The following is a 72,089-nucleotide window of genomic DNA, read 5'->3' as shown; positions in this document are numbered from 1 at the left end:
ATATATAAATACTACTGAACAGAGTACAATGAAGGTTATGTAGAAAACTACAAACCCTCAAGTGGACTACAATAAGGAGATATGACAGACTAAGATCTCCGTTGTCCTAGGATCCTGGTCTTTTTGTGTATAACCAATATCAAGTGGCCAAATCACAGTAGCAACCGCCGCACCCCTGGGGTGTGTCACCGCCAATGCCCATGCCCTCACAGGCAATGTGAACCACAATCGCCGCAGTAATATACACATTGGGAAATGGCGGTTGGTGTGCTCTGCCACCTAAATCACAGGCATTGGCACCAATTGATAGCAGCCATATCGCGGTAGCGACCACCTGGCTCCTGCGGTGTGTCACCGCCAATGCCCATGCTCTTACAGCCAATGGGAACCGCAATCACGGTAGCCTAATGCAATTTTGAAAATGGTGGTAGGTGTGCTCCGCCACCGCGAGCCGGTCATTGGATGCAATTGAAAGATGCACGATCGCTATAGCGACCGCCTGGCCCCTGCGGTGTGTCACCGCCAATGCCCAAGCCCTTACAGCCAATTGGAACCGCAATCGCGGTTGACAAATGCAATTTTTTTAAATCGCTGTAGGCGTGCTCCGCCACCATGGGGCCGGTCATTGGATGCAATTGAAAGATGCACGATCGCGGTAGCGACATCCTGGCCCCTGAGGTGTGTCACTGCCAATGCCCAAGCCCTTACAGCCAATGGGAACTGCAATCGCGGTATACTAATGCAATTTTGAAAATCGCGGAAGACGTGCTCCGCTACCACGGGGCCGTTCAATGGATGCATTTGAAAAAAAGAGGACCTGGAACACCAATTGCAGCAGCCTAGTACCACTGAAACTACATCAGGGGTCTTAATATGTGTTGGAGAGAGCCTCACATTGCCACTGCTTCCAGACACTGCTGCCTGACACTCCTCACCACCAACTGCTGCTGCTCCTGTTTCCTGGACCCAGACACTGTTGCATGACACTCTTCACCACCAACTGCTGCTGCTCCTGTCTCATGGACCCAGACACTGCTGCCTGACACTCCTCACCACCAACTGCTCCTGTCTCATGGACCCAGTGATGGCAAGGACTGAGAGCATCAGGGGCCGTCCCTTCACCACAGAGGAGCTGGAGGTCCTGGTGGACGAGGTGCTCACACAGTATGGATTCTTTTTGGTGCTCCAGATGTCATATAAGTGTTTCATAGTGGAAGTGAGAGTGCAGGGAGTGCACACATGAAGTTGATCTGCAGCAGTATGTGCCTGAGGGTGTGACTTTGTGTGATACACTGCCTACCATGCTGACTTCAGGGGAAAGGGGTTTGTTTGTAGCCTATTTTACACATTTCCCTGGCTGCATATCAGGATAGGAGGGGCATGCAGAGTTTTTGCAGCCATACAGTGACACTGCAAGTTTCGTAAGCTGGAGTCAGGACATATATTACCTGTGCTAATGGATGTTTGGGTCCATGAGGTTCTTCACAGGCTCATCTGTGACATTACCAAGAGTCTCCGTCCAGAGGGTACTGATGGAAGTGTGTCTGACTTAATATTGCCACCATGGATATGTCAGCATTATGCACAAGAGTGAACTGCCAGAGGGTGACACTCTTGGTGGGAATTCACCTATGACACAGCAGATTGTTGTACTTTTGAAACGTCCCCCTTCCATTTTCATCATTATGTGTACTTACTCGCATGCGTAGGCACTGTTTGCCATCTCATATTGTCCCTGCATGTGACATTTCTGAAGACCCACGTTAAACCACAGTGTGAGCCACCCTGGCCTGCACAGTCACTGCCCAATTTGAAAAGGACCCATCACTGAATGGACAGAGTGAGACATTAGGTTTGTGTGCTACCTTATCCATCCTTGTTTGAAGGGTGTGAGATTGTTAGATCATGTCCCTAAATGTCACCTCCATGACACAGTGAGCCATATATAGGGCAAGAACATTGAGGGGTGTGCAGTGTTGGACACAGTGCTGAGTTTGTGCATGCTCCTGTACTGATTGATAGTGGTACATAACACAGTGTCACTGAAATTTCCTCCTCTTGTCTCCCATGCCTGCAGCTCAAAGTCTACCAGCGTAAGGCCGTATTGAGGGCCAATGCACGCAAGGCGCGCACTCTGGGTGTCTCCAACCAACGACATACACTCTGTCACAAGAGGTGGGATGACATCTGCCGGTTGAGCAAAAACATGGCAGAAATTACGCTGGGGCTGCTCCCTCACACAGGCAGGTTGGGGTGCCGGAGTATGACCCGACTAATGGCACGCATCTTGGCAGTGACATAGCCAGAGCTGGATGCACATTTAAAGGACCATCAGCAGCAAGCAGGGGGTGAGTATTCTGGGATGGGTGACTTTGGTTTTGAGTGACTGCATGTATTTCAAGCCTGAGCCAGTGCTGAGCTGTGTAATGTTGCTAGTGTGATGCAATGGCTTGTGAGTGGCCACTGTGTTGGGTGAAGCTGTCATGCATTCATGCATTATCGCTACATGTACTGTCTCATGTCATTGATATAATGGCCCTTGACGTTGCATTCTGAGTTGTGACCTTATGGCATCAGCTGCATTGGGGGAGTCAGGGACATCCCAAGGCAGTGAACGGTAGTGTGCCTCTTCTGAGGGTGCTTTCATCAATGTGTGCAGTGCCTGACTTCAACATTGTGAGAATTGCACATCTGACACCAATGTGCAACTGTAGTTGTGCCCCAAAGTATGACATGGTGGATGGCATGAGCTCATGGCCATTGGGAACTAATATGTTGGAGTCTGTATCTGTGTTGTCCCCTTATGGTGACTCCATATGTGACTGTGACAACATGTTGGGAGGTGCATCTTGTCCACCCACAGGGACCTAGGTATGCTCAGAGGGATCTGTATGTCTGGTTACATGAACGCATGGGCAAGTTATTTGGCTGTGTGGACATTACATGGGTCAATTATGCCAAGTTTGCATGATACCATGCAATTTTTGACTTTGGAATTAAGGTTGCACAATGTTACTGCACAGGGTGGTGTGCAACATGGGGGTATCATCATCTTGTTTTGAGCTTTGCATGCATATGATGTTTGTGTGAATGGCACTAATCTGAACCAACGTCTCTTTCTCTTGCAGCATCTACCAAGGGCACAGAAGGACAGGGGATGGACACCAGTGGTGAGGCATCAGGCACGATTGCTACACATGAGCACACTGACACTGATGTGACCAGTGCCTCGGAGGGGGACAGGAGTGTGCTTGAGGAATCACAGCCAGAGACACCAATCTCAATGTCATCTGGCGCGAGCGGTGACTCCACGATGTTGGCAGGCACAGCGAGTGGGAAATCTGGCTCCTCTTCCATCACACATTGTCCAGTGCTCGCCCTACCAGCTACTTCCACTCGTTATGTATGTGATTGCACCAATAAGAAGGGAATAGAGTCCTCACCCCCAGGCACTGCTGCCCTTGCCCCTGTCTCCTCTTGTGCCCTCAGTGTTGAGGCTGTGGACCTTTTGCGACAGCTGCGTGTGGGTCAGACAACTCTCCTGAATGCCTTCCTAGACCATAACAAGATGCTGGCACAGGTAGTTGCCTTCATGGAGGGTATTCATTCAGGCGTGAGTGGGCTATGCAGGACTGTCCAGTCTTTGTCCTCCACAGTGACTGCAGCCATTCAGCTGTCACAAGCTTAGAGTCCAGCTCCAGTCCCTACAGCCACCCCCTGCCAGTGACTACATCTGACGAGAGTGACCACACACAACAGCCCACAGGCTCAAGATACACCACACACAGCATACAGCAGCAGCGCCGAAGCAGTCCAGAGCGCAGACACCATCCCCCAAACAAACCAAAGTCACCACAGAGCGCAAAGGCAAAAGCCCTTCAGGTGACTCAGGGGCATCAAGCCAGGAAGCAGGCCCCAGGTTCACATGCCTCAAAAGCATCCCCATCCAAGGACATTCCTGTCCCAAAAGCGTCTCCCAAAGACAGGCAGACAGTTGCCATGCCTGCTGTGAAGCTGTTGCCTGTTAAGAGTCTGCAAAAAAAGCCCTCTGAGTCAGATTCACCCACAACCAAAACTCCCATCCACACCCCTGTGAAGCTGGGAAAGGAGGGCACTGAAGGGGGTTCACCTGGTCAACAGGGGATGGAGGGGAAAATCAAGGCCAGGCCAAGCGTACCGCCGGATCCAGCAGGTCCCCAGAGGGAGGGCCACCGGCTGCACATGATGCAGCTTTGTTGGAGAGTGTGCCTGTTGTGCCTACCCCACCTCCCACTCCTATCAAGACCAAAATTCCATATCGAGTCCCCAAGAAGTGAAAATCACCCCTCCACATTCTCCCACCAACACTGTGTCTCAGGGCAGCATGTCTCTGCCTCCACGTGCCACCACACCACCCAGTCCAAGCAGCCCTCCGGCTCCCAATGCCACTGATGTCTCTACCTAAGCTGGTCCTCTTCCCCAGGTCCAGTCCTCCAATTGGCCCTGACACTCAGCCACCTCCCAGTCTGACTGACAGCCAAGTCTGAGGCAAAGTCCCCCTCACACACCTGTCTCTCCCACAACGGTGCCTGGACTGCCTATTGTTATCCCCCTAGCTGTGTTGCTGATCATGGCTGTGTACAGTCTCACCCATTCCCTGTGCAGGTTCTCATGCACACAAGTTCCTACTTTGAAGTATGGATTGGCCACTGGCCTTGCTGTTTATTCCTGCGTTTGCCCATTCCCTGTGCAGGTTCTCATGCACACATGTACCTACTTTGAAGTATGGACTGGCCACTGGCCTTGCTATTTATTCATGTGTTTGCCCATTCCCTGTGCAGGTTCTCATGCACCTACTTTGCACTTTAAACTGGCCAATGGCCTAGCTGTTCATCACTGTGGATGCCCATTCCCTGTGCAGGTTGTCATGTACCTACTTTGCACTTTGTACTGGCCACTGGCCTTGCTGTTCATCACTTTGGATGCCCATTCCCTGTGCACACAAGTTCCTACTTTGAAGTATGGATTGGCCACTGGCCTTGCTGTTTATTCCTGCGTTTGCCCATTCCCTGTGCAGGTTCTCATGCACATAGGTGCCTACTTTGAACTGTGGACTGGCCACTTGGCCTTGCTGTTCGTTCCTGTGTTTGCCCATTCCCTGGGGAGGTTCTCATGCCCATTGTGAGTGACTCCTCCATGTATTTGTGTCTCGTACACTCCTGACCTGTCCACTACTGACATACACACCACTTCACTCTCATGTCACCTATCCCCTTGGGTCGGCAGTGTATGTGCCTCCCCCCCCACTTCATGTGTTTCACTATGCTTTGTGGTGCTGATCTGTGCACAGGACCAATGTGCCACTCATGACAATTTCCCTATTACATTTGTGTGATTTTCTTGTACTTGTTTGCAGTCATGGTTGCTCATGTGCAGTGCAATTGTTTGTGCTGCACAGTCCTATGGTCATGTTGTTTGCACCTGGGCACACCTGAATTGTGCATCAGTGGGTGTTGGGTTAGCTGTATGTGCGTTTGCTGAGGTACTGCTACCCTTCTTAAGTGTGATGTTGACTGTGTGCTGTGCTGATCTGTGTAGTGGGAGTACATGTTGTGTGCACAGAGATGTGTGTGCTACTGATTTGTTTGATGTGCACACACTTGTTGTGCAATCAGTGCTGTGAGTGTATGTTGCCTTGTACTTGCCTGCTGTGCATCCCCTGATGTCCAGCTGAGTTTACAATGTGATGGATTGTTATGTGCATCTGTTGTGTTTCTGTTGTGGATGTATTCAGCGTTTGGCCTGTGTTGGCTCTTTCAGCTGACAGATGTTCTGCGTGTGATGTTCTATTTGCATGACATTGTGTGTGAGTTGTTTGTGCATTGTGATACATTGAGATGTGTGTTGCAGGTGTAGTGTGCATTACATGTGTGTCTGTCACATGCAGCAAGGTGGGTTGTTGTTCCTGAGCTTTTTTTGAGTGCACATTGGAGGTTTATCCTTCCATTTTTGACCTCTCACTTGTCAGGATTGTGCATGTGCATGCATGTGGTACACTATAATACCATGTTGACTTGATGGGTGGTGTGGTATGTCTGTCTGTGTTAGCTTATTGTCCCATTGATCCCAGTCTGTGTCCATTATTGTTTTGAGAGGATGCACTTCTTCTTTGTGTTGGGGTATGGTATCTGTGCATTGGTCCTGAGTGACAATGTTGTGTACTCCTGTTCTGTTTGGGTTCCCATTGCCTTTCCACTGTTTGGCTGGCAATATGTGGGCTTGTTGGACTTCTGTGTATGTTGTTTGTGAGTTTTTTGTTTGTCTATTGTTTTGTGCAAGCATTGGTTCAGGCATCCCTGAGTGTGTGTGATGTTTGTGGATGCACCCCAGGGAGTGTGGTTGTTTGTCAGTGTACTCACAGGACATTATTTGCACCATTCTGTATGTTTAACACTGGTTTTGAGTGGTGCAGGTGTGAGGTGGGTGAAGGAGGGGTATGTGTGAAGGTTCCAACTTGTGTTTGACAGTCAGGGAGTGTGACAATGATCCATGTGTGTTGTGCTGATGACATACACATGTCAAGTAAGTTGAGACAGATGTGTGGCTGATCACTGTTTCACTTGAGACACTTCCTATCACCCCTTTGCCTATGCATAGCTTGCCTTGCTGTCTTCCTGAGTTGTTGCACAGAGGTCACTGTGGTTTAATTGCACTCACTGTGCCTGTCATGTCTGATTTGATGGTCTAAGGGTGCTGTGATATGTTCCATCTCTTGCATGTGATGTACACATGCTTTGTGGTTTGCTCCATGGCTTTCCAACACTGTCCACCTCACTTTTGGCTAGCCCACTTATTGTCCTCCATTGCTGCTGACATCTGGTATGTGTATGTGGCTGTGTGTCAGTGTGGGGTGTGTCTGGGTGACTTGACAGGCAGTGTGTACAGTTAAGTGGTTGTTAATATTCAGTGTGAGTGTTCATTTTGTGATTGGACTCAGTTTGCTTGATATAAGTGGAGGGTAGGTGTGGGGAGGAGGGTTGCCCTGCCCCATAGCTTCTGTGCAGGGTGTTTCTCTTCACCCCCACCTTCTGAGACAGGCTCCCTGTTGTTTGATGTGTGTGGTGCAGGGTCTGGGTACACCTGGCTGGTTAATTGTACAGGGGGGCACAAGAGGGGCACACAACATGTCCCCTAATAGGTGTGGGGGGCCTAGTGTATGAAGGTTGGAGGTGTGGCCCTATGTTCTTTGTGGACTGCCCATGCCTTGCGCTGGCCCTGCCTACTACATTGTGTGCAGGTTTTCCGGCGTCTTTACCGCTGCGGTGATGTGACCGGGACAGGTATGAAATGTGTGGGCACACTTGTGGATGTGTTCCTGTCCCCACCAGAGTGTCTGGTATGGATAGGAACCGTATATTAGCCCAGGAGTTGTGTGTTGTTGTTGTGTGCGGAGATGGGTGATTGCGTACCTGCGGTGTTGTCCGCAAAAGTGCTTTACTTGCTGGTAGCGGATCAGGTACAGCACCGGAAAGCCGTGTAAAGCTGGATCCATTGCGGTCAGGACTGGGTGGATGGGACCGAGAGTCTGGTTTGGTGCTCCGCTGTCGTGCTTCTGCCGTCCCGGGTTGGGCGGTTTCCCTGCTGCGGTGTGACGGGCAGTTTGGGGCATCCTGAGTTGTACGCCAGTCGGGATGTCATTCTGCACAATGGTGGGTCTCTATTGGCTCCAATCTCCGCGGTGGCGGGCGCATTTTAATGACGGTACACGTCCCACCGCGGCGGATGGGAAATGGGCTATGTTTGCCCATTGTAATATGGCGGGCGTGAGGACCGCTGCTGGTGTGCGTAAAATTACATTTTCCGCCACCACCAGCCCCGTGGAGCTGCCTCTGTCCACCATCATAATGAGCCCCTATATAGGTTACACCACTCAACAATGAACTTTAGTTAGAAGACTGTATTATGTGAAAACTCCTGCTTTATGTTTAGGAGAAATAAGTAGAACACTTTTGCACTGTAGTGTGGCAGAAGTAGAAAAGGTTTCTAGTGATGTGCAGTTTTGTTTCTTTGGTCCTGAGCTGGATTCTAGGGAAATTGAGTTGTTGAGAGGAGGAGTTGCAGAACAAGACACATATATTACAGTGGATAGTTTTAAAAAAGAGATTACAAAATGTTCTGTAAAAAGTAGAGTATGTTTGAATATGTTGTTGATGCACTTATTCGAATATTTAAACACAGACTGTTGACTTATATTTAAAAAGTGAAAAAGTAAATTATGATAGCTAGCAAAAATTTGCTGTGTATTTATTTGTAAAGGGATGGTTTGACTTGTGTATATGGCAAGTTAAATGTAAGTAATACAATAAATTGGAAGATAATAAAAAGAACAACAGATAGATATTAGATGACCATTTTGTAAGATAAGAAAATGCCTGATAATGTAGAAAAATTATGCATGTCAAAAATTTTTTAAAAATCAACATTTATTTTATTTTAAATATATCTGTAATACAGTGCTCACCAGCACTTATAACAACACTACAGTCCATGCAGTATGTGGCCATTCTTGACAACTCTGGAGCCATATTTGTTTCAGTAGTCTGCACCTCAGAAGGGAGTTTCTGACCAGGAATTGTTGCTGCTGCCACTAAAGTAGTTGATCCTCCAGCTTCACTCTGCTTTAGATGGTCTAACATGGATGTTGTCCCACATGAAGATAGTTTTTGTTCGTCCCTCTGGAGAGGGTCTTGTCAGACTTTGCGCATTGCGCTAGTTTAGCATCTGTCCTTGACTCCCTAAAGTTTGAGGTTTGTTTGGAAGATATGTTGTGTTTGCGTGTTTAGATATTGAAAGTTATTTTTTGAGGCTGTTGTTTTTTTAAAAATATTTTGCTAAAATAAAGTTAAACTAATATGTTACTAAACAGCTAGACTCAAACTTTTTGTAAAATATGTCAATATATCTGTTTTACACTACTAATGTCATTGCAAACTCCAGTGTTGCAGTGAAGAAAGAAAATGCATTTTTATGTAGTTATTTCGACAAATGAATACAAAGGGGTAAGTTATAATAGTATCTTGCTGAATAGCTACACTAAAATGTATCTCAAATATGTCTATAGATGTGTTTAACTTTGTCAAAGACACCAGGTATTCACGGTGCGTCCTTCGCAATGGCACTCATAGAATCATACAGGCACTACTTGTGTGAAACATCAAGGATGTCCTTTCTGCATCACTCTGCAAACATGCCTCCTGGCATAGTGCTAGCTGGGAAATAAAGTTGTCTTGGATGCTAAAGGACCTTGGGGACCAAGAAGCCCTCCTAGGTCTTTCTATAAGTCCTACTCAGTGGGATTTGGGAGAGCTGGTCTGCCCTCTTTACACAGCATTCTGCAAAGACCATTTCTGCTTAAAAAACCATGGAAATTCACTGAAAAATCAAAAGTTACAGGTAACTTATAGTGAAGAATTAGCATTTAAGAAACCATGGAAATTCACTGAAAAATCAATGGGTCCAGGTAAGTTACAGTGAGGAATTAGCATTGAAAAAACTTAGATATTCACTGAAAAAAACAAAGGTTACAGGGACATTATAGTTAGGCTAACACAGAGGATGTAATCCATCCTCATTTGTCGGAGTGGACCACCTCCCCAAAGAGGGCAGCTAACGTCTAGAGCAGGTCAAGTAAACCCTTTTCCAAAGATGTTTTGCAATAAACTGCTAACTGCAACCTGTTCATTTAAGAGTTGTCCCACTTTGTCAATACTTTTACTTCATTAGACAAGGCATAATTTTCTGTAAAAAAGGTGTTCCAAACCCACCTTTTTCCGAAGGCTGGCAGAGGTAGGGGCCACTCTACCATCAAATTTTTATCTCAGACCCTCTCCTTCAGAGGACAACAATGCAGTCACTATGCCTGGAATGACAACCAACAAGGTTCTCCCTTCTTTCCCTCTAATGACAGAGGGTAGGGAGGTTGCTACCAGCAGGGCGGCTTCAGAGGAGCCTCAGGAAACTCATCTTTCAAGGGTAAATCATTGCCATTCTTTCTAATCACATCCAGGGGGCAGAACCAGATTCTTCTTTTACAACTGGGAACAGATATCTGGAGATGCATCGGTCTTACAAATAGTCTTAGGATTTCATCTAGCATTTTATGCGTCTCCAATACAGACTTTTCCTCCCAAACATATTTATTTGTCCACTCTCAAATAACGATTAATAAATCAGGAGATATCTCTCTTCCTACAGAAATAGGTTGTTTGCCCTTGCTCCCTTCTTCCTAGAGGTTTACTGAGCAACTGGTAGACAAAAAAAGAGGAGGTTTTTGTTGGGTAATTAAACTCAAAGAGCTCATCACCTGGACCATTTACAGACATTTCAAAATGGAGGGGATCTATTTGTGTAGAGTCCTTCTAAGAGAAGGCGACTTCATGGTTTGTCTGAATCTGAAGGATGCATGTTTGATAATACAGATTTTCCTGCCATTGCATTTTCCTACAGTTTCAGTGGAAGCAGACACTCTATGAATATCTGGCACTGCCTCTTAGTCTCGCATTGGCTCCTTGGTGCATTACAAAGTTTCTCAAGCCAGTCTCAGAATTCTTGAGAGCCAGAGGTATTTGTATGATTATTTGCTTGGACAACAATGTTATGATGTCCCAAGATCCCACCTTACTCAGACAGCAGCTATTGTTGACGATCAACAGTTAGAGGCCATGGGTTTTATCATCAATTGTCAGATTTGATTTCTTCTCAGCAGATGACCTTCCTGTGGTTCACCATAGACTCTGTGTTGGCTACTCTAGCTTTACCTCTGCATAAGATTCAAGCGATAAAAAAAGAGATACTCAGAGTCCTCAACAAACAGACTATTACTCTTCAATGGCCATCTCGTGGGTGTTCTGGCATCCTCAGTTCAAGCAAATATTATGGCTCCTCTCCATTATGAAGCCCTTCAACGTCTCAAAATAGAGTAAGAAGGGCATATCGTACTCAGACCAGCATCTCCTGTCCAAGTAAGTCAGCCAAGAGCATCAATGGGGGCTCAATCACATACAGTCTTGGTATGGAAGGACCATTTTCATCCTCAATTGGGATATGGTGTGTGAGAGACGCACTGAAGGAGGGGGAACACGACCCGTAGAAGAGAAGGTGCTCCACTCAGAGGGTTAGGATATAGAGTAGCGTTTTATTCTGCATGCCAAAAGTCTAACAGAAACAACAGGGCTCTCGGGCTTCCGAGATAACACAAAAAGGTCCACAGTTCTGAACGGTTATGGCTTCCTGGTCCGGCCGGTGTGGATTGTCTTACAGCAGGGGTCCACGTCTCAACCACAGAAGGTATCCGGCACCAAAGGCACTCGAAATAAGGAAATAAGTAACCCGGGGTTACTGGCGCTGCCAGACAACTTAATATGAAGGAGGGGGAAGCGGGGAGTGAGGGGGATCACCAGGGACCGCTACCACAGTGATAAAACAGATCCTGCAAGTGTTTGTGTGCATACAATTGGGGGGTGCGAAAAATGCCTCACACATGTACACACGTCCGGTGACCACCCGCCACCCCTACCCGTTCCCACCCTGTGAGAAGACCAGTCCCCTTAAACTGGCCCGTACCTTGTGGAGCCACACTTCTCCTCCTGAATTGTGGTGGGGCGGAGCGTGGTCTTGTTTGCCTCCCGGCTTTCTCTCTTCTCGGAGCGAAACGGCTTTCAAGTCCTCCTTCCTGGCTTCCTGGGACGATACCGCTTCCACGTTCTCTCTCCTTGGAGCACCGTAGACTTCACGAGGCTCTCTGGACATCTCCTGCTCTCCTGATCCGCTCACCGCGTTCTCTTCTGGGTCTCGCGCTATGAGCGCCACCGTTGTTCCTGATTGGAGGGAGGGTGATGACGGCAGCGGCGGAGTTCCCTCCTCCGGGAAGGCCCAAGCTGCCTTAAAGGGACCGTATCTGATCTGTGGCTGGGGCGGAAAGGAATACGGGTTAATGTCGTCACCCGACCCGTGGCAGGCAGGGACCCCCTGACATGGTGATAGAGTCAGATGCTAGTCCCCTAAACTGAGGTGCAAGATATAGGGATTTAACCACAGGACACACGTGTTTCAGAAATATTCCTTCATATAAACTGTCTCTAATTGCTAGCTGGCCCTTTTGCAATTCGTCTTTTCACAGCCCTCTGTCTCACTGTTGCATCTTACTGAAGATAGAAAACGTGTCTACGGTTCAATATGTGCACAGGTACAGAGATCCCATCTCCTTGCAGGACATTTGGCACTACGGCCTTACCCACAATCACTCAGCTATTGCTTTCCACCTCCCAGGCCAGATCAACTTAGTAGCAGACTGGAATTCCCGATATCTCAGGAATTCCGGCAAATGGAAACTGGACCAATCTTTATTCTCCAATATCTGAGCGAGGTGGGGCATTTGTGTGCTGGAATCAAAAATAGTACTATTTAAAACAAAGACCAAACCTTGAAACTGAAGCCCACCTACCATCAATTCCCCCATCCCATACTTTCCACTCAGAAGCATGTGCTGCCCTGGCAAACACTCATAAAGAGCCACCAATGCAACCTAACTGAGGTGGAGTCATGTGACCTCTCGGATTATGTATAGGTGAACAATGCGTGAGCCCCATCATTGGAAGGTCCTCAACTCTGCAGTCAAACCCTCCATAGATCACAGGTAGGACTTCAGAGACACCCCATCACAAGGAATTAGTATAAAGCAGGTTGTAGCCCTATTAATATCAGGTTGGTCCCCCGGTGGGCCCTTCAGTGTTAGGTGGCTTTGGTCATGGGCCTGTGTGATTTGTAATAGCACCCCAAGATCCGTGTCTGATGTGTTGGGGGAATGTAGATGGCATCCCTAGTTCCTCTAGAATTGAATTCTTCTTTGAGGATGGGCACCCAGGTAAGGCCACCCAGACGGGGACCTGCAATACTGTAAGATAGAGGCATCCGTTTGGAATCGAGAGAGAATTCTCTTTTCTGTTTCCCATTCCCTGGCCTCCTCTGGGGAATTAAAGAAGTGTGATTGAGACTCATGTATCACGTTTAGTGTGGCCGGGAAGATCATTATATAGCGCAGGTACAGTGCCCTGAGATTTTGTTTGGCCTCAGTGAATGATTTATGTTTGGTTTGTACCATTTTTGTGTAGTCTGGAAATAACTTAATCCGGGAACATTTATAAGGGAGGATACCAATCTTTCTGGCCTCTTGAAGAATTGTTCCCCTGTCTCTGTAGTTCATGACATGGGGCGTTAAGTGGCCTTGGTGGATCCCAGGAGGTGGTTTGGGTGTCAGGGCTCTGTGGACGTTTTCCAGGATGAACCATGGGAATACGGCCCCTGTCAGGAATCATGATCTAAGCCAAGTCTTTAGAAATTTCTCAAAGATACCTGCCTACAGATCAGTCTGACAGTACTAGAAGGACTGGTCCGGCAGGTCAGTGAATGGGCCTGATTGTGGCCCAGGTTTATGAGTTGGTTGGCTGTGGGTTTTTTTACTGTTGATTTCCGTATTACCATCAGCATTTCTTGGAGCAAGCTCAAATGCATGAAGTCTCCTATACCTTACACAACAAATATAATATGTGTTTTTACAAGTTCAAAACGGGCCTGACTTGCAAATGTGGGCCACTTTCTTTAGCTACTTGGTTTGTTAATGGGGGCAAACTTTTATTTTGGTGCCTCGGTCTATTTTCTGAACCTGGTTGCCTAAAGGTAGTTACAGTCTATACGACTACTGATTTTTAATTATTTACACATATACAACTGATGTTGTGCTATTTGGAAAATGTTCCTAGTGGTCCCGCAATAGGGCACAACAAAACTTGATCCGCACCTGCTCCTCCTGAATCCTCTAAGAATCTGGGAATTAAATTTGACTCCTTTAAATCAAAGATTATAAAACTCTGAAGCAATTGCTTTTTTATTCTGCAAACACAGAGAAAGATAACATGTCTACTACCTTTGAATCACATGAAGCTGTAATTCAAGCTTTAACACCCTACATCATCAATTACTGTATCTCCCTTTATTTGGGACTTCCTAATTATCCTCTGATAGAACTGTAGCACATTCAGATTGCTGCTGCATCTTGCTCATTAGGGCTCATAAAAAAAACTCATATTTTAGGATGCCTATGTTAATTGTGCTAACTGGTAGTCTGGAAAGGTATCTCTTTAAAGCTCTAGTGTTATACACAGAGTCATTCATCCTTAAGCCATCACCTTCATGAACACACCACCACATGCAGTCTCTTTTCAAACATGACACCGCTTCCAGAGCTTTCAGATACCAATCCGCCAATCACCTAACAACTCCACGCTTTCTCAAGCATGCTGCAATGGTAGTTCTGTATCTAATATTTTGGTGAACGGCTGGAATCTGTTACCACAAGATCTAAAATCAATCCCAGATCTTCTGCAATTCAGGAAACATCTAATAACACATTTTTTGTAGCAGTGCTTAAGCTACTTAGTTTGACTTTTATTGGTTGCTTAAATTAGCACCAGGAACTGTGTATATATAAAATATCAATCAATCAAACAATCACCAGCAGTGACAGAACTGATGCTAGCTCAAGCAGTGGTATGACCAGCAGCATTAGTAGCAGAATAGATGGCATGAACAGCAACACTACCACAAGAACCACAAGTGTTATCCTCTCAGACCTAGCTGAACTCCCACTTGCCAAACAAATAAATGGCAAGTATTGTGTGTGTTGTGCCAGCTGTGTGGATGTGAGAAGAAAACGGGAAAGACACGTTTCAGATTTTCTCTCCGTATAACAGCTCTCAGTGTCAACCTGCAATGCCAATATTGGGTTACCAGGCATGTAGCAAGACCCATCATCACAACTTCTGCTAGGATCCAAGCAACCTGTTGTCCCACAACCAATGAAGGCTAGCACACCTGCACAACCAGTTCATCCCTTGCCGGCCCCTGACCTAATGGACACCCTCCTGCAGATAAACAATCATTCAGTGCCACGCAGGCACCTTTGCACTACGGTGCAAGGGTGCCTGCTTTGGCGCTGCGCAGCAATTTTAGTACCAGCTCTAGGGAAAATACAGGGCTGTGCCGTATTGTTGTAAATATGGAGCATCCCTGTGTTTTGGCAACGCCAGAGCACGGCGCTGCCAAATTTGGCGCAGCTCCGCCTCTGACATTTTATTGTACATATGCCCTTTGATGTCAAAAATATAGACAACCTAAATATCAAGGAGGTAAGCACAAAGTATTAAGTATACATTTACTATTCTTAAATCCACATCTACATACCTTGGAGACATACCTATATATATAAAAACCAAAGTATGTCCGTTTGTCCTTTATGCATTACTACACCTTTCATCCGATCGGCATGAAACTTTGGGAAGATGTTGAGTACACTCCTGCGAAGGTTTCTGGAATTAATTAAATAAAATAAAAAATAAAAAAATGTGTTAAAAGTTGTTGAGTACACTCCCGCGAAGGTTTCTGGCAAAAAAAAGAAAGAAAAATGTGTTAAATATCGGCCCCCTGGCCACCCTGGGCCCTCATAATCTTTCCAATACTGAACGTTTACACTTTCCGGTGCGACTCGCTTTTGCAATGACCATCAACAAAGCACAAGGACAATCGCTGCAAGTGTGTGGACTAGATTTGGAGAATCCGTGCTTCTCACATGGACAACTGTATGTGGCCAGCTCACACGTCGGAAAACCTTCTGAATCATTCGTCTACACAACAGACAGAAAAACAAAAAATATTGTGTACCCACAAGCACTCGAATAAAAAAGCAGAATTAAAACAACACTGAAATGTTTTCAAGATTAAAATGAATACGTTTTTAAAAAATGACACAATGTAAATTGAATGTTATCATAACAAGTTTCCTTAAATTTGCTGTCTTCTGAGATCGCAGCAACGGGGGACTGGCAAGCTAGTCTATATATATATCAACTAGAAGCCCGCCCCAGCGTTGCCCGGGGCAGAAGGGGGCTGGGGGCAGCATTTCAGGCTTGCGTGCACCTTACCTCAGCGCTTGATCCCAGTCACACAAACCCAGGCCCCCGCTCCAGTCCGCCTCACTTCACCGCCCCCCACTACTCTCACTTAAATGTCTGCACCAAATGTGAAAGCCGTTTTAAAACCTATCATTTATTTTGCTATCCCGCTCCAGTCCGCCTCACTTCACCGCCCCCACTAAACCAAGCCAGTCTACACGCCCCGCTGCAGTCCGCTATCCCGCTCCATTCCGCCTCACTTACCGCTCCTCCCCGCGTACTTCACCGCTCCTCCCCGCGTTTCACATACCTCATGGCGCTGCAGTCTTGCTACATTCTCCGCTCCTCCATGCGCTGTTGTCCTCCATTCCGCTCCAGTACGCCTTACTTCACCGCTCTTCCCCGTGGTTCACGTACCTCATTCCCTCCAGTCTGGCTAAGTTTTCCACTCCTCCCCGCGCTGTTGTCCGCTCCTCCTCGCGTTCCTGTCCTCCGATGATGTCAGCACGCACGTTGTTAGCACACATGGCCGGCGCTACTTCTTAGGGACTACTTTTGTTTTATTGTTTATTTTTTAAATAACGTTTTTTTTTTTTTTATAGCCTATGTCCATCTACTGAACCCCCCCCTTTCCAACGCTGTATTGGGTGTTGCGATTAGTGCTGTACTTTTCGAGTTTACCTGGCTCAAAAGACACAGTTCTCTCTTTATAATAGTAGTATAGATATATATCTTCAGGTACATAGATGTGGAGTTATATAGAGTAAAACGTTGCTTACCTATAGAAACCTACCTTCATGATATTTTGGTCCTCGATATTTTTGAAATTATATTTTGTCCACACAGCATTTCTTTCCAATATTTTGTCTAAACATCTGTGCCATTCACATAGCTGTAGTGCTTCCTCTGCTTTCTCTCTCCTCTGTAAGCAAGGAAGCGAGCATGAGCATACTCAAATGGAAGGCAACATAAAAACAAGCGAGCCACAAAAATCTACAGCACAGATAACACAGTACACAACATGCAAATGAAACAAAAACAGTCAGCAAGCAGCAAGAAAATGTTAATGGCGATACATATGGCATGGTATTTAAATTAACAGCCATAATGAAAAACTCCATAGTCACTGCCACTCATTGTCATCAAGAAAAAAATGCATAGCCAAAATAATGCAACCGACATTTTTAGACCTTATCACCCACTGCTTACTACTGGTATCATGTGTCGTGCTGCTGTGCTTTCCTCAGAAAAGAATGCATATTTGTATAGTTAATGACGTAGTTTTACCACTTCCAGTACTGGATGTTAGTTATGCTCTAATCATTGTCTTTGTTTGCTTGGAAAGATTGCAAATACTCTTTGATATGAACACCTTTATAAAATTAAAATGGCAAAATGTGATATATTTTAAAAAGCCGATTTGCCTGTTGCATATTATTTTGGCAGATAAACGTTGCGCATAATATCCTGATTTTTTTTAATGTGTTTATTCGGTTTTACAGCATAGAAAACAAAAGCAACCATATATACCTTCTGACATAACTTACATTGAAATTTGTTAAGGAGTCATATAAGAAAACGTGAAACTGTGACAGGGGTTCTGTTTAAATTTCGACTCTGCTCAAGAAAGGCGAGCAGCTGAGGGGAGGTGAATGTTACTGGTATACAGTTGCAAAGGCATCAACGAAGGGGGAAAGAGGAGAACCAGGGAACATTTTGGGAACTACGGGGGCTGCTGGCGGCAGTGTTTGGCAATTGGGGAAGCGTCTCGTGATTGTAGGTGGGTGTGCTTGTCGAAGGGAGAGTGTTGTTGCCAACATGTTGCAGGAACTGAGTGAGAAGGGTAACCCATTGGGGAGATATACGTCGCTTGTGCAGGTGTCAGACCTCTTCATAATGGAGTGCCTCCTCCTCTACACAGCAAAAACTCCTGATGAAGGGTTTTAACCGAAATGAATTGAACATGTATAATCCCTTTTACATTGTTGGAATTATATTTCTGAATAAACATGAGACTAGATAACGTAATGAATAAATATATTGAGTATTCATGAAGAAATTACATTACATTTGCCAGGCGAAATCTTTACTGAACTCTCTGTTGTGAATTTTGATGAAAACCCTTGCAAAATCTATTGTTGCTTGAAATGGCTTTTCCACACCATTATGGAGTGTGTGTTCTACTGGAGGAAACGCCCCAGAGAATCCTTTTAGTATTTACTGTAATATGGCAAGGAGGAGAGGGCATTTAGGAGCAGCACCCAATTAAACTTCTCAAATTAATTAACATTTCAATGTGTGCTAGGTCAGGAATCGCAATTATTTAAAAGTACATTATCTAAAAGAACAGTTGTCCAAAGACCATAGATATGACAATCAATGTACAAATACATACAATTATCAATGTATTCAATTGTATGTAAAAAACATTAAAAGCAATGTGACGGTGCAGTTAAAAATATGCTCTCATACAAGTGATACACACGTGTGACAATACGTGATCCAGAGCGAGTACCAAGTAAGAATAACAGACCCATTTTATTCTTATGTGCAATCAAATTGGGTCTATAGAACTAGTTGACTGGGGTTTTAGCCCTTTAAACAGATAGAAGGATCATCATCAGGACTCTAAAAATACATGAGCTAGAGACAAATAGAGGACTGAAAGAGAGCACAAAAAGTAGAGTATTAGAGTAGAGAAGGCCAAAGCATTAGATTCCAATCTATACAACTCACTGGGCACTATTCAAACATTGCTGAAGGCACCAATGGGCTCAATCTAGCCACACCTATAGATAAAAAATACACAAGACAGCAGCCAAATTGGTAGGCAAAAATGGTGGGGGCATAGTGAGTGGGATTAGGGTAAATCTCAGGATTACCCGGGCAAGGATAGTATAGACTCTAAAAGCCATCAAAAGTGCCAGTATAGTTCGGATGGGGTCTAAGAGGATATAAAATGAAGTGTCAAAAAGGAATTTCAATCAGAAAAATAGGTCAGTAAAGAAATTATGAAGGAATATAAAAAATAAGGATGGGCACCCGTAATTCTAGCCTCTTTCTGCCAGGACAGATTTATTAAGGAACATATTTCAACTATGATTCAACCCTCACCATATTAGTGAACATATTTCAGGCTGTACCACATTACTTTTATGGTGTACCATGCACTGTCATGTATTTAAAGGTCATATGAGCCAATGGTCTATTATCTGGGGGTTCTTCTGGTGTGGAGATCACCATGATAGCCTACAATGGATCCCAGTGGGATTCTGACACTTTCAACTGAAAGTCCTTCTGTGAATCTTTTCTATTCTTCTTTAAGAAGCCACAGCCTTGTTGTAAGGCCTATGATCTTTCTATGCTCATATTACAGTAATGATCTATGTCTGCGACCGTCAAAAAACCGTGCTGTGCCTGTGACAACATCTCTTAATGCTGTGGCTGGATTGATTACAAAATATCATAACATTTATCATATGTTCTCATTGCTTGCTCAACTACATCTGCTTTCAGTGGAACTACATGTGGATTTCAAGGCCCTGTCTATAGCACACAAGACCTAGCTAGGGCTTGTACCTTACTCTTTCTCATCTAGATTTCTTTGCTACATCCCAGTATGGAATTTCCATTTCTCCGTCATTCCGTTTTGCAGCTGCTCCCCTACAAACATTTTGTTCAAGCGGCAAAACATCTGGTTTACAAGCAGCCGCACTGTGGAATTCTCTACCCATTGATCTTTGTTTGCAGACCGTGAAGACCATCCACTCTGCATTTCATGAGAAAATGAAAATAATGATATTCTTGCTCAAGTCCTTTTACCCCATTGACTGCCAGTGGGGTCGTCATTTTCTGACAGGATTTTTTTTTTTTAGCAGGAAGAACCCTTAATATAAAGGCAAACAATAAAGAAAAGATAAATGTCATATCATGTTAGGTTTTGTTGTGTATACCATGTTGTGATGTAGCTTTCGTCATACTGTCTACACTCCCATTGAGGCTATTTTCTAGCATTGCAAATCACTTTTCACAATAAAGATATGTGTGTAATGCATCTTTGTTGTTATATATGGGAACGTGTAAAGGCCATTGATATGGTGGTTAGCAGAGTTCCAATGAGAAAGATTCATGAGCAAGTACTTTACAAAAAAGGTGGCTACATTATGTTACTTGTCTATTATTTGTAACATATCTCTGTGCCTTACCGGTCTGGGGTTGCTTGTGTTTTTGAGTTGAGGACCTGTTTTTTTGTTCAGACTGGACCATGACTAATTTGCTTATGGATTGTTTTTGTCTGAGGGGGCTTGGGTGTAAAAAACAAAGGACTGAATTGAAGAAAAAAGTTATTACCATTGATAAAGATTAATTGACCCAGCATTTTTTTAAATTAATCAGTGTAATGTTCTAAGTGGTATGTGTATGCCCAGCTGAGGCCTCTAAGCTCACTGTGCCCAGGGACTGAGTCTAAACCGTGTTAATAAGACTGAAAAGGCTGAAACAAGTCTGGGGTTACTTGTGTCCCTGCTGAGATAAAAACTGGCCTGGCAGTTCAGCATGGACTTGTCATTTTGGATCGGAATCCTTGCTGATTTGAATTTGGCTAGTTTATATCTGAGGCACTAGCATGTTGGCCAAAAAAGCACAGGATTGGATTGCAGCCCAGAGTAATTAACAGTGGCTGAGATTAATTCAAGCAATTCACCAAGGACTTTTTTTGTATTCCTCCGTGCAACGTCCTAAGTATTATGCCCATATCCCCAGAGGTGGGCTCCATGTTCACTGTGCCATAAGATGTACGTCAGACCCTACTGACGAGGCTGAAAAGGGCCTAACCTGGTCTGAGGGTTCCTTTGCTGCTGCTCAGAGGAGACCTGGCTTGGCAGATGACACTGCACTACTCCTATTGCTGGAGTGCCATGAATATGACTAGTTCCAGTCTGAAGTCGCACAGTGGGTGAAAAAACGATAGATGTGGGTGCGACCCAGAGGAATTAATAGTGACTGTGATTAACTTAAGAAATCTGCCAATTATTTTCCGGTTTTCCACAGCGTGAAGTGTATTTGCTGATAAACTAATTTATGTTCAGTTTGTACCATGCAAACATATTAATTACTGAAATGCCAGCATAGGCCAAACCAGAAAAACAACATTGGAAGAGGAGAGGGTGGGGAGTGGACATGACGCTATGTAAGTTGTGTTTACAATCCTGCACACAGTGCACAGTCTACAAGCCAGTTAAACAATCACCAAGGAGCTCCTCTAAAACGACAAATTGAAATGCTAAACTGCTCAGTAATCGTTGTTCAATATCGAAATCACTTTTTATTACTAAATAAACGTAATTGAGGTAAGAAACCAGATACACAAATATGGTGACATAAATTATAGACGACAGAGCCTCCCAAGCCAATTAAACATAAGAATGGAAGGTAAAGAATGTGATTTTGCTATGTCTGTCCCCTGTCCATGCAGTGTACAGTTAGACACAGTAATATAACAGTAAAAGACCAGTTGCATTGGTATCCATAAATAAGCGAGAGCGATGTGTAAAACTAATAATAAATGACTATAGACACTTACTCCACGCGGAATAATGATCACGTGCCCTTTTCTACAATTACTGCAACATTTATTTTATAGACATTAATCTTTGATATTTGGTTTTGCTGATTTTGTGTTTTCCAAGATCAATGTTGATATGTAATTTTGACATCTGTACCCTTGAGAAATTTAATTCTGTTAATATAATTAGGGCCAGATGTAGCAAGCGAAATAGCGATCACAAATGCTGAAATTCGCAGAATATCAGAGTTTGCAATCGCAATTTAGCTTTGTGCTATGTAGGTAGGCAAATACTTACTTGCAAAATAAGGAATCGTAAAATTTGCTATTCCTCATTTTGCACAAGCATTTAGAGAATCGCACTTTGCGATTCCCTAAATGCTAAGCTAGTAGGCTTTGCAAATTGCGATAATGCCTTAAGGAATTGCAAATTACCACCAACTTCAAGTTGGTGGTAAGTTGCGATTTCCTTTAAAAAAGCACTTTTTTGCTTTTTTCAAAGTGCCATGTGGCACATATACATGCCCTTAGGGCATGTATGTGCGCCACATATGCACATCTGCACAATTCAGGGGTGCAACAGGGTGACCTTTTGGAACCCTTGCACCTTTGTATTTGCGTGTGCAATTTGCGAGTACCTGCAAATTGCTTGCGCAATTCCCATTCATTCCTAAGGGCCTCTTGGTTCATAGGAAAGAATGGGAAGTCATTCCTTATTTGCGAGTCGCAAATAAGGAATGTGTGAGAATCGCAAAAAATATTGCGACTCCTATGTACATGCCATTTTGCGAGTCCTTAACAGCGATTCCCTAAAAATCGCTATTATGGACTCACTAAACTGCTTTTACATACTTCTGGTCCATAGTCTTTTTTCTAACCCTTTTCCTAGTATGTGCTTGTTTTCTTGTCTTTAGTTATTTTTGTCTTGCAATATTATATCAATTTATACTTGAGTATTTATTGTGACCTGTTGGGACAGATAATTGATTAGTATTTCATACAGAATATTTTCATAATTGAGTCCCTTGCCAGCTCGTTACATTCCAAATCTGTTGATACCCATGCCCGCAAGGGTTTATTGGGTTGCCATTTGTTTAATGATATTTGCTAACAAAGTCGTCAATGAATTTCTAAAGGGAGCCCAGACACCATCCTTCTCACCTCATTGTCTGGATCTCCACCCTACAGCCAAAGAAAAGCAGAAAATACACTCCCACTGCCGGGGAGCGGGGACTGTCCTTGACCTCTCTCTTCCCCATGCTAAATTACAGGTGTAAAGAATTGATCCAACTTTGCATTGTAAATAATGCTATGAGTGAAACTTGAGAATTAACATCAGAAGGCATAATTTCCAGTGCTTGTAGAATCTAAATCTCACTGTTTGCTTTATTCCCCATATTTTCCCACATTGCTATGATCTTGAGATTGTTTCCTTTGAGTATAGCCTGAAATTCCTATTTACCTCAATATGATTCCAGCTGTTACTTTACACTTACATCGCTAGAGTTGGTTATCATTCCTTGCTGAAGCAGTGGACTAGCATGAGCTTAAGAGCGGACAGACTGCTTCCCTCAGGAAAGTACCCAGGGGTATATCCCATTCAGTAAGATGGGGGGGGTGTATTCTGATTTTCCAACAAACATGTTGCTGGCCTACAATGTTAAACTACATTATACAATGTGAGAAGTTGGCCTGGTATATTCTGTCCACTAGTTATAGTGGGCACCTTGTACCAGTCCAAACAACCCCTTAGAGGTGATAGGTTAAAGACAACCTTATTTGAAAGCTATCCTAATGGTAGCAATGGAGAGCAGCCTTCAGGCTAAGTCTTGAAGGAATGTAAAGCAGCTTGTTTTACCAGTCTATAATCTCTTGAATGGCTAAATGAAAGTACAACCACACCAGAAATATATAAAATATATGTATTTATTCTAAACACACCCTACTAGTCTCTTTATGAGGCTAGAGGTAAAAGCAAATATGTTACACTTAATATCATGCAATAAATTAGCACAATATACTTTGAGCCCTAGGGGTTTACCAATCCATATATTAAGAAAGTGGTATAAGAACCACGACTTGACTAGACACAAGGCATAGAACCTGTAGAATCGCTGGGACCAAAAAGGAACCACCCACGGTAGTGACACAGAGGACCCACGGGGGATGCGTGCAGTGTGAGAACACAGCCGTGAATAACCGTTAGCTTCTATGGGGAAAGTCGCAGTTGGAAATTTAAAGATTAAGGACACTTAGGAGAGGACTTTGAGCAAACCCCTTTAGACTTAAGGGGTCTAGGGCCAAAACCCACGGGAGCACCGGAGTACTTGAGTTACCTCACCCAGGGAAGCCGGGTGCATAGGTGTCTTTTGGTGTTGGGAATCGTCAATGATTTCAATGGCGATCTGCTGCAAAGTGCTGCTGCCGTCGAAGTGGAAAGTATCCGGTGTGATCCAAGCCTGGATCGAAGATGAGAAGAACCTGAAAGCAGAGAGGACAGAGTCTGGATCACTTTCCAGTGACCAGGGGCAAATAGTCGAATGCCCACCGATATCGGGTAATATCAGGTCAACGACAACCAGGAGCTGAATTCGAGCTTTCCCACAAAGGATGTTGAGTGCTGCAGTGTTGGTGACCGGATTAGACCCTTGGCAACAGCAACCCACACAGAAAGTAAAGAAATGCTTTGGTGCGGACCAGCAAGATCCGAGGGACTCACCAAGTGGTGGAGAGCAAGAGTACGTCTGGAGCAACCAGGAAAACCCACAGAAAGTTAATGTTGCCTTCTCAGGGACCCACCAGTCAATGGAATAGGGATTGCAAAGGTACCTCAAGAGAAAACACAAAGCACTGGCTCATGGAAAACTTGTGGAGTGTAGGCCAGCAATCTTCGGTGGAAAAGGTGCTCGGGGTCTGGACTACAAGTAACCCAATGCACAGCCTCAAGGAACGTCGAGAAGCTAATGCACTTGCAAATGTGCACGGTGTCCAGGGGTTCTGGTTCCACAGTAATCACGAGGGCTGCGGGTCTCATCTTTGCTGGGGACTCAGGTCAGCCTCGGAGAAGTCTAGAAATCCACTTCCTGGGTTTCAATTCTTTCGTAGTGCGGCTGGAGCTTCAGAGAGGCAGACCGGTCAGATGCATTTTAGGTGCCTGCCAAGCAGGGGCGTAACTCCTTTACTCCAAGGGAGATTCTTCAGTCATCCAGTCGTGTAGATTGTCAAAGTTCCAGGATATCTGTAGCAAAGTTTCATCCAGGTGTAATCCAAAGTCCTATAGCCAGGGGTTTATTTCTTATACCCAAGGAAGGGGTTGTACATACTCTGGGGAGCCACCTATGGAAGGGTTTGGAAAGAGGGGTGGCTACACCCATTTCCTTTGTCCAGTTTTGCACCAGAGCAGGGGCTGGTAGCTCCTGCAACCAGTTTGAACTGGGCTATGCGCAGGGACACCAACTGTGGTAACAGGGTATACCGGTGTGTACATGTCTCTCCCTCTGGAAGGGTGGAATTCTACACCCACTGCCAGGACTGGCGGGGTAGGATTGCACATTGTTTGACACCAAACACAACATGTTTCTGTGCAGCCATTCCAAAGTTAGCATTTATCGCGAGGTTAGAAGTCTTTTAAAACAGAGAGAGGTAGAGAGAATAGGCATGTTTTTGTCTGTGTGTATGTAGAGATCTAAAAAACACTTCACCACACCCGATTTAAATCATTTGCACCCAACTATTTACCAGAAAATGTATTTATTAGGGGGTGAAACAACCCAAACACTCACCCTGAAGCTACGCCCCTGCTATTACCATCAAAAGTACCTCATATAGCCCTATCCTCAAATACATATGATGTTTGTTTAATTCTACATTCTGGCATGCTCATATTGCATGGTATCTCAAAAAGCATCCTTTAGTTTCTTAAATCCAGATCGAAAAACTGTTGTGTAATTAAAATCATTAGAATGTCGCTTTTGACAAGACAGGGCACAGTACATGATATATGTGGAGAAGTGTGGCTCACTGGTTAGAGCGGCAGACTCTGAAGCAGAGATCGTGCCCGGGACCAGGGTTCAAGTCCCAACGCGGCAGGGTCTTTGGCTCAATGTCCGCGGACTCGATAATTCTCGCCTCAACGCCTACTCTAATCATGGGTCCCACGCTGCAACTCTGTGCAATAGCTTGCTTAATCTCCACAATGGCCCCTACAACACTGGGATTCCTGGCTTCACCTTGGGGGTGCCCAGGAGGGGCATCTCACAGGGAGAGCCAAGATGGGTTCCACAGTGTTATACAGAGCCGGGATGCCCCGTTGGGGCAGCTGTGCGCTTTACAAAATACACTACTACTACATGTAGAAGGTTTTTTCAGCTCTGTATAACGACTGTTGGTTTGTCCCTGATCCCCAGCAACTGTCTGCTTGCTCTCCTCGGAATCCCCAATCCATATTCCAGAAGTGGAAGCATCTTGGTTGTCGGGAAACAGAATACAGAATACAACAGTCACCTCTTCCTTTTCTTTCAAATGAACGTCTCCTCACTTCCATCCTCTGCATGGCTTCTTTCTAGGCATAAACTTCTCTAAATCACATGCATGTTTATCTTAATCTCTGTTAATATATTTCTGCAAACTGCCCACAATTAATTTCAAAGATAACAACCTCTCCTTTGAAAGTCATATCCGAGAAAGCTAAAAAAAAAGCTAATCTCCTCTATCTCATCTTTACTGCCAACAGTCTTTCTTGATGAACTCACACAATGTAATCCACCGCAATGAAACTGGAATAAATGTATGGAAGAGTTTGCCTTAGCACACAAATCTTACCCCAATAACCAACAATACTACTAACACTGGAAGGATGTATGATGGTACAACGCATGCTTTTACAACGCGTACCGTTACGACGCAGGTTTTACAACGCAAGTCGTTACAACTACTTGTGTTGGGGGGCGCTGGATAGTGTATAGTTTAATTTACTATTCCAACTCCAGTCCCCGTGGATAGTAGGGAAGGTGTTGGATAGTAAATTAAACTATTACCTATCCTAGAGCGCCCTCCAGCAAAAGTCGTTGTAATGACTTTCGTTGTTAAACCTGCGTCGTAACGGTACTTCGTTGTAAAAGTTCCGTTGTAAAGGACGTTCCACACACTGGAATAATCACTAGCCTTGGGTGCTGGAGCACTTCAACGCCTCATCAGGGGTAGTAAGCCCTATAATTGAAACCATTTGCACAGAGCCTGTGACAGGAAAAGGATACTTTGATGTACTCTCGAACGTCCTCCTAATAAACCTAGAAGCCATCTTTGACCATCTGTGCTTTTGCAAGGCAGGGAAAACAGGCTTTTTTGAATGATCGAAGACGTGAATTTATTGGGCCAACTGGCTCTGTTTTTCATTCCAATGAGGCCTAGGTACGACTACAAGTGGTGTGCTTTAGGAATGTCTTCAGTCAGTCTAAAACCGAAAAAATTAACAAAATATATTTAATTGTAGAACTTTCCGAAGGAGGGCAACAATTCAAGTTTGTAAATATATTGCTGTCCATTTACCTAATAATTTGGAGAGACTTGCACTTCAACATCCTTTTAGAATTCCAACATGTTGATATTTTTGCCAGATTCATCTAAAAGGTGAAAAGGGATACATTTTACCTGTACATCAAAATGTGCACCCAAGTTTACCGGAAAGGATCTGTTTCCCATTGTACTGCATTGTATTTCAGTAGCATGTAGTAGTGCTTCATAAATCTGGTGATGAGGCGCCCAAGCGACGTATGAGATTCATAGAACTCTCTACCACGTGGGAGAGTTTGGTTGAAAGAGTCTTGTAAAGTGCATGATGGCCTGTATCGGAAGTCTTTTGGTGTCAGGTGTGAATGACTAGATGTAAATGTAAATGTAAATGTAAATTGATACTTGTATAGCGCACTACTCACCCGCAAGGGTCTCAAGGCGCTTGTATGAATACCGCTGTGGAACCCATCCTGGCTTTCCCTGTGAGGTGTCCACTCCTGGGCACCCCCAAGGTGGAGTCCAGGCATCCTTAGCGTTGTGGGGGCCGATGTGGAGATTAAGCAAGCTATTGCCGAGAGTTGCAGAGTGGGACTCCATGATTGGAATAGGCACCGAGGCAAGAATTATCAGGTCCATGGAATTTTTGAGCCCAAGACCCACCGAGGCGGGGAATTGAACCCTGGTCCCGGGCCAGACTTCTGCATCAGGGTCTGCCGCTCTAACCATTGAGCCACACTTCTCCACTAGAGCGGTGCTCTTATTTTATCCTATACCACTAGGCTTATGCCAGTAACTGGAGGAAGAAGTGTGAGCGTATAGGGTTTACATAACTATATTGTTGATCCTGTCTGACTATGGAGGTCTTACCTATGAGCGGGACCGTCTTAACAGCCATATAGGATATAAGCCCCAGGGCAAAGCAGTGCTCTGGGCACTGCCTACACCACCACTCACAGGAATAAAAATGTTTAACAGAAAATTTGTGTTAATTTCTGGTCTGCATGGAGCCCCTATGCTCATGGGGACCCGGGGCAATTGCCCAGCGTGCCCATGCATTAAGACGGCAATGCCAATGAGTGAGACAGCAGCAGTCTACCATAAGCATAAGAGACAGGGAGTCATGTTAGTGGATCCATTCAATCTTCCAGGGGTTATGAGATCGTCCCGCAGGCGTGGGAAGAATACAGCCAATCATGGAAGATGAGTTCAGTAGTCCATGGTCGTGAACTCGATCTAGTCAACCATGTTGCCGGTTCTAAGCACTGGCGTAACGAAAATTGAGGGGGCCTCCCTGCAAGGTCCCCTGGAGCATCAGGCACCCCCCCCCCCCGGACTGCGTGGGCTGCGGGGGCCTGTGTTACGTCCATGGTTCTAAGTACTCCCCTGGGAAAGGAGGATAGCGGCCCGCAGACCACATACATTTCTTTGCCCCCCCCCCCCCCCCCATGAAGATGACTGATTTGAATTGTGGCACTCCAGACCTACCTTCAGTCAAGAACATGAATACAATTCCTGTGGTTATTAGGAACATCTGTTATTATCACCAAGAGACAATGTCGTTAGCAATGCTTCTCGCATGGTTGTCTAATATAATAATTGCAGGCCTGCCCCTATTCAGGTCGCCATTCGATTTGCTTTCCTTTGCAGACCTATCCGCAGCTCTATTGAAGGTGACATTAGGTGACACGTGAAGAATTTGCTACATGTGGAAAAAGGCTGGACTAATGCAGAAAAAGATGGGATGAAGCCGCAAACGAGCTCCCATGACACCAATGCCAATCCACAAAGTTACAAAAAAAACCCTAGCTGTCACTGGAAAATAGATAGCATGTTTTATATAAAAAAAAACGATTTGAGAAAGCCAGCTGAGTTCGCAACATGCTGCTTTAAGCACTGGCAGAAGGACTTTCTGAAGGTGACTGTAACAGCGATGATGCATTATGGGTCCTGTCTGTTTGTGTCTGCTACTGCGGGCAGCGCTCCCTGGGTGACCGATCATAATGGGATTCGCCTGTATTAAAATTGTAAATGAATAAATAAATATATAATGAGAAACACAGAGTGCTCTCCGCGACCCTTTAATAAAATCCGATAATTAGAAAAAGGGAAAAAATGGCAAATTGAAACTGACCCGGATCCTTTATATATTCTGTGCACCTGGCCGTGCGTTCTTCAGTAAGTGGTGTAAGTATATTTATTGGACGTGGCCTAACACAAAACAAAGAATGAACCGCTGCACAGTCAATCAACCAGTTAGGATGCATCAAGAAACAGAAAACACTTTCCAGTTTTCATTTTTTCCATTAAAGACAGGCATAAATTATTATTGTGCGCATTTTTGTGAGTGATTGATTTAAGATGCAGTTGCTAAGGAGCCACTGCTTATTTATTTTGCTATTATGACAAGAGATCGGTGGGTGGTTTGAGGGGGATTGCCCGATCCATGACTCTAAGCCTGAAAATCCCTAACAAATAAAAGCAATAATGGGATCAAGTGTGTGTGTGTGGGTGTGGGGAGTGGGGTGTAACAAGATATTTGAACACACACTCAAGTTGAGCTTAAGACAACATGTCAGGCTGTGTGGCAGTGCCTGTGCGCCGGGTGTACAGTTCACGGGCAGGGGTTTCTTCCACAAACCCTAGATGGCAGGACAGCTCTATGAATTTCTTGGTTTCATCCTCTGGAGGGAGTCTCTGATTCCCTCAAATTTCAAATGACCGAATTAACAAAGAAGCTTAAAGCCAGACCACTCCTGCAATAAGGGTTTCCTGTTTTCATTGGCCTGGAAGAAATTCACATTTTGACCATGCTCTTCGCCGCAGAGCTGAATAAGAGGCTCTTTAGGGCCCTTACCATATATAGAACTCCCTGCTGATAAGACTGGGGATTTGCACCAGTTCTTATATAATAATATTAATATTCTGATTAGTTATATAATCTTTCAGTAGCTCTCTATTAGGTTCTATTTGCTGTTCTTGGCTGATTTGAGACAACTGGATTTGCCTCTCAGCAACATGGAATTAAACCAAACAAGCATTGACAAAGAGAATAGGTCTGCGATTTATGTGCTCTGCATTCTGTGTAAGCACTTTGAAGCCAGACACAGACATTAAGGATTGTCAGCATTAAAAGCTACTTTGCCATTGATGCAATCCTCTTTTTTTTCTATATAAAACAAATGTTGGATGGCAAGGGGACATCACCATATATCATTTCCATAAAATACAATGGAAGCAATTACTGCAATGAAGACACCCTTGCAATCCCTCCTACTTTTGATATAGAAACAAAAAGAGGATTATATTGAAGGCAATGGAGCATTCCTTCTAGGCTGCCTTTTGGTTCTATGAAATGAAAAAATCCTAGTTTCAGCAGTTCTTATGAGAATCTGCTGGGAGGGAAAGGAAGGCAGGAGCAATGAGAGGGCTGAATGGCAGGGGGTTCAAGGAGTGCACAGAAGAAGGAGGGAGCAACTGTAAGGAGACACTGAAGGGTGGTGTGCAGGTTGATTTAGCAACAGAAAGGGAAAGAGGGTCGAGCAATTGGGTCATGGAGCACACTAATGAAAGAGGAAGGACCAGGAAGGAAGAACAAGGGAGACAAGAGTCCATGTGGTTGAACACATTGGAGAACATGATCACCAAACGTTAGCAAGTCATACTATTGTTTTTTTTGTTTTTGTTTTTACTTTGTGAACTACACATATACATTAGTTGTGAAATATAAAACTGTAATTTTCGATTAGGCCTGAGCGAAGAAGAATTAAATGAACAATGTTTCAGATCTTCCACAGAGGTGGGGCATACAACTGATGTTGTGGTTCTCACGTAAAGGAGAGAACACTACACTATCAAACACACTGAGACAGAGACCAAGCCTGAAACTATAAAGGCAAACTAGAAGGGCACTGATCCAGGGTTTCTCTCTACGTAGAACTGTGTGCAGGCCACATTTTGATGACAATGAACACAGCGTGGCAGTGGATATACAGAAAGCTTTGTGTGTAACTTTTGAAATTCACAGATCTTCCATTAATCTGGGGTATACATCCAGGAGATAAAAAGCAATATTTCCCAGGTCTTCCACAGAGTGGGGTGCAATTATTTTTCCAGAATACTACAATAACATCCCCACTACCTAGAGCAGTTCCACGTGTACCTGCATCATTCTTGAAATGTTCCATTTCCTTTGGCAGGAGTGAAGTCATGTTGAAACTACCCCCCCACCCTGACAATAAGCAACAGCTGCTGCAAGGATTTTTGAGGCCTGAAGCAAAATTACATTTTCTCATCCAAAATATGGCAACGGGGCCAAATATGTTGCTTGTCATGGATACTCCTGGAGGGAGTTCTGTGAGGTGGGGAGGGGCAGGGTGGTGGGTGGTAGTAAACACCGGAATATGGATGAACGGAGGTAAGTAAACAATTAAATAGATGAAATGAATTTCTGCGAGGGCTCTGCATTGTCGCAGTGTGTGCAATGAAAGTCATTGTATTTATTTAATTGTTTACTTACCTCCATTCATCCATATTCTGGGGTTTACTACCCCCCACCCTGCCCATCCCCCGCCCTGCCTCATAGCCCCCCACGGAACTCCCTACACGGGAAGGAAAATGAAAGGGTACAAAGGGTACAAAGAGATCCAGCACTTCACACAAATGTTTCCTCTGATCTTTTACAGAGTTGTAAATAACAACCAATACTTATGGCTATGATGCAAAGGGTTGGGGCTTTGCCATATTTGTTTTTCAACTAATCAACAGAGCTGAACATCAAAACCATCTCATGAGTTAAGTATACCAGTGAAAGACACACAATATAAATGAGTATAACAGCAAACTGACTGTCACCGTCAGTTTGTTCAGGGGAACACCAAAAACTCACCATTGTGTCCCAGAGCCGTGAGGGGAACGGCGGCGCTGCAGAAAGCGCAGCAGAACGCCGGGAGGCAGCGCGAGGCAGCGCGACCAGCGGACCACAATCCCCAGCAGCCCCTGGGGCGGGAGCACGCCGGTGACGGCCGAGGAGCGCCCGGAGGCGCCTGTAAAAGGCTGACCCCCCGGGAGCCCAGCGGGGGAACACCAAAAACTCACCATTGTGTCCCAGAACCGTGAGGGGAACGGCGGCGCAGCAGAAAGCGCAGCAGAACGCCGGGAGGCAGCGCGAGGCAGCGCGAGGCAGCGCGACCAGCGGACCACAATCCCCAGCAGCCCCTGGGGCGGGAGCACGCCGGTGACGGCCGAGGAGCGCCCGGAGGCGCCTGTAATAGGCTGACCCCCCGGGAGCCCAGCGGGGGAACACCAAAAACGCACCATTGTGTCCCAGAGCCGTGAGGGGAACGGCGGCGCTGCAGAAAGCGCAGCAGAACGCCGGGAGGCAGCGCGAGGCAGCGCGACCAGCGGACCACAATCCCCAGCAGCCCCTGGGGCGGGAGCACGCCGGTGACGGCCGAGGAGCGCCCGGAGGCGCCTGTAAAAGGCTGACCCCCCGGGAGCCCAGCGGGGGAACACCAAAAACTCACCATTGTGTCCCAGAGCCGTGAGGGGAACGGCGGCGCTGCAGAAAGCGCAGCAGAACGCCGGGAGGCAGCGCGAGGCAGCGCGACCAGCGGACCACAATCCCCAGCAGCCCCTGGGGCGGGAGCACGCCGGTGACGGCCGAGGAGCGCCCGGAGGCGCCTGTAAAAGGCTGACCCCCCGGGAGCCCAGCGGGGGAACACCAAAAACTCACCATTGTGTCCCAGAGCCGTGAGGGGAACGGCGGCGCTGCAGAAAGCGCAGCAGAACGCCGGGAGGCAGCGCGAGGCAGCGCCACCAGCGGACCACAATCCCCAGCAGCCACTGGGGCGGGAGCACGCCGGTGACGGCCGAGGAGCGCCCGGAGGCGCCTGTAAAAGGCTGACCCCCCGGGAGCCCAGCGGGGGAACACCAAAAACTCACCATTGTGTCCCAGAGCCGTGAGGGGAACGGCGGCGCAGCAGAAAGCGCAGCAGAACGCCGGGAGGCAGCGCGAGGCAGCGCCACCAGCGGACCACAATCCCCAGCAGCCCCTGGGGCGGGAGCACGCCGGGGACGGCCGAGGAGCGCCCGGAGGCGCCTGTAAAAGGCTGACCCCCCGGGAGCCCAGCGGGGGAACACCAAAAACTCACCATTGTGTCCCAGAGCCGTGAGGGGAACGGCGGCGCTGCAGAAAGCGCAGCAGAACGCCGGGAGGCAGCGCGAGGCAGCGCGACCAGCGGACCACAATCCCCAGCAGTTCCAGGGGCGGGAGCACGCCGGTGACGGCCGAGGAGCACCCGGAGGCGCCTGTAAAAGGCTGACACCCCCTCTCGCCCCGCGAGTCGCGCGCGGGAGAAGCCCGGGACAAGGGCGGGCCGTCTGTGGCCGTCCGGGGACGACCTGGGACGGGACGGGCCACCTCCCCTGGCTTGGACTTTGCTAATTAAGGTACTATGGACTAATTTGGACTACAAAAGTGTCCTCTTCTGGTTGAGTTCGGGGGGCCAATCTTAACGTCGGTAACTCCCTATAGTTGGTATTATACAATGTTTCTTTAAAGTTCCTAGCCACACGGGATGTATCAACTGTTTGACTAATCGCGGGGAAAGCTTCTTTTATAGTTTTGTTGTTTGGGTGGTGAAAAAGGCGGTAGTGCCACACAAGATCCTCATGGCTAGCCAACCTAAAACACGTTCGGCAACCAGTAAACTAACGCGGGGGGAGACTCATAATCAATCAACGGATGTCGTTAACAATGGGGTGTTAACTACAACTAAAAAGCCTACCGCAATAGACTTGATGTTAAGATCGGTTACGGGGCAAATTGAGCGAATGGAAAGGAGTCTCTCCGCCTCACCTATTCCCGTACTCTCTAGCCCTCTACAATTAACAGCCCTTTCAGTAACAGATAGTTTAAATAGATCAGTTAATGCATCTGTTTTGAGCAACCCGACTGAGGGGGTCCCCTGTGCACAACTCCCTGCTCGAGCAGGGCAAGAAAGAACAGACATCCAAGGGGACAAGGCTGGTATCAGCCATAATAAATCTACAAAGCAAGGGAGGACCAAGGGCCCGAATAAGAAGAGGAAGGCTGTGAGGGTGGAGGTTAGTGGAAAAAATGGGCAAACTCCTAGGGGGACCGTGGTGAATGCTGAACCAAAACTAATCCCGCCCAGATGGTTCGAAGATGTCATGGGGGATTTTAAGAGTTTCATTGAACAATCTATTGCCACTCACTTAAAGCCCGTGATCAGCAGGGTAGACAAGCTGGCAAATGAAGTAGCGAAGCAAAGTAAAACGCTAGAGTTATTGTTAAAGAAGAATACATATGTTGGGCTTACTGATTCTCGAGGTGTAGTATTTAACCCCAGCTCCAACGACAGTCGAACAAACAACTGTGTGACTCATACCTTGGCCCAGATACATAATGCCCCAGTAACCCCCCAGGGACTCAATACGGGGCTAGCCCATCAAGCATCCGCTACAATTACTAATCCGATTCCTCCCCAGCTGCCGATGCAAGGCCGAGTGGAGAACAAGCAGCTAAACTCGAACCTCCCTAGCGTATTAAGTGAATCCCGAGACCCTACCCCGGGCCCAGATAGCCCTCCACCACCACACATAGATCTCCCACCTGAAGCCACTCCTTATGTGGTCGTGTTCGCAGGAGTACCAGAATTAGGCCCATTAGAAAAAGAAACATATAATCAATTACATGCGAAACTGGCAGGTTGGTTAAATATACACAGACCTCTGAACACAGGTGTAAATGGTGAAATAGTCCATGTAAGGAGGGTGTCTTGGGTTGGGGAAAGGAATAAGGACATTAGGGGCGATTGCATAGTGGCAAACTTCAGGGATCCCAAACTTGTGGGCCACATCCTAAGACTCCCGAATAGGAACCATACAAGTACTATTCGTGCGGTACCACTGGGCTGTTTTTATCCTAGAAAGTGGAGCAGCATGAACAATGTCAGTGGGTTCACAAAGTGGCATGATGGAAAATCATATAATAACATTCCACAATACACAAATAAGATGCGAATCCCAGAGTTCATGCCCCAGCTTCGCCCTTCATATGATCAACCTCAGTGGAGAAATAGATTTGCACCCTTGCAGGATCTTGATGAAAATGATTGACTACTGCCTGGTGGCAGGGCCCCTACCTCTAGCGCCCCGGGAAGGGGTAAAGATGCCCTCTCTTTGGAAAATGTATCTATTGTAACCCAAAGCATTACTATGGGTGGTATAAGGAATCTGGACCTGCAGGGAGTTGTGTCTATAGCTCCCCAGATACAGAGGGAGGAGTCGGCCAGTTCTCTTGTGATTTTGGCAGAAGGGAGGAGTGGGCAAGACCTGGTGGGCACATTAAAAAGAAAAGAGGAGAGGGGAGGATTAAGCTTTATCTCCTGGAATGTGGCAGGCTTGGGGGCCAAACTGACCTCAGTTGAGTGGTGTGAGTACATTAGGGGTTTTCATATTATAGCCCTCCAAGAGACTTGGGTTCTAACCCCAGATCATCTACAATTGGAAGGCTATAAATGTTTTTTTGGGCCTGCTAAAGAGTCAAGCTCGGGAAGGGCTAGGGGTGGTCTAGTCATCTATGTTAATCTAGAAATAAAGGGTAATTGGACTCAATTAGGCTGGGTGTCTGATACCCTGCAGGCAATAAGATTTCAGGGAGCTGGACAGAGCTTCCTAATCTTGAACTTTTACAATTCAGGACCCGTGGATGGTCATTTTCCTGTAATAACTGAACTGGAAACAAGGTTAAAGGATGAATTAGAGTCAGGGAAAGCGGGCCCTGAACCGACTGTTTTACTAATGGGGGACTTTAATTGTCACCTTTGTCCAAGTCTACTTACGTTTTCCCCTGACTGGTCATCATGTCCGAGGGAAAGTGGGCCACATTTTGACCATGGCAGAGAAGGCTCTATGCTAATGAAGGTCTGTGAATCCTTTGCCCTGTCTCATACCATGGATTTATTGTCAGTCAAACCAGGAGAGGCTGTTACACCGACATTTAAGGGTAGAGGATGTGCCTCTGTTATAGACTTCATAATGATTTCCGCTTTTGGTAAACACAGAATTTTGGAGGCTCAAATTGAGTTGAGTCCCTTTAGTGATCACAACCCCTTAACTCTCTTATTAAAACACAACAATATTGTATCTAATCCGCAAAAAGGGGACACAGTAATTTATCCTATAGACCAAGGGAGGCGGTTGAGATGGGCCACGATCAACCCATTAGATTTTTATAGCTCCCTAATAAAGAATGGTAAAAATTATATTGATGTATGTCTGGATCTAGAAATGGAAGACAGGGAGGTGGTCGTAGCGTTTGAATCACTAACAAAGGTGGCAGAGGGACTTTTGAAAACTAAAAAGCCCCTCAAAGTACATTCCTCTCCCAGATGGTTTAATTCAAAGTGTTCTTTGGCTCTTAGAGAGCTAAAACAAGCCCTAAAGGACTCCCCGAGAGATAATAGCTCTCTGCAGGCAAAACTATAAGGCCCAGGTTAAGGTAAGGAAGTTGGAACTACACAAGGAGGTGTGGGCAGACCATAGAGAAGCGGGGGAGAACAGAGACTTTAATCAGTTTTGGAGAATTATAAATAGACCAGGTCTCCAAGACTCGAGTGCATTAACTATTGGCACTAATATTCTCCCAGGTGACTGGATAGCCCACTTCCAAGGTCTTTATAACCAACATGATGAGACATTGGTGGCAAAGCAGGACTCATGTTTTGCCCGTAGCAAAGTGGTTCTGGAATTTTCACTCCTCGAGGTCCTGAAGGCCATCCAGGGACTGTCTAGAAATAAAGCTCCGGGGCCGGATGGGACCCCGCCGGATCTCTTCCTGAGCAAAACTGACTTGTGGGCACCTATTTTGACCAGAGTCTTAAACGCGGCCATTAAAACAGGACTCCCACGTTCTTGGTCTACAGCAGTGATTGTCCCTATTTATAAGAAAGGCTGTAGGGACAATCCACAATGCTACAGACCAATTTCGTTAATTGACGTCTCAGCAAAACTTTTGGGGAGAGTTATATTAAACCGGCTATCTGAGTGGACTGACCTCCACAACACCTTGGTGGAGACTCAATATGGGTTTAGAACGGGTAGGTCAACGAGTGACCAATGTCTTAATCTATACTTGCTGGCTGCTAAATACACTAAAAGTGAAAATGGTACCCTGTTTATGGGGTTCATGGACTTAGCAGCAGCCTTTGATAATGTGAACAGATCCAAACTGTGGGCTCTGATGCAGGAGTTAGGGATGGAACCTGACTTGATTGACATCTTAAGGGAGCTCCATTGGAACACCACGGCCAAGGTCCGCTACAGCGCGGGAGGGGTGAGTACTGATCCCTTCCCGTGCTCTAGCGGGGTGAGGCAGGGGTGTATCCTGGCTCCCTTTTTATTTTCCCTCTACATTAATGGACTGGAGAGTGCACTATTGACACTGGGAACGGACTGCCCGAGAGCAGGACGGCGTCAGATACCGGTACTTTTGTACGCGGATGACGCCGTCCTGCTTGCTAGAACCGCGGTCGATCTTCATTGCCTCATTGAGGGGTTTGGCAGCTTCATGGAGAGTTTGGATCTCTCCGTGAATCTCAGTAAATCTTTCATCATGGAGGCAGGGAAAAAGCCCCTGAAAAAGTTTTCTTTCCCATTAGGAGCACATGTGTTTGATTTTGTAAACTCCTTTTCCTACCTGGGTGTACTCTTTGATGGTCAATTGGGGTTTAATCAACTATTGGAGGAAAGGTCAAGGAAGCTGGTTGCGGCAAATGGCTCAATCCTTAATTTTGCCCGCAGGATGGGACGCTGGTCTCCGGAACAAGTTGTAACACTATATAGAGCAGTCAGTATTTCGAAGGCCACGTACGGGGCGGAGGTCTGGGGTTTCAGGGATGCTCACTTACTCCAAGTGGAGGAAGATACGTTTTTAAAAAAACTGTTAAGATTGCCACAGAGCGTTCCTGCTTTCATCACACATAAGGAACTGGGATTTCAGTTTATAGCTGATTTGATTAAGCTTAAACCTATCCTGTCTTGGCTCCGGATTTGGCAAAACCCGAATGCAGGTCTTTCTAGATTGATCATCACAGACTGTTTAAAGAGAGATAGGTGGTTGCTAATTGACTGGCTCAAATATGTTAGTGATGCCTTAAAATCCATCGGGCTAGAATGGGTTTTTTCTGACCCCACTAAAATTAATAGCTCTTGCAGGTTTAAGATCGAAAAGCAGTTATATGATAAATATGAGCAGGCCAGAATACAAGAAAACTCTGCTAAAAAATCAGTTTTAGCCTACTCTCTTGTCTGTAATGAGAGGGGTATGGAACCCTATTTGTTTTTAATACACAATCAGCAAGAGAGATTTTTAATTTCCCGTTTTAGGCTCAATTTGTTGCCAAATATTCTAGCTTACCCATCGGGTTTTACTCGGACAATTGAGCAGAAGGGTGCCTGCGGCTGCGACAATAGGTCTCCGCAGGACACCCTTCATTTTGTATTATTATGTCCTTTTTATAGTTTACCCCGCAGAGGATTTCTTGTAAATATTTTAAAGGAGGCGAAAATCTCCCAAGCCAAAACTGCTCTGTTATTCCTCCAAAAAGCTATGGACACAAGGACTCTTTGTTGTATTATCAGTTTCCTGAAGATTGCTGTTAAATTGAGGAATACAAGGGATTGAACGCAATGGGGCTGAAACTACAAATGAATTAATGTTTTTTAATTGACATAGGCCCCCTGGAATATCTTTTCTAAATCTCTGTAATTCTTATTCTTCTTCTCTTCTATAATTTTTTTTTAATGTGATTAGTTTTAACCAAATTGATCTTTACTGAAATTGTATATGCTGAATCGGATTTTATATGTTTTGTGTATGTACTTTTTATGATAGTTTTTAACTATCGAATTAAAGATGATTCTGATTCTGATTCTGACTGTCACCGTCATATGGCTTGTACTTTCTCAAGTTAAACTGTGCGCTTGTTGGACATCATAAATGTTGAACTGGTGTGAGACTGATTCTGAGGATCCCTCACAATATGTTGACCTATAGTCCTGCTAGTTCAAACTGCACCCATCTGCACTCATAACCTTGTAGGGTAACAATGTGTGTCCAACCTCAGAACATGACAACCCTGATCCCCAAAGAAAATTGTGGAAACAGATCTAGAACCCTTTTGCTCACCCACTTATGTAGCCCCAAAGAGATACACAAGAAATACACAACATGCAGTTTCAATAATCCTCACAGTGAAAAGCCGTCTCTGTTGGCTGTTCGTCGGATAACTCTGGAAATTGCTGTGCCTTGAGCTGGGACCCTGGACTGCTGTTTGTACATTTGCCTTCATCCTAACTGCTCGCGGAACTCGCTGCGCGGGTCCCGCTTCGTGTGGGGCTCCTTGTGGGAGGTTGACCCTGCAGGGCTGCGAGCGTGTTGCGGCGCAGGACTACAAGTCCCAGGAGCGCCAGCAACCCCCAACCGCTACCACCTGGGACGCTCTCCCTGCAGCTCCTCCCTGCAATCCTCACAGTGAAAATCCGTCTCTGTTGGCTGTTCGTCGGATAACTCTGGAAATTGCTGTGCCTTGAGCTGGGACCCTGGACTGCTGTTTGTACCTTTGCCTTCATCCTAACTGCTCGCGGAACCCGCTGCGCGGGTCCCGCTTCGTGTGGGGCTCCTTGTGGGAGGTTGACCCTGCAGGGCTGCGAGCGTGTTGCGGCGCAGGACTACAAGTCCCAGGAGCGCCAGCAACCCCCAACCGCTACCACCTGGGACGCTCTCCCTGCAGGCTCCTCCTCACTTTTAACTGGATTGTATATCAGTAGCAGCCGTGTCCCGTTGCGCGGGAGCGTGCGGGAGCGTGCCCGGGAGAAGCCCGGGACAAGGGCGGGACCGTCTGTGGCCGTCCGGGGCCGAAGGAGGCCGGGCGGGGCCACCCCACTAACGTTTAGGGTTAAGTAAATCACCCTCGTAAACTTTTATGACTGCACCGACTTATTTAAACTTGTGTTTTATCTATTTAGTGTGATAAAGTATTAATTGTATTGTTGTAGAGGGTCGCTAACAATGTCACTAACAAAAAACAGTACAAGCCTGGTCCCTCCCCAGGCTGAGGGTGGAGTAACTATCCTTGGACCTCTAGATACGTTTTTTAATCGTGTTACTCAGGATATTGATAAGGAAATTACTCTAGCAGAGAAACGTGCCGAGCGCAGGTTGTCAATTGAGATTCTTAAGAATTCTGTGGACAAACGTTTACCACAAGTTTTCCCGGCACTGGTTACTCCCTTGTCGTCCACAAATCTGCCTGTTGTGACTGAAGTACCTAATGTATCTCCTATAATCTTGGGAACTGAAATTTCCCCTTTGTCCATAATCCCTTCTATAAATCTCACAGATTCTCCAAACTGTACGGCTGAAACCAGTGTGCCCATGAGTGCGCTTACTTTAAAATCAGGCGTGAAAAGAAAAAGGAATACCGCTCCGAGGAAATGTTATTCCTTTAAACCCCCAACTAAAGTCAGGATATAGCAAAAAACACCCTGTCCACACGTAAGGAAAATAGTGAGACCAGTGAAAGTACTGACCAACTAAATAAGGAAGGATTTGCTCCTGTAGTGAGTTTAAGTGTTACCACCAATGACCCCCAGGGGAAGGGATTGATTGCCTCCCCGGTACATCCACTGATACCTGACCTGGAAAAATTATTAAGGTCACTTTTGGCACCCATAGAGGATAAAGTTAACAAGGTAATTAGTCGCTTGGATCATTTGGAACAGGCCACCCTTGATAATTTTTTCTCTACAAAGTCTCTAATTAAATCTCAATTTAGGTTAAATGAGAGTAGTAGGTGTCAGGAAATGGCAGGAAAGGAGAACAACTTGTCCACTGTAGAAACAAAATCTCCCATAGCTAGCACTGTAAATGGGTCCAAGAAAAAGGGACCAAACCAATTGAGTTATCTTACAGGGTTAGCCTGCCCGGTAATCAGTTCAGGGGGAAAAACTACTAATGTCTTAGACCAGGAGCCCAAGGGTAAAATCTTGGAATGTCCGCAACGTAGCACGTGTGTCCCTACTAATCTCCAGCCCCCTTTAAGCATTCCTAAACCCCACCAAAATGTTGGAGTTGTGGCTAACAATGATCCTAGGCTAAGTAAAGTTCCACGCAATAACACCCAGTTAACATCAAATATCCCTATATCTCGTCTAAATGTCCCAGCTACCACACAACCTCTCCCCCTTCCAGTGAAGCCGTCTCATAAGATACCTTCTATGAATCGTACCCCGGATTCCTATCCCTACGTAGCGGTACTTACGAATGTACCACCCCTCGTAGTTGGACAGAGAGCAACCTTCTAGATGCTCAAAAACAAGGTAATGCACTGGTTAAGGGTAAACAGACCACTACCAGGGGAAGTGGATGTGCTAATAATAGGGGTAAGAAGGACTGACTGGATTGGTTATACTCCTAAAAATTCGGGAGGGGGATTGTATTGTTATAAATTTTCAAGACCCGAGGGTGGCAGTTTGGATAACGAGGCAGGGATGGGGTACAAATAGTGGTGGAATTGTCATCGTGGACCTCACGTTTTTTTACCCAAGGCAAACTTGTGCCCAAGTAGGTATGCCTAGGAACTCAAGCAGCTCCAATAGTTTTTCTCTGGTTGGGGTTGCTCCATCTATCACTCCACTGCAATGGCAAACCTATGGCAATGGTCAACATTTTAATCATTTGGAAGGCATGCAATGTTTGGGCTGGGGTTGCTGACCAAAACTTGACTCTTGGGGTAGTTGGGGGGGTACATTTTGCTGGAACTTATGTCGGAACTTGGATGTACCTACACAAAATGTTAGTGCTGTCCTAAATGAAGCAAATGTTGGCCAAGAGATTGTATCTAATGTAGCAATTATTGGGGAGACAGGGCAAGAACCGGGGACAAGGGAACCACCTGCATTAAGTATTAATGACTCTCTAGATGTTGAGCAAAATATTCGGGATAATGCCGCTGGCACCACGACACGAAGGGGAGTATGGGGGGACAGCGCCCTAGTCCCACACATCTGGCAAGCGCAGCCTGCCACGCAGCAGCATATTGGAGAACGACGCGTCCGACCCAACAGTCTTTACTGTCGTTGACTCTGCCTAGTACGAGCTGACCGTCAAGCGCATTAATGCCTTTGTTACGTCAAGCGCATTGAAGCCTTTGTGCGGCTCTGTGCTTACGCAGCGCGCACTTCCGCCCTGCCAGAACGGCCCATTTGTGAGAATGGAGCACTGGACGGCTGGAAACCGGAGTTGTTACTGCAACGAAGCTGGCGCTATTTAATTACCCTGGGGCCTGATATCTTTACCGGAGCCAGCCGGTTGCCTTTGAAGGTGGTGTGGGCGGAGCGAACCCCCGCCTCCGGACTGTATTCTTGTTTTCAGTTCTTCAAAACATTCTTGTTTTCAGTTCTTCAATACACTCAGTGAAACATACGATGCCCGACTAGCCAGTTGGTAGGATGGACTAGATTAACTTTTGAAGTTAGGTAGACTCTATTAAAATGCAATGCACTGGTCTTTCAGGAAGTGACTTCCATGAAGTGATTAACAGCGGTAAAATAGGAAGCAGGCGCGCAACGCCCAAGTGGGCTCAAAGGGCTAGTTTGATGTATCTAACATTCTGTAGCTTTTCTATTGGGTAAGTAATAAGTAGTCCCTGGCAGGAATAACAATTTCTAAGTGGCTGCCATATTCATGTCAGATATGGGCCGTCTTACATTAAGGGAGTCACGTCGTGCTTTGCCCTTAGTGTATGCTTCAAGAGCCATATTCGTCCCCCAGCGACGGCAGCAGGGGCGAAGGAGTGTGTGATGGACAGTTGGCAATGCTTGGGGGGAAATCAACTCCATCTGCATCCTTTCTCCCTGGAACTAGAGGTGTCCAGGTGCTGCAGCTAGCCTAAGACAGCGGTGACTGCAAGAGTGATCTGTGGTACAAGGATTTGGCATGAAGTTAATGCATCATCGATTTCTGCAATCATTTCATGACGAGTTAGTAGTCTTTGATAAAGGATTACATTTCTCCAATTCCAGCACGCAAAATTGGTTCTCGGCAGAAGTCCCTCTTCTGTAATACCTGCCGCAGCGACATCGTGTCATCCCCCCCCATCCCCCGCAGATAAGGGGAATTATATTCACTGGCCCCCTGTCCCCAGTGAAACAGTGTTAGTTCAGCTTAGTGCAGGCACATGGATCGCAGAGCAAGTGAAACGCTAAAGAGGAGTCTGCACAGGTTCGAGTACTAGCTAGGCTGGCAGCATTCCAGCCTACCAAGGTTGGTAATCCAATCCATAATAGCTCGCACCATGTCCCTTGTAGGTGTTTGACTATTATTCAAAGTGAGGAATAAACCTGATTGATTCTAGGAGCAAGGTAGGGTGGTGGCCTAGAAAAATTTAATCGTGTTACATTTCCAAGGCCTCAGCAAGTAGTACAACGTTGTGCCAAATAGGTATGCGGTGGATTAGCATAAAAGGTCAGATGAGTCGGTCTCCCTGCGGGTATATAAATTGGTTCAGTCCCTCTAAACACAAAATTCGGGGGACTGCTGTCGAAGCGACAGCCATGCGTAATGCGCCTTCATGTCACAAAACGGGTGCCCAGGTAAAGCGCGTGATACCCGATGTCTCGAGTCTGGTCCCAGCCATTGGCTCCTGTGGACTTACTGCGATATAAAAAGTTTTCAACATTTACTGATGTAAATTGAACTTTTGATCTACCTATCTCAAGAGGTCTTTTTGCGTCACACGTCCTTACAGGTGTACACTTCAGACTGTCTGAGGCCACCCGAAGCCGTAAGCACTGCTTGGACGACTGAGAGCGCGGCACAATGGAACAGTAATGATAGGTAAAAAACTACAAAGCAGTCGTTAGTACATAAGGTAAAAGTGACAATTGTGAGCAAACAAATTCATGAGGTAGCAAACGGTGCATTACAGGGGGAAAAGATTGACCAGTGTGAAGGTCACAAGGGTAACAAAATACAAACGATACGTAGGCAATGGTGGCACTTGTGCAAGTATCGAAGGCAAACAACATGTGAGAGGTAGCAAACAGTGTGCTACAAGAGAAAAGTGGCGTGGCATGTTACAAAGGAGTTCGAAACGCAGGTACAAGGAATACTGCAACAAACGTTACGTAGGCAATGAGGGCACTTGTGCAAGTGCAAAGGTAAACAACACGTGAGAAATAGCAAACAGTGTGTTATAAGAGAGAAGTGGCGTGGCATGCACCAAAGAATACCAAACACAGGTTCAAGCGAGCACTGCAATAATGGCAAACACTTTAAACTGAGAAATGGGAATGATATTGACGGTTAGGGGCATCTGCAGTTGGCTCTAACCACTCTCAAATAATGATCTTGCAGTGATTTGCCAGGACAACCACTATCATGATTATTGCAGCACTGTGCCCATGCAGCAAGTAAATGATTTGACCACAGGATAACTGTCATAATACCTCCCCCCTGGGGACGAATATCACTGGTTTTCCATTCTCAGCAGATACGATAATGCAAATAGTCACATGCCGATCCCCCGTATAATATGTCCGGACAAAAACAATTAACAGTACCCAAGGTATCTCTGTAGGAGGTGTGGCCTATGTGACTAAGGGCGTGGCCTAAGAACTGTATCTAAGCAATCCCCATAAGAGGTGCGGCTTATGTAATAAGTGCGTGTCCTAAGACCCGTGCTAAGAAATATACATAAGTGGTGTGGCCTAGGTAATTGAGGATCTGACCTTAGCGAGGACTCGAATTCTATGGCTGGGTTTCCCGGGAATGAGATGGGGTCAGCTAAAGTGCAGACTGCAGCAATGTCTAGCATAACGGGGCGGTCCTCCCAGCATCCTGATTATCCATCTAGGGGGGAATGACCTGGTCAAGGTGGGGAGGAGAGCCTTAATGGAGGCCATGCAGAAGGACGTGACAGCTATAACTAACCAATTTTGAGCCACGGAGGTAATATGGTCTGAGATTGTGCCCCGCAAGGCCTGGAGGGGAGCAAGGTCGGCAGTTGCTATAGAGCAAGGCCGGAAGAGGGTCAACAGGTCCATGCAGAAATTCATGAAAAGGAGGGGCCTGGGGTTCATTAGGCATGCGCTGATACAGGAAAAGACTGAAGGATATTATGAAAGGGACGGAGTCCATTTGTCTGGGCTGGGAATGGATGTCTTTCTCCTAGACTTACATGAAGCCCTGTCGGCGGCAGGGTGCCGGTAACTGGTAGGTGGGGGGGCTCTGTCATCGACGGGGGCCTCCTCCAGAGCTGTGGCGGAGTACAGGGCGATCTGGAAGCAGATGGACAGTAGGGGTACCTCTGCGGCAGAAGGATACAGTCTAAATACCTCTGCCTGGCACAGTAGGGTGCCCGAGCCAAGAACCTGGAGCCGAGGGGGTTCCAGGAAACAGCGTCGGCGCCCCGTTAGTCCTTCGGGCGGTCGGGGGGCCTGAACCGACCGGGGGTGTGCCTCATCTCCCGCCCTGACAGGGGGGGCGGGAGTCTAACAAAATAAAGTGGTAATGTACTGCACCGTCTGAGCATCGACTCGCCGTGCAAGATGGCTCCTTGGGCATGTGGGTCAGCGAGAGGCTGCCGCTTTGGATCGCCTGTAAGATGACCCACCTACCAGTACCTGTGTTGTACGAAATAAACCTGCATCGCTGCTTTCCCACAAATATGTCTCATGGTTTCCTTGGTATGTAAGTGTGTGTGCGCAGGGCGGAGTAAGCACTGATGGTGTGGGCACTATGCCGCTGGCACCACGACACGAAGGGGAGTATGGGGGGACAGCGCCCTAGTCCCACACATCGGGCAAACGCAGCCTGCAGCGCGCCCCCCTGTGCCGCCCCCCCGGCCAACAGCCAATAGGGAGGGCTCTTTGGGGACGGGGGAGGGCGCGTCCAAAGGTATATGACCTGGACAGCAGCTAGGCTCGGCCTTTCTTTCCCGCGCTGTGGCTGCTCTGCGCTGTAACCCACCCTGAACCCTGACCCAGCTGCAGCGCGGCTGGCACAGTTTTTGAATGCCTTAATGATCATGTCTTATGTTGCAGGCGGAGTCACAGGGCGATCTGGAAGCAGATGGACAGTAGGGGTACCTCTGCGGCAGAAGGATACAGTCTAAATACCTCTGCCTGGCACAGTAGGGTGCACGAGCCAAGAACCTGGAGCCGAGGGGGTTCCAGGAAACAGCGTTGGCGCCCCGTTAGTCCTTCGGGCGGTCGGGGGGCCTGAACCGACCGGGGGTGTGCCTCATCTCCCGCCCTGACAGGGGGGGCGGGAGTCTAACAAAATAAAGTGGTAATGTACTGCACCGTCTGAGCATCGACTCGCCGTGCAAGATGGCTCCTTGGGCATGCTGGTCAGCGAGAGGCTGCCGCTTTGGATCGCCTGTAAGATGACCCACCTACCAGTACCTGTGTTGTACGAAATAAACCTGCATCGCTGCTTTCCCACAAATATGTCTCATGGTTTCCTTGGTATGTAAGTGTGTGTGTGCGCAGGGCGGAGTAAGCACTGATGGTGTGGGCACTATGATTATAACGGGGGTGAGTGCGATGTTGGCCCTGTGATCACCCCTATATCCACCTCTATAAGATCGCTATCCAAGGATGGACTTATTGTGGGGAGTTTTTTATCCTGGAACGTTGCAGGACTGGGGAGCAAGTCGACATTACAACCTTGGATTGATTTCATCAATGGGTATGAACTTTGTTTCTTTCAGGAGACATGGGCTTGTGACCCTATCTATTTTCCAGGTTACTTAAACTTCTCAATTCCAGCAAGTAGAGGTCCCAGGGGTAGACCCATGGGAGGCCTCACTGTTTGGATTAGGCAGAGTTTGGATATTACGATGAAAATGTGTGATTTGGGTTGTAGAGACATCTTAATGTTGCGATTCTCCTCTGTAAAGCGGGGGGTGATAGATTTTTACAACGTCTATGCTAGAGGATCCAGCACCGGGAGCTCCTCCACTTTAGAGGCCTTGTCCTCCTTTTTGCAAACAAAGTCCCTCGGAAATTGAGTAATAATAGCAGGGGATTTAAACAGGACCTTTGAACCCCTAGATAGTGCTGAAAATCCCTTGGGGCAGGAGGAAGATAATCTTTGGGGAGTGCCTCCTTTGAATTTAGCCCCCGTTAAACGCTGGACAAAGGATATACTTCTCCTAAATGCTCTGTGTTTGGAACATGGCATGAGGGCTCTTAATGGGAGAACAAAGGGAGATAGGGAGGGAGTGTATACATTTGACAATGGACACAACAGAAGCAGGATAGACTATGTTATATGTAGTCTTAACCTCTGGCAGTGGGTTTGTGATATGGAAATTAAGAGCAGAATAGAAAGCGATCACAACCCCCTCTGTGTGTCTCACACATGGTGGAAGTCTGGCCATTCTGATTTGAGGGCAACCAAAGGTTTGCCCCCAGATATCTCAAATGATATGCGTAGATTAAGGTGGCCCCGTGTTTTGGTAAATGAAGCATCTATGGATTACATTGGTTCTGAGGTGGATAATGCTCTTGCCGCCATGGAACTAGTAAGTTCCATAGTCCCTGGATCTAGGGCAATTACTGATATACACAATAATCTCTTTGCTCTTTTAAGACCACATTTTATGAGAGTACACAAGGGAAATGTCTTAGCTCCACTTAAACCAGCTAGGTGGTTTAACCAAGAGTGCAGGGTAGCTAGATTAACCTTGGGTAATGCTATCAGAAATAAGGACAGGGCAGCAATTAGGGCAGCAAGGAAGCAATATAACCTAAGCATTTCCACGGCAAAAAAAATATGGGACGAAAAGTTTTGGGCTGATTTAAAGGAGGCCTCTGGAGTCAAGGATTCAAGGCTTTTTTGGAAGATAGTGAAGTGGGGTAGAGGGGGCATACCAAACAAACCAGATAATAACGTCCCAGAGTCTGCTTGGGTGAACTATTTTAGGCCCCAATATGCAGAGTCAAATGAGAAGGTGGGGGGGAAGTAATTCCAGTTGTATTCTCTAGAGATAATCTCTTTTCCGCCAAAGAAGTTGAACTTGCAATAAGTTCTGCGCAAGGGGGTAGGGCCCCGGGTATAGACGGGATACCTTTGGATGTTTTTAAACACGATAAAAAAAGGTGGGTCAGGTACGTGTTCCTGCTGGGGAACGCTATTGCAAAAGGCGCGCAAGTCCCACACCAATGGAAGGGAGCCATAATTATACCGATATATAAAAAAGGAGATCGATCCCTCCCGGCTAATTATAGGCCCATAAGCTTGATTGCCACTATCCAAAAAGTGATTGGCAAGATGGTGGCAAACAAGCTTATGGAATGGGTGGATGAAACCAACTCTCTTTCCCCCTTCCAGGAGGCTTTCAGAGGGCCACCAGCACTGTTGATCAAGTGTTCCGATTTACTATGTTGCGGTGGGGCACGGTACTTCTTGGCAGGGGCAGCCTGTATGTCGCCTTTGTCGACTTGCGGGCTGCATTCGACTTAGTCCCAAGATGCAAGCTTTGGTCGGTTTTAAACAAGATAGGCATCCCAGCAGAATTGCTCACATTAATTATGAGGTTGCATGAGAGCAATTTTGCCAAAGTTCAGTGGGGGTTGGATGGACAATCTTCTATCGATTTTCCGGTAGAACGAGGGGTTCGTCAGGGTTGTGCAATGGCACCCTTGCTTTTTACATTGTATATTAATGGGATAGTTGGCAGGATCCAAGACGCCAGTGTGGATGCTCCTTTGTTAGCGGGCCTCAGGGTACCGATCCTGATGTTCGCTGACGATACGTTGATCATGTCTAAGACTCCCGCTGGATTGCAGCGGGCTTTGGATATTTTTGACGGGTTCTGCCTGGAACATGGTCTTGAAGTGAACGTAGGCAAGACCAAGTTGATGGTCTTTTCCCGAGGACGAAAACCTTGTCCCAGGGTAAAGATGAATAACATTATGCTTGAGGTAGTTAGCGAGTTCACCTATTTAGGAGTACAAATAGCTACCAACCAGGGTTGGTCCCGTCACATAGAAAAAGCAGTTCTGAAGCACCTGCACATTTCGGGGGCTCTACGGGTGGAGCATAAGAAATCAAAAACAAAGCCCATAAAACCTGTCCTTGCTGTATACGATGCTAAAGCACTAGGCTCGGCTCTATATGGGGCAGAGCTGTGGGGTCATGAAAAGCTTACTTCCCTGCAGATAGCAGAGAACAGGTTTCTCAGGGGAATCACTGGACTTCCCCAGAGTACCCCGCTAATCCCCCTAAATCTTGATCTTGGGAGAAGAACTGTTAGCGATCGAGCTCGATTACGTCCCATCTTATATTGGAGACGACTTTGGTCCACTCCCGAGATTGGGCACTACGCAGATGGTTTTTTAGCAGTTATTAAACTCGATACCTTCCACAAAATACCATGGCTGAAAAACCTGAGGGTCATGCTGGCTGAACTGGGTCTTTCCAACTTATGGAACAACCCAGCAGGGGAAGCTTTCCCAAGCAAAAATATACTTAAAATCTTATATTGGGACTGGATAGATGGCAGGCTATGGAGGGGGGTTAAATCCGACTCAATGGGAGGTCGCTTTCTGGAAATCAAAATGTGTCCTGTGTTAGAACAGTACAGGGATAGTATTACTTTCCCAATGTACAGGAAACTGTTTTTCCAGTTAAGATCTGGCTCCCTCCCCCTGAGATATTTAACAGGCAGGTGGAAGAGTATGAATACCCCGTGCTGCCCAGCATGTGGTGCAGCCAACGAAAGCGTGGGTCACTTCCTATTTGCTTGTAATGCCTATGTCATACCAAGAAGGGCTTGGCTAGTTCCAGTTTGCAAAAATATAGGGACAAATAGTGCTGCTGAGGCACTGAGAATCATCTGTACCAGCACAGAGGCTCCTATTGTCATGGGTATAGCCAAATATCTGGGGTGGGCCTGGCACATTAGGCGGAAAGCACTTTCCATCAATCCGATTTGATAATTGTTTTACTGTGTGATATTTCTACAGTATTTAAAAAGCTTGCATAACTGTTTTATAAAAATGTATTTTGCCTAAAATGTAACTAAATTATTTACTGCATTGTTTTAATATGTTTGTTATGCTTTTATGAGTATGCAACTCGAATAAAGCTTTATGACTTAGGTTTGATTTATTGAAGCATTGTGAATCTTGAGTAAAATGTGTGTGCTGCAATGATTAATAGAAGGAAATAGAGTAACGTTTTTAGCATTACGAGAATGGTGCAAAAGATTAACAATTCAGCCATTTTGTAGATTACCGAAAATGATATGCTTGCATACAAGTACAAGTAATGTAATATAGTGTACTCCTACCTAGCGCATTCTATCCTATCAAGTCTTAGGTGAGTGGTCTGCCAGCTCCCGATCCAGTCTGTCTAACTCCCCATTACCTGCGGGTAAGTGATAGCAAGCTGCCCATCTTGGTGTAGAGTAGGACAGCATCCCTCGCATGAGGTAACAGGAATCAGTTGAGCTGGAATTCCTTCCAGCATGGGACGACCTTACAGTGCCAACGAAATGCTCCTCTGAGTAAACAAAGGCTTGATGTCATATATATAATAACATCCTTCATGTTACCATGCCGAAACCCCAGTCAGGGGGCTATTGTTTATTCTATTGTAATAGCTCAGTCACCGAGCGCACAAAAATAAATAACATCTTGCGTGCTGAACTTAGCCCTTGTACAGAATGTGCAAGGTGTCTTGATAGAGTGCCTATAAAATGGTGTTGTTAGCAAACTGAGTTTGAAGAATGTTATCCCATATGTGCACGCAAATTATTGTGTGTCAAATGTCATTGTGTTTAGAGAGAGAAGGCAACTAAAGAACGTGTGCATGTAAAAGGGAGATTTCTCGACCGGGCCTAATATCTCTACATGACATCACATGTTACAATCCCAAGACTAAGTACATATTTGTTCTTGATATTCATTTCTAAAGAACCCTGTCCATGGACATTCACAGCAACGTCCACACAGTGTCAGCAATGACCTACACAAAGAGAACAGAACAATGTTTCACAGGGCTCTCCCATTTGGCAAGCACACACCTTGCAGCTACTCTGTCAATTCTGAACTGAGTCACTTCATGTGGTTAGATTTACATCATGAATAAATTAAACCCAGATTTATTGTTGTTAGCCATTTGCCACTTGTATATGAGTTAGTATACATTCTGTTTGAGTTGTAAAATAATTATGGGTTTTCCTTAAGTTTAATGTGGTGGGCTAATGGTTAGTTTTCCCAAACTGGATTTGAGCACTGTTTTTTGTGAATAGGAGAAATTATTTAGCGGTGTAGGTTTCAGTAGTGGGGCCCTTTCTAATTGTGAGGATATACACATTTTCTGAGCCAACCCAACTCTTCAAGCAGATTCTAGGCACACACTTGCAGTTGTGCCAGTGGCACCATGCTAAACTCTATTACTAAGTAGAAAATGCCTGGGTTTAGGTACCCAGATTTTGCATGAGTGGACACAGCTATTTTCCCAAATGATGAAACTAGAAAAATCTGGTTCTTGCACTCCAAATGTTGTATGGGATTCGAAAGATTGTTTTCCTGAATGGGGCTGGTGGACCTTTTTGTTGAGTAATGAAAGTCATTTTGGCAAGGGTGTAATTGCCTTTTAGAGGCTAAAACACACAACGTCCATGATATTAAACCTAGCACTTTTTGTGAAAGTATAAAAATATGGGCCCTGGTAACCCTGGAAAGAAATGAGTTGGAGAAGTGCTGTGAAGGCGCGAAAACTAAGACGACTCAAATCAAAACATAACTACTATTGTTGCTAAGTGTTTTAGCTTTTAGGGAGTTCTAAATCCCCACACGCTGACTTGAAGTTGCCTAAATCCTTACAAAGGATTAGAACCATCTGTTTAAATGGCCGAGTCTCGACAAAAGGTTTCAGCTGATAAACTATGCATTGAAACTTCCTATCTGACCAACAGTGGGTCTAGTTAAATGTGATAAATGCAATTACTCTTGTTTCTGCTTATATTGCAATTGTTAGTTTTGTGATAAATACCAAACCTGCAAATTTGTATCCGTTTTAGTGGTACATTTGGATTTTGATGCAGTCGGCACTAAAGTCCATGTTATTGCCCAAAAACTCATATTTGAATGGTGATTATCACACACAAATTCAGACTCAGCAGAAATATCACACCAAACAGCAGCAAGTGAGGACCTTAGAAGGGAACATGAAAATAATTGTCCAAAGACTAGATTTTACATTTACTCTAAATACTTACAGAAGCCCGATGGCATAGGATGATCATTAGGTAACCCCTTCAGGTGACCTAGATAATTTGGTCTAGAAGACTCTTTACATACTATTGGCGAAAGGCACAGTAAGGAGTTTATACATTCGCTCGGACTGGCAGTAAACTCTGCCTTTGATCTAGCAGAGCAAAGAAACGAGAGAGCGCTTAAACTGAAAGTGAATCTAAAAGTGATGTTGGATTTCCCACAAAGTGTGACTTAAGACCTGTGGAGCCACATGCCAAATCCCTTTGAGATCCTTGAATCGCCACACAGCTGCACAATGAGATTTAAGCTATTGAAGATAAATGTGAGCACTGGAACTCCAAATACTTGGAGAACACACCAATACACAGAGAGATTTCACTGAAGAAATACCAAGCTGTGAAGCTAAGCATCACCAAGGCCAACAAGGATAAAGTGCTGGCCTATTATGCAGGGTAGTGTGACTTTGTTGTCAACCACTAGCATTTATCCTGCTTGGACCTTTTAACTGAGCTCCTATAAGTTCAGTACAAGCAGAAATGTCAACTTCAATCTGAAATCATGGCCTATTGAAACCATTCAAGATTTATTAAACTGACCACAGGAATATCACTTGTCTAGGAGATCTTATGACTCTGCACCCAGCGTATTCCCCACTTCTGCCCAGAGCTTTCCTTTGTATTAAAACCTCGCCATAACTTTTCACAGAGAATTTCCAACTTGTTGAAGACTTTGTGAGATTAGACCTTTAGATGATCACAAGTAAAGGAGTTTTCCATTGGGTCAAAATCTCAATGAAGGACAGTTCTGATGTACTTTCAATGATAAGACTGCCTACTTTTTAACCCAGCTGCAGTACAAACGTTCCTATGGACATCAAGAAGCAATCCTGGTTTCGTCTATGATTTACCATAGGTTTACACTGGTTAAAATTCATGCAGAAGTCAATGGTTGGTTCTTTTGAATTCTTCAGAAAACCATAGTGGATTTTATATATTTTGCTGAATTTCTAGTTATTTATTATTTAATAATTGTATACTCATTTCATAAACTTTTGTTGTAATTGATGGCCCTTCAACAGCGGTACCACTCTAAAAACAGGACCTGAGCTGCTCCAGCCTTACCGCTTGAAAGACAAGGCCACTTTTAAAAAACATAAATCCCAGCCCTGGGGAAATTTTGTCTGGGGTGGTGAGTGAGCTGAGCTGGAGCATCTCTAAATATTTTTAGCCACACTTTTACCCCCAACCTTCTGGTGGGGTATCTCTCAATTCCTATTTAGATTTATGGCAATAATTGTAATTATTTCTTTTACATTTTGGGGATTGTGAACCTATCACTGATGACAGTGGATCACTGTACAGATTAAAAGGATACATAGCTGATATATAGGGGAACATAGATATGTGGGTATGTTTAGAGTATGTACTGAGGAAAAATGTGTACAAATACAGAATAGACAAAAATGCAGCATCACTGTGGAGTGAGGCGGAGAGGGTTCTATGATGGTAGAAAGATTCTGTAGAAGCGGATTTGAAACTATTCCTGATGAGCATCAATTAAGTCTGAGGTGCAAAGGGAGGTTGATCAAGTGACATGGCCTATAAACAGAGAAAACCTTTTGGTGTTTGTAGTCTTTGTGAGTCTTTTAGATCCTGGCCACAGATGTGTTCCTAGCTGCAAGGACACCACTCTGTGCAGGTGCAGAAGCAAGTTAGTCAGGTTAACTTAAGTGTCATTTAGTATAGATTTTACAACAGATTTTGTAATGCAAACCAACATAGAGAGGGAGGGAGATTTTTCTCCTCGCATCATCACAAAGGTGGCTATTTCCTGCATGGGGGCAAAGTTATCAATTGTGCGGTAGGTGCAGTGTTACCAGGGTCCAGGGGCCATAGGCACCAATTGTATCCTCATTATTGCTGTATTCTACCAACCAAAGAGCAGTCAGTGAGGCAATTGTCCTCACTTGCTGCAGAGTTCATGGCACCCTTGCTACTGCAGAGTACCCAAACCACTTTCACGTAAAGTGCTAACATGTTAACCTACCTGGTATGCTTAGAAATGCTGATTCTTGTGGTTTGTGTCCTAGTAGGGCTGACAACACAGCCCGTGGCAAGAGATAACATTGTAAGAAATAAATCAGTATTCTTGAACCTGCCCATACACTCCCCTCACCTGCATAAAAATGTCAAAGATGGTTACAAATATTGTCATAATTTTCACATAAATTGTTTAATAATTGAGGACTCACATAAGACGATGAAGCCCCTGTACCTATTCACTGGACGTCTCACTGCCACAAATCTATATGTAAAGCTGTCCAGTGGCAATGGGCTGGGCTTAAATGAAGAGTTTGTGGACAACTAACAAGAATCCAGACCAATAATGGTTAGCTAGTACCTTGTGTACCTGCTTCCTGTGCACTGGATCATGGTTAGAGAGGAAGACGCGAAGTCAGACCTCATTAGGTAAGATAACAACTCTAGGGTTACATTGCATGAAAACCAATGCTTTGAGCTGGTGGTTGCCAATTGGGACAACTGGTATTCATTTTTGGGGAACAGCACTTATTTTTCCGCATTCTGACATTTGTTGGAAGCCAAAGAGGGAAAACACTCAAAACTGAGAGATGAAGGAAGAGAAATATGGAAAACCGTCACAAAGGTAGAAAGCAGGAACCTACAAGAGTGAGATAAAGGGTCTGGGAGTGGCTGGTAGTTAACTAAAGAGTTAGCAGGTGTTTTTATGGCTATGTAGCTTGGTATTCGGCACGCCGACATTCAATTGCACTGGGCTCTGAGAATAGTTCTGGGCACAGGTGCTCATTCTTTTACAAATTAAGTACTGATGTCACCAATTATGTAAAAAGACAGTCCATTTAATTGAATGCCAATGTTTCTACTAAGCAGGCTACCCAAAGTATGGTGATTACGATCCTAGAAGGAAATCAAAGCAAATCTTTAAGGAAGTGAAGATGTACTTTAACTTTCTTCAGTTGGTAATTAGTTTAGCTAATACATGACAAAAAGATTTTATTGATGTCTGTGAGGCTACTGGGAGACTAGCGACTAGTGTGTTGCCTCAGTTAAAAAAAGTGCATGCAACATGAAGAGGCAGTCATAAGTGCTAGAGAGGGCTTGATTGTATGCAGTGATGTAAGCTCGAATCATCCTAATTGTGTGTTTTGTTATCTAGGGCCAGATGTACATAGATTTCAGTTTGTGATTTCCTAATAGCGAAGTTTTGTGACTCGCTATTAGGAAATTGCAAACAGCTATGTACGACAGTGTGTATTACACTGTTTGCGATTCCCAATGGGTTGCAAAAGACCTGCCTCATTAATATTCATGATGCATCTCACAATTTGCCACCCATTGGGCATGGCTAGCACTCACAAGGAGGGTGGCCTGCTGGGGTCAGCATACCACCATGTCTGTGACTGCTTTTTAAATAAAGCAGTTTTTTTATTTTGAAATGCAGTCCATTTTCCTTAAAGGATAATGGGATACATTAAAAAAGAAAAACCAAAAGTTTCCCTTTAATTTTTTTAAGAGTAGGCAGTGGTCCTTGGGACCACTGCCTGCTCTATAAAAATGTTAAGGCACACATTCACAAAGGAGTAGGGGTCCCTTAGGGAACCCTTGCCATTTGAGAATGGGTTACCATCTTTCTCACAGAGTCAGTAAAGTATGAATGTTATGTGACTGAATTTCGGTCGCAAAACATTCATGCATGCCCCTGAGACTTGTTATTAGGAAATGATGCCCTTGGCATACCCCTTCCTAATAGCGACACGGATACCAAATTTCCAATTTGGTAATAGCTTACTGAATCGCAAATAGGGCTTCGTACATTTAAAAATGCTTTTTTCAGGTCGCAAATGCCTGATTCTGCAAATTAGGCCGTTTGCAAGCTGAAAGAAGCTTCGTACATCTGGCCCATATTCCTTAAATGATAGAAATGCTTTAATGAGGAACTCAATAAATTTAGACAAGTAGAGAAGGCATGTAAGTTAATACCTACAAGCCACTCTTGAATGAAGAGATTGAGACCCTGTTGGCAGCTTCCCTAACTTGCTAAATAACTGGATTATGCACAGAGCTGTACGCTATACTCACTTTCTGCTCCTAGGCCATTTTAATATACACCTTGATAATATCGATAGGAGTGATACACGCGACTTTCTATCCGTGCTGCATACAACTCTGCTTCAGCAATATATTACCGCCCAAGTCATAGGGGGGCCCATTGGGGGGCCACACGCTTGATGTCATCTATTCCAGCTTGCCTCTGATGGTGGCATCCCCCATGCAAGTAATTTAGTCCAATCACTTTCTGATCCCCTTCACTTGGCATATTGCCAGGGGGACTTATTCGTTTAGACCCTGTGGGGTGGGCACGGGGAAGGCGACCCATAAAGTAGAGCCAGCTGCTTTCTGTCAAGCTTTGGCTGACTGTCAGCCTCAGCTCCCTGAAGATTTCTGTCTTGCTCTTTCACATTTAAATAGATGGATTGAGAAAGTGGTGGCAGATATCACTCCGCAAGTCAGACCGAAAGGTCAGAATGCGCCGCTGTCCAATCCATGGTTCCCACCTGAGTTTAAATTGCAGAAGCAGCTTGGTAAAAGGCCTGAAAGGAAATGGAGGCAGAACCATAGTACGGAGGCCAAAACTCTGTTGAAAACAGCCCCAAAAAATACTATGCTGCTATCATACTAGCGAAACGTGCATACTATACTGACTGTATTGCCCGGTCTGGCAATAACTCTAAAGAATTGTTCAATATTGTGAAAAAGTATGTGGCACATAAACTGATGAGCAATGCCCATACCCCTATTCCCGCTTGGTGTGAAGAGATTTCTAATTGTTTTCTTAATAAAGTCAGGGAGCTACAATCGGCATTCGGCAGCCAGGATGCCCAAGCTACTGCGGTGCCTCCAGTCCAACTAATTACTTCTCCTGCTTAAGTCACCTTTTCTACTTTTTATGCTATATCACTGACAGATTCCTCGGGCGCTCTATCCTCTCTTAAATCAGGCTCCCCCAAGGATCCAGGTCCCGCCAAACTGATGGCTAGCGCGGCTGCTGTTATCAATCGTCTCCTTAATCAGCTGATTAATACCTCGCTGACATTGGCCTCTGTTCCCACTGAGTGGAAACAGGCACTGCTTATTCCTCTTATCAAAAAGACGACTCTGGACCCTAACCTTCCAGCCAGCTATCGTCCTATCTCTCTGCTCCCTGCTATTGCCAAAGTATGTGATAAAATGGTTAATAAGCAGTTGACTACTTTCATTGAACAGCATGGCCTTCTGCATCCGGCTCAGTCTGGCTTCAGAGGCTCGTACAGCACAGAGTCGGCTTTGGTGGAAATCGCAGAAGCTATTGAGAGACTGTGAATGCTGGGGGCAGGGCAGGTTTGGTCCTGTTGGACGTTTCTGCCCCTTTTGATACTGTCCCCCACTCACTACATTTAGCAGAAATTGGGTATTTTAGTACCATTGGTGAGTGTCTAAAATCCTTTTTAGAAGGTAGAACCCAACACTTTTGAATTCACCCTTTTAAGTCTACTTCCCAAGCCCTTCTGACAGGTGTCCCACAAGGGTCTGTACTGAGTCCATTGCTGTTCAATGGGGGAACATCCATTACAACGCAAGTATTACAACGTAGTGCTATTAGAACGCAGGTAATACAACGCAGGTTCTGTTACAACGCATGTTTTTACAACGCATGGTGTTACAACGCAAGTGCTATTACAACGCATGTTTTTACATCGTAATTATGGTATATGGTTAATTGGTAAATGTTATTTTGTGGATTAATTGTTAAATGTTATTTTGTGGGTTTTTTAATAATAATAATAAAAATATTTAATTTACTTAGGCAATTTTGTATAATTTATTAATATATAATAAGTATTAATACTCTGGTATTTTTTGTAGTAATTTTTAATTATTTATTTAAATAAAAAAATGTTTAAAAAAGTAATTATTATTAATTGTATTATTTAATTATGTATGTATGGAATACATTAATTATTTAATTATGTAATAATCAGGCAATTTTGTATAATTTATTAAAATATAATACGTTTTAATACTCAGGTATTTTTTGTAGCAATTTTTAATTATTTATTTAAATTAAAAAATGTTTACAAAAATAATTATTAATAATTTTATTATTTAATTATGTATGTATGGAATACATTAATTATTTAATTATGTAATATTCAGGCAATTTTGTATAATTTGTTAAAATATAATACGTTTTAATACTCAGGTATTTTTTGTAGCAATTTTTAATTATTTATTTAAATAAAATAATGTTTAAAAAAATAATTATTAATAATTTAATTAATTAATTATGTATGTATGGAATACATTAATTATTTAATTATGTAATATTCAGGCAATTTTGTATAATTTGTTAAAATATAATAAGTATTAATACTCTGGTATTTTTGTAGTAATTTTTAATTATTTATTTAAATAATTATTAATACTTTGAAACATAATTTTTATTAAAATAAGTCAAATTTATTATTAATAAATATTTTATTATTAACTTAGGTTTAAATTATTATATAAATAAAATACAAATAAATTGGAATATTTATAGATGTATTTTTGTACATTTTCTCACGCTTTTCCATTGGTTTCAATGAAGGTTTTAGTCCTTTATTTATTTCTATGAATACTCCATTGGAATACGTGGAACGGTTTATAATGGATGAAAAAGAATAGAAGGAGGATGGAGAAGAAGGATACAAGGGTAGTATAATGGTAAGTGATTAAAAACATTATTTTTGGTATATAAACATTATTTAAAAACGTTATAAATTTACAAAAATAATGGAAAAAGTCTTTCTGTTTTCAAATATATTTCATTATTTAATGAAAATAACATGTAAAAAAATATATAATATTTATTGAACATTTACAATATTTTCTTATTTTTTTAACTTTTAAAATGATAATTTTAATGTATTATAACAAAAAATAAATACATTATATTAAAATAGTCCTTTTTTCATTTTGCAGCTTTTTGATCACGTCGTTACGTTAACGTCGACGTTAGACGCCATCTTGGATTTCATCGATTGCTGGAAGCAGCTGGAAGCTGATCTGCGCTCAAGGTAGGAAACTTTTACAACTTAATTAACAGTAACATACATTAAAAAAGTATATATATTGTAACGAGAGGATAAGGAGAGGTTGCGTTTTAAACTAATATTTGTTTTTGATTGAATTTGAACATGTCGCCGAACATTTCACTTGTATATGCCTTCGTCGGGTAATGTATCGGGAAAAGTCGAGGGTAAATATTTTTCAATAAACTTACTTTAAAAAAAAATAATCATTTTGAACGTTATATGTTTTGTGTTGAGATGGAAATGTATTCTTTGGTTAATTTGTACAACATTGAAAGCTTAACAACGTTTATTTGAAAAATGATACTTTTGGGCATGCATTGTTTAAAAGGAAACTGGTTTTTGAATTTTCGCATGTTGAAATCGAAGCAATATATGTGCGGTATTCTTTGTTGATATTTTGAAATAAGGGGCTGGATTTGTTGTTTGGTAATGCATATTTTCGAGTGCTTTCATGGATGCAAGTTAAAATTATGAATAATTGGTTAAATTGGTTGATTTCTTTTCAAATTTCAAAAAGCATGTTTACAAAATACATGTTTTGCGTGCGTGTTGTACAAATTGTAAAATTTGAAAAATTAAAAGATTTAATCAGCGAGACAAATTGCAGTTAGGATGTGTTGTTGGAAAAATCTTGCAAAAATTTACAGGCAAGAATTTATTACTATATTTAGTAAGTGAGATTATATTCAGTTAGGTTGTGAATTTACATAACCATAAAAAAATTATTTTACGTTGCTTATATCACATTTTTACATGAAGAAATGTTATATTAATAGAATAATGGGTAATATCTCAGTAAAGGTGCTTTTTTGTTTGTTTTCTGTTTGAAAGACAACAGAAATTTGTAATATAAACCAGTTATTCGAAAAAATTTAACACAAGCCAGTATCATTTTTGAAATAGTAAGTGGGGAAAAAAGTGTTTCAATATAACCTTAAAACCAACGTTCAAAATGTTTACTTCAAGGAAAAATATTCTATTACAATTAATATGGAATTTAATCAGAACATTTTTTTTACATAGAAAAATATTTTCTATATGTTTTCTATGGGTTTTTAATTGTAAAAAGAAAGGGGATGGATTTTTCCATTTTTCAAAAATGTGCAGATAAAAAGGATGATTTTTCTAAAGGTAAGGGAGCCCGACGATTTATAATTTAAAATGTTTGTCACAAAAAAACCAATTGAATTCAATATATAAAAAACTAAATTTAGGGCAAAGCAGGAAAGTAAGTTTTAGTGTTGATTTTAGAAATGTAGTATGTTAGCAACATTTTCTAAGTAGTCTGATGCCACACACAACGAAAATTGTTGTAGTACACCCAATAGTCTCCTGGACATTTCCTTTGTTTGTCTTGAAGGCCGTGGATTCAGACTACCTGAAAATGCTTGTGCAAGTCTCATTTCTTGAAAACTTTGCTCCTTCTTCAAAGTTTTCAAAAAAGAGTAAAAATTAGGATGATGTTTGCCAATTGTATGACTGAAGGAGTTGTGCCATCCCTCTATGGCATTATTTGTTTTAGCACCACCTTCCAAGCAGGTTGAGTAGCAGTTCCACCACTGCACATGGTAACGTGGCTTCCTCCTGCGACCTGATCTGCCTAGACGTCCAATCCATGTGTCCTCGAAATAATTTAAAATTGGAGCCAATTTTTCTTCATTTTCGATAAAATAATCAGATTCTGAACTTGCAGTGTAGTATTCATCTACACTATCAGGTGGTACAAAACAAAGGGCAGTTAATTTTTTTAATTCAACTTGTAATTTACTATCAGAGCAGTAATCTGTAACCAGGGATGTTTTTTGAAGTTTACGCCAATATGCCTGGGAAAAATGAAAAAAACATCCCTGAATTTGGGTATCCACGTACAATTTGTTGATGACATTCATCATAGTCAATTCAAAATCCAAAATGATTTTCCTAGGACTTTTTGCTGATGTTTTCTCTTTAATTACTGATAAAAATTCAGTATAGGTTGCAGATTGCTTGTCTGGTAGTAAACTATATACTAAGGGAACTACATTATTGTTTATTTGTGCATGAATGCTGTAAATTTGTGTGAAAGGATGGGGCGTACATTTAAACGTACCATCCATCATCCAAATTTCAGTATTCTCTAATTTGTAAAGGTTACGGGGAGTGCTAAATATTAATATGCGTTTGAGAGGGTTTTGGTTATCATAGAGAAGGAAAGGTTCATTAGAGAAAGAAAGAGTTAATTCGTGTGGAATAACAATGTCAGCAAAAGTTTGTGGAGTAACTGTTTGTGTGTTACTTGCCTGCTTTTTACGTTGAATAATTCTACGCAAATTAGGGATTGTTGGCATATTACAAGCAACATGTCCAGGGACATGTTGTGCAACCTCTCTTAAAATTTGACCAGGAGTTGCATTGGAGGTGGATGCAATATCTTTCATTTGGTTGATTGTATCGCGTATTTCTATTTCCATTGCAGAGGCAGAGTGGTTATGTTCAGTGGTTTTGATTATGTTGTCACCAACAGTAACCGCTCTGCCACTGCAACGAGAAGAATAATATTGAACACACCTCCAATGTCTCCTTGGTTCACTTATCCTCTCATTGCAATATATATACCCACAGTGTTTTAGAAGTCTGTTTCCTTTTCTTGATTTTGTATAAATTGCTGTTGTATTGCTTGACATTTTCTGTGGGGAAACAAAAAAAAGTAAATATAAATTAATATGTTGGTTCTGTTTAAATAAATTAATTGCACTAAAAGACTTTTTAGCACTTTTTAAAATTATGCATTTATATGAACTTGGAAATGTAAGTGGCACTTCAACACTATCCAGCACTTTCCCTACTCATGCACTTTACTGGAGTTACAATAGTAAGTGGCATTTCAACACTATCCAGCACTTTCCCTACTTATGGACTTTCCTGGAGTTAGAATAGTAAGTGGCACTTCAACACTATCCAGCACTTACCCTACTCATGCACTTTACTGGAGTTAGAATAGTAAGTGGCACTTACACACTATCCAGCACTTACCCTACTCATGCACTTTACTGGAGTTAGAATAGTAAGTGGCACTTACACACTATCCAGCACTTACTCTACTCATGCACTTTCCTGGAGTTAGAATAGTAAGTGGCACTTAGATATTATCCAGCACTTTCCCTACTTATGCACTTTAGTGGAGTTTGAATAGTAAGTGGTACTTCAACACAATCCAGCACTTTCCCTACTCATGCACTTTCCTAGAGTTAGAATAGTAAGTGGCACTTCAATACTAGCCAGCACTTACCCTACTCATGCACTTTCCTGGAGTTAGAATAGTAAGTGGCACTTCAACACTATCCAGCACTTACTTTACTCATGCACTTTCCTGGAGTTAGAATAGTAAGTGGCACTTACACATTATCCAGCACTTTCCCTACTTATGCACTTTAGTGGAGTTTGAATAGTAAGTGGTACTTCAACACAATCCAGCACTTTCCCTACTCATGCACTTTAGTGGAGTTTGAATAGTAAGTGGCACTTCAACACAATCCAGCACTTTCCCTACTCATGCACTTTCCTAGAGTTAGAATAGTAAGTGGCACTTCAATACTATCCAGCACTTACTCTACTCATGCACTTTCCTGGAGTTAGAATAGTCAGTGGCACTTCAACACTATCCAGCACTTACCCTACTCATGCACTTTCCTGGAGTTAGAATAGTAAGTGGCACTTCCACACTATCCAGCACTTACCCTACTCATGCATTTTCCTGGAGTTAGAATAGTCAGTGGCACTTCAACACTATCCAGCACTTTACCTACTCATGCACTTTACTGGAGTTAGAATAGTAAGTGGCACTTCAACACTATCCAGCACTTTCTCTACTCATGCACTTTCCTGGAGTTAGAATAGTAAGTGGCACTTCAACACTATCCAGCACTTTCCCTACTCATGCACTTTCCTGGAGTTAGAATAGTAAGTGGCACTTCAACACTATCCAGCACTTTTCCTAATCATGCACTTTCCTGGAGTTATAATAGTAAGTGGCACTTTAAAACTATCCTGCACTTTCTATAATCAAGCACTTACCTGGAGTTTAAATAGTAATTGACATTTTTTTACTATCCTGCACTTTTTTAGTTTTAAAAATATTTTTTGTATGCAATGTGAGCAGCAAATAAAATGTGTTTATTTAACAGTTACCTTTGACTTTTGAAGGTTGCTTTGTGGGTTTCTTTCAGGTCTTGCAAATTGTTTTGAGATTGGCTGAGCTTTGATTGCTTTTTCGGTTTTGGATTTTCTTCTTTGGCTGTAATGAAAAGATTTAAAAAAGTGTTATATGGTTTGAAAATGTTTTCATTCTATTTCTTTTATAAACGTTGCAAAAATTATTCTACATTTATTGATGATTACAAATTTGAGACATGTTAACACTAACCAGTATTTTCTTTGCTCATGCACTTTCCTGGAGTTAGAATAGTAAGTGGCACTTCAACACTATCCAGCACTTTCCCTACTCATGCACTTTCCTGGAGTTAGAATAGTAAGTTGCACTTCAACACTATGCAGCACTTTCTCTACTCATGCACTTTCCTGGAGTTAGAATAGTCAGTGGCACTTCAACACTATCCAGCACTTTCCCTAATCATGCACTTTACTGGAGTTAGAATAGTAAGTGGCACTTCAACACTATCCAGCACTTTCTCTACTCATGCACTTTCCTGGAGTTAGAATAGTAAGTGGCACTTACACACTATCCAGCACTTAACCTACTCATGCACTTTCCTGGAGTTAGAATAGTAAGTGGCACTTACACGCTATCCAGCACTTAACCTACTCATGCACTTTCCTGGAGTTAGAATAGTCAGTGGCACTTCAACACTATCCAGCACTTTCCCTACTCATGCAATTTACTGGAGTTAGAATAGTAAGTGGCACTTCAACACTATCCAGCACTTTCTCTACTCATGCACTTTCGTGGAGTTAGAATAGTAAGTGGCACTTACACACTATCCAGCACTTAACCTACTCATGCACTTTCCTGGAGTTAGAATAGTAAGTGGCACTTCAACACTATCCAGCACTTTCCCTACTCATGCACTTTCCTGGAGTTAGAATAGTAAGTGGCACTTCAACACTATCCAGCACTTTCCCTACTCATGCACTTTCCTGGAGTTAGAATAGTAAGTGGCACTTCAACACTATCCAGCACTTTGCCTACTCATGCACTTTCCTGGAGTTATAATAGTAAGTGGCACTTTAAAACTATCCTGCACTTTCTATAATCAAGCACTTACCTGGAGTTTAAATAGTAATTGACATTTTTTTACTATCCTGCACTTTTTTAGTTTTATAAATATTTTGTGTATGCAATGTGAGCAGCAAATAAAATGTGTTTATTTAACAGTTACCTTTGACTTTTGAAGGTTGCTTTGTGGGTTTCTTTCAGGTCTTGCAAATTGTTTTGATATTGTCTGAGCTTTGATTGCTTTTTCGGTTTTGGATTTTCTTCTTTGGCTGTAATGAAAAGATTTAAAAAAGTGTTATATGGTTTGAAAATGTTTTCATTCTATTTCTTTTATAAACGTTGCAAAAATTATTCTACATTTATTGATGATTACAAATTTGAGACATGTTAACACTAACCAGTATTTTCTTTGCTCATGTCTTTACGTGGACTTGGAATTGTAAGTGGCACTTCAACACTATCCAGCACTTTCCCTAGTCATGCACTTTCCTGGAGTTAGAATAGTAAGTGGCACTTCCACACTATCCAGTACTTACCCTACTCATGCACTTTCCTGGAGTTAGAATAGTCAGTGGCACTTCAACACTATCCAGCACTTTCCCTACTCATGCACTTTCCTGGAGTTAGAATAGTAAGTGGCACTTCAACACTATCCAGCACTTTCTCTACTCATGCACTTTCCTGGAGCTAGAATAGTAAGTGGCACTTCAACACTATCCAGCACTTACCCTACTCATGTACTTTCCTGTAGTTAGAATAGTAAGTGGCACTTCAACACTATCCAGCACTTTCCCTACTCATGCACTTTCCTGGAGTTAGAATAGTAAGTGGCACTTCAACACTATCCAGCACTTTCTCTACTCATGCACTTTCCTGGAGTTAGAATAGTAAGTGGCACTTACACACTATCCAGCACTTAACCTACTCATGCACTTTCCTGGAGTTAGAATAGTAAGTGGCACTTACACACTATCCAGCACTTAACCTACTCATGCACTTTCCTGGAGTTAGAATAGTCAGTGGCACTTCAACACTATCCAGCACTTTACCTACTCATGTACTTTACTGGAGTTAGAATAGTAAGTGGCACTTCAACACTATCCAGCACTTTCTCTGCTCATGCACTTTCCTGGAGTTAGAATAGTAAGTGGCACTTCAACACTATCCAGCACTTACCCTACTCATGTACTTTCCTGGAGTTAGAATAGTAAGTGGCACTTCAACACTATCCAGCACTTTCTCTACTCATGCAATTTACTGGAGTTAGAATAGTAAGTGGCACTTCAACACTATCCAGCACTTTCTCTACTCATGCACTTTCCTGGAGTTAGAATAGTAAGTGGCACTTACACACTATCCAGCACTTAACCTACTTATGCACTTTCCTGGAGTTAGAATAGTAAGTGGCACTTCAACACTATCCAGCACTTTCCCTACTCATGCACTTTCCTGGAGTTAGAATAGTAAGTGGCACTTCAACACTATCCAGCACTTTCCCTACTCATGCACTTTCCTGGAGTTAGAATAGTAAGTGGCACTTCAACACTATCCAGCACTTTTCCTAATCATGCACTTTCCTGGAGTTATAATAGTAAGTGGCACTTTAAAACTATCCTGCACTTTCTATAATCAAGCACTTACCTGGAGTTTAAATAGTAATTGACATTTTTTTACTATCCTGCACTTTTTTAGTTTTATAAATATTTTGTGTATGCAATGTGAGCAGCAAATAAAATGTGTTTATTTAACAGTTACCTTTGACTTTTGAAGGTTGCTTTGTGGGTTTCTTTCAGGTCTTGCAAATTGTTTTGATATTGGCTGAGCTTTGATTGCTTTTTCGGTTTTGGATTTTCTTCTTTGGCTGTAATGAAAAGATTTAAAAAAGTGTTATATGGTTTGAAAATGTTTTCATTCTATTTCTTTTATAAACGTTGCAAAAATTATTCTACATTTATTGATGATTACAAATTTGAGACATGTTAACACTAACCAGTATTTTCTTTGCTCGTGTCTTTACGTGGACTTGGAATTGTAAGTGGCACTTCAACACTATCCAGCACTTTTCCTAGTCATGCACTTTCCTGGAGTTAGAATAGTAAGTGGCACTTCCACACTATCCAGTACTTACCCTACTCATGCACTTTCCTGGAGTTAGAATAGTAAGTGGCACTTCAACACTATCCAGCACTTTCCCTACTCATGCACTTTCCTGGAGTTAGAATAGTAAGTGGCACTTCAACACTATCCAGCACTTTCCCTACTCATGCACTTTCCTGGAGTTAGAATAGTAAGTGGCACTTCAACACTATCCAGCACTTTCCCTACTTATGCACTTTCCTGGAGTTAGAATAGTAAGTGGCACTTCAACACTATCCAGCACTTTCTCTACTCATGCACTTTCCTGGAGTTAGAATAGTAAGTGGCACTTCAACACTATCCAGCACTTACCCTACTCATGTACTTTCCTGTAGTTAGAATAGTAAGTGGCACTTCAACACTATCCAGCACTTTCTCTACTCATGCACTTTCCTGGAGTTAGAATAGTAAGTGGCACTTCAACACTATCCAGCACTTTCTCTACTCATGCACTTTCCTGGAGTTAGAATAGTAAGTGACACTTCAACACTATCCAGCACTTTGCCTACTCATGCACTTTCCTGGAGTTATAATAGTAAGTGGCACTTTAAAACTATCCTGCACTTTCTATAATCAAGCACTTACCTGGAGTTTAAATAGTAATTGACATTTTTTACTATCCTGCACTTTTTTAGTTTTAAAAATGTTTTTTGTATGCAATGTGAGCAGCAAATAAAATGTGTTTATTTAACAGTAACCTTTGACTTTTGAAGGTTGCTTTGTGGGTTTCTTTCAGGTCTTGCAAATTGTTTTGAGATTGGCTGAGCTTTGATTGCTTTTTCGGTTTTGGATTTTCTTCTTTGGCTGTAATGAAAAGATTTAAAAAAGTGTTATATGGTTTGAAAATGTTTTCATTCTATTTCTTTTATAAACGTTGCAAAAATTATTCTACATTTATTGATGATTACAAATTTGAGACATGTTAACACTAACCAGTATTTTCTTTGCTCATGTCTTTACGTGGACTTGGAATTGTAAGTGGCACTTCAACACTATCCAGCACTTTCCCTAGTCATGCACTTTCCTGGAGTTTGAATAGTAAGTGGCACTTCCACACTATCCAGTACTTACCCTACTCATGCACTTTCCTGGAGTTAGAATAGTCAGTGGCACTTCAACACTATCCAGCACTTTCCCTACTCATGCACTTTCCTGGAGTTAGAATAGTAAGTGGCACTTCAACACTATCCAGCACTTTCTCTACTCATGCACTTTCCTGGAGTTAGAATAGTAAGTGGCACTTCAACACTATCCAGCACTTACCCTACTCATGTACTTTCCTGTAGTTAGAATAGTAAGTGGCACTTCAACACTATCCAGCACTTTCCCTACTCATGCACTTTCCTGGAGTTAGAATAGTAAGTGGCACTTCCACACTATCCAGCACTTTCTCTACTCATGCACTTTCCTGGAGTTAGAATAGTAAGTGGCACTTACACACTATCCAGCACTTAACCTACTCATGCACTTTCCTGGAGTTAGAATAGTAAGTGGCACTTACACACTATCCAGCACTTAACCTACTCATGCACTTTCCTGGAGTTAGAATAGTCAGTGGCACTTCAACACTATCCAGCACTTTACCTACTCATGCACTTTACTGGAGTTAGAATAGTAAGTGGCACTTCAACACTATCCAGCACTTTCTCTGCTCATGCACTTTCCTGGAGTTAGAATAGTAAGTGGCACTTCAACACTATCCAGCACTTACCCTACTCATGTACTTTCCTGGAGTTAGAATAGTAAGTGGCACTTCAACACTATCCAGCACTTTCTCTACTCATGCAATTTACTGGAGTTAGAATAGTAAGTGGCACTTCAACACTATCCAGCACTTTCTCTACTCATGCACTTTCCTGGAGTTAGAATAGTAAGTGGCACTTACACACTATCCAGCACTTAACCTACTTATGCACTTTCCTGGAGTTAGAATAGTAAGTGGCACTTCAACACTATCCAGCACTTTCCCTACTCATGCACTTTCCTGGAGTTAGAATAGTAAGTGGCACTTCAACACTATCCAGCACTTTCCCTACTCATGCACTTTCCTGGAGTTAGAATAGTAAGTGGCATTTCAACACTATCCAGCACTTTTCCTAATCATGCACTTTCCTGGAGTTATAATAGTAAGTGGCACTTTAAAACTATCCTGCACTTTCTATAATCAAGCACTTACCTGGAGTTTAAATAGTAATTGACATTTTTTTACTATCCTGCACTTTTTTAGTTTTATAAATATTTTGTGTATGCAATGTGAGCAGCAAATAAAATGTGTTTATTTAACAGTTACCTTTGACTTTTGAAGGTTGCTTTGTGGGTTTCTTTCAGGTCTTGCAAATTGTTTTGATATTGGCTGAGCTTTGATTGCTTTTTCGGTTTTGGATTTTCTTCTTTGGCTGTAATGAAAAGATTTTAAAAAGTGTTATATGGTTTGAAAATGTTTTCATTCTATTTCTTTTATAAACGTTGCAAAAATTATTCTACATTTATTGATGATTACAAATTTGAGACATGTTAACACTAACCAGTATTTTCTTTGCTCATGTCTTTACGTGGACTTGGAATTGTAAGTGGCACTTCAACACTATCCAGCACTTTCCCTAGTCATGCACTTTCCTGGAGTTAGAATAGTAAGTGGCACTTCCACACTATCCAGTACTTACCCTACTCATGCACTTTCCTGGAGTTAGAATAGTCAGTGGCACTTCAACACTATCCAGCACTTTCCATACTCATGCACTTTACTGGAGTTAGAATAGTAAGTGGCACTTCAACACTATCCAGCACTTTCTCTACTCATGCACTTTCCTGGAGTTAGAATAGTAAGTGGCACTTCAACACTATCCAGCACTTTCCCTACTCATGCACTTTCCTGGAGTTAGAATAGTAAGTGGCACTTCAACACTATCCAGCACTTTCCCTACTCATGCACTTTCCTGGAGTTAGAATAGTAAGTGGCACTTCAACACTATCCAGCACTTTCTCTACTCATGCACTTTCCTGGAGTTAGAATAGTAAGTGGCACTTACACACTATCCAGCACTTAACCTACTCATGCACTTTCCTGGAGTTAGAATAGTAAGTGGCACTTACACGCTATCCAGCACTTAACCTACTCATGCACTTTCCTGGAGTTAGAATAGTCAGTGGCACTTCAACACTATCCAGCACTTTCCCTACTCATGCAATTTACTGGAGTTAGAATAGTAAGTGGCACTTCAACACTATCCAGCACTTTCTCTACTCATGCACTTTCGTGGAGTTAGAATAGTAAGTGGCACTTACACACTATCCAGCACTTAACCTACTCATGCACTTTCCTGGAGTTAGAATAGTAAGTGGCACTTCAACACTATCCAGCACTTTCCCTACTCATGCACTTTCCTGGAGTTAGAATAGTAAGTGGCACTTCAACACTATCCAGCACTTTCCCTACTCATGCACTTTCCTGGAGTTAGAATAGTAAGTGGCACTTCAACACTATCCAGCACTTTGCCTACTCATGCACTTTCCTGGAGTTATAATAGTAAGTGGCACTTTAAAACTATCCTGCACTTTCTATAATCAAGCACTTACCTGGAGTTTAAATAGTAATTGACATTTTTTTACTATCCTGCACTTTTTTAGTTTTATAAATATTTTGTGTATGCAATGTGAGCAGCAAATAAAATGTGTTTATTTAACAGTTACCTTTGACTTTTGAAGGTTGCTTTGTGGGTTTCTTTCAGGTCTTGCAAATTGTTTTGATATTGGCTGAGCTTTGATTGCTTTTTCGGTTTTGGATTTTCTTCTTTGGCTGTAATGAAAAGATTTAAAAAAGTGTTATATGGTTTGAAAATGTTTTCATTCTATTTCTTTTATAAACGTTGCAAAAATTATTCTACATTTATTGATGATTACAAATTTGAGACATGTTAACACTAACCAGTATTTTCTTTGCTCATGTCTTTACGTGGACTTGGAATTGTAAGTGGCACTTCAACACTATCCAGCACTTTCCCTAGTCATGCACTTTCCTGGAGTTAGAATAGTAAGTGGCACTTCCACACTATCCAGTACTTACCCTACTCATGCACTTTCCTGGAGTTAGAATAGTCAGTGGCACTTCAACACTATCCAGCACTTTCCCTACTCATGCACTTTCCTGGAGTTAGAATAGTAAGTGGCACTTCAACACTATCCAGCACTTTCTCTACTCATGCACTTTCCTGGAGCTAGAATAGTAAGTGGCACTTCAACACTATCCAGCACTTACCCTACTCATGTACTTTCCTGTAGTTAGAATAGTAAGTGGCACTTCAACACTATCCAGCACTTTCCCTACTCATGCACTTTCCTGGAGTTAGAATAGTAAGTGGCACTTCAACACTATCCAGCACTTTCTCTACTCATGCACTTTCCTGGAGTTAGAATAGTAAGTGGCACTTACACACTATCCAGCACTTAACCTACTCATGCACTTTCCTGGAGTTAGAATAGTAAGTGGCACTTACACACTATCCAGCACTTAACCTACTCATGCACTTTCCTGGAGTTAGAATAGTCAGTGGCACTTCAACACTATCCAGCACTTTACCTACTCATGCACTTTACTGGAGTTAGAATAGTAAGTGGCACTTCAACACTATCCAGCACTTTCTCTGCTCATGCACTTTCCTGGAGTTAGAATAGTAAGTGGCACTTCAACACTATCCAGCACTTACCCTACTCATGTACTTTCCTGGAGTTAGAATAGTAAGTGGCACTTCAACACTATCCAGCACTTTCTCTACTCATGCAATTTACTGGAGTTAGAATAGTAAGTGGCACTTCAACACTATCCAGCACTTTCTCTACTCATGCACTTTCCTGGAGTTAGAATAGTAAGTGGCACTTACACACTATCCAGCACTTAACCTACTTATGCACTTTCCTGGAGTTAGAATAGTAAGTGGCACTTCAACACTATCCAGCACTTTCCCTACTCATGCACTTTCCTGGAGTTAGAATAGTAAGTGGCACTTCAACACTATCCAGCACTTTCCCTACTCATGCACTTTCCTGGAGTTAGAATAGTAAGTGGCACTTCAACACTATCCAGCACTTTTCCTAATCATGCACTTTCCTGGAGTTATAATAGTAAGTGGCACTTTAAAACTATCCTGCACTTTCTATAATCAAGCACTTACCTGGAGTTTAAATAGTAATTGACATTTTTTTACTATCCTGCAC

Source organism: Lissotriton helveticus, chromosome 2_1 (genome assembly GCF_964261635.1).
Source record: "Lissotriton helveticus chromosome 2_1, aLisHel1.1, whole genome shotgun sequence".
Lineage (NCBI taxonomy): Eukaryota > Metazoa > Chordata > Amphibia > Caudata > Salamandridae > Lissotriton > Lissotriton helveticus.
This window is presented reverse-complemented; position numbering follows the sequence as displayed.